Below are 69,050 nucleotides of genomic sequence, written 5' to 3'. Positions count from 1 at the left end.
GAAAGAGCAAATACACAGGGTCCAGTTGCATGTGGGGCTGCGTAAAGGCTCCCCTTGGGAGTTCACTTGTACCCAAAGCCTTCCTCTGGGGGCACTTCTGGATGGGTGAATGGGGCTTGAAACGCATTTTCTGGAGCCCGAGTTTTCAGTCTTCTGCCATGGTGGCTAGGGGTATATTTAGGGTTGCTCGTAAACAGTGAACAAGGAGGGTCCAGTTGCATGTGGGGCTGCGTAAAGGCTCCCCTGGGGAGTTCAGTTGTACCCAAAGCCTCACTCTGGGGGCACATTTGGATGGGCGAATTAGGCTTTTAACGCATTTTCTGGGGCCCGAGTTTTCAGTCGACTGCCAGGCGGGCCAGGGCTATATTTAGGGTTGCTGTGAAAGAGCGAATACGGAGGGTCCAGTTGCATGTGGGGCTGCGTTAAGGCTCCCCTGGGGAGTTCAGTTGTACCCAAAGCCTTCCTCTGGGGGCACTTTTGGATGGGCGAATTAGGCTTTTAATGCATTTTCTGGGGCCCGAGTTTTCAGTCGACTGCCAGGCCGGCCTGGGCTATATTTAGGGTTGCTGTGAAAGAGTGAACCCGGAGGGTCCAGTTGCATGTGGGGCTGCATAAAGGCTCCCCTGGGGAGTTCACTTGTACCCAAAGCCTTCCTTTGGGGGTTTTCTGGATGGGTGAATGGGGCTTGAAACGCTTTTTCTGTGTCCCGAGTTTACAGTTTTCTGCCATGTTGGCTAGGGGTATATTTAGGGTTGCTCGTAAACAGTGAACAAGGAGGGTCCAGTTGCATGTGGGCCTGCGTAAAGGCTCCCCTGGGGAGTTCACTTGTACCCAAAGCCTTCCTTTGGGGGCACTTTTGGATGGTCGAATTGGGCTTGTAGCACGTTTTCTGTGGCCCGATTTTTCAGTCATCTTCCATGCGGGCCAGGGTTATATTTAGGGTTGCTGTGAAAGAGCGAATACGAAGGGTCCAGTTGCATGTGGGGCTGCGTAAAGGCTCCCCTGGGGAGTTCACTTGTACCCAAAGCCTTCCTTTGGGGGCACTTCTGGATGGGTGAATGGGGCGTGAAACGCATTTTCTGGAGCCCGAGTTTTCAGTCTTCTGCCATGGTGGCTAGGGGTATATTTAGGGTTGCTCGTAAACAGTGAACAAGGAGGGTCCAGTTGCATGTGGGGCTGCGTAAAGACTCCCCTGGGGAGTTCAGATGTACGCAAAGCCTTCCTTTGGGGGCACTTTTCGATGGGCGAATGGGGCTCGTAACACATTTGCTATGGCCCGAGCTTTCAGTCGACTGCCAGGCGTGCTAGGGCTATATTTAGGCTTGCGGTGAAAGAGTGAACCCGGAGGGTCCAGTTGCATGTGGGGCTGCATAAAGGCTCCCCTGGGGAGTTCAGTTGTACCCAAAGCCTTCCTTTGGGGGCACTTCTGGATGGGTGAATGGGGCTTGAAACGCATTTTCTGGAGCCCGAGTTTTCAGTCTTCTGCCATGGTGGCTAGGGGTATATTTAGGGTTGCTCGTAAACAGTGAACAAGGAGGGTCCAGTTGCATGTGGGGCTGCGTAAAGGCTCCCCTGGGGAGTTCACTTGTACCCAAAGCCTTCCTCTGGGGGCACTTTTGGATGGGCGAATCAGGCTTTTAACGCATTTTCTGGGGCCCGAGTTTTCAGTCGACTGCCAGGCGGGCCAGGGTTATATTTAGGGTTGCTGTGAAAGAGTGAACCCGGAGGGTCCAGTTGCATTTGGGGCTGCATAAAGGCTCCCCTGGGGAGTTCACTTGTACCCAAAGCCTTCCTTTGGGGGTTTTCTGGATGGGTGAATGGGGCTTGAAACGCAATTCTGTGGCCCGAGTTTACAGTTTTCTTCCATGGTGGCTAGGGGTATATTTAGGGTTGCTCGTAAACAGTGAACAAGGAGGGTCCAGTTGCATGTGGGGCTGCGTAAAGGCTCCCCTGGGGAGTTCAGTTGTACCCAAAGCCTTCCTCTGGGGGCACTTTTGGATGGGCGAATTAGGCTTTTAATGCATTTTCTGGGGCCCGAGTTTTAAGTCGACTGCCAAGCGGGCCAGGGCTATATTTAGGGTTGCTGTGAAAGAGCGAATACGGAGGGTCCAGTTGCATGTGGGGCTGCGTTAAGGCTCCCATGGGGAGTTCAGTTGTACCCAAAGCCTTCCTCTGGGGTCACTTTAGGATGGGCGAATTAGGCTTTTAACGCATTTTCTGGGGCCCGAGTTTTCAGTCGACTGCCAGGCGGGCCAGGGCTATATTTAGGGTTGCTGTGAAAGAGCGAATACGGAGGGTCCAGTTGCATGTGGGGCTGCATAAAGGCTCCCCTGGGGTGTTCAGTTGTACCCAAAGCCTTCCTCTGGGGGCACATTTGGATGGGCGAATTAGGCTTTTAATGCATTTTCTGGGGCCCGAGTTTTCAGTCGACTGCCAGGCCAGCCGGGATATATTTAGGGTTGCTGTGAAAGAGTGAACCCGGAGGGTCCAGTTGCATTTGGGGCTGCATAAAGGCTCCCCTGGGGAGTTCACTTGTACCCAAAGCCTTCCTTTGGGGGTTTTCTGGATGGGTGAATGGGGCTTGAAACCCTTTTTCTGTGTCCCGAGTTTACAGTTTTCTGCCATGTTGGCTAGGGGTATATTTAGGGTTGCTCGTAAACAGTGAACAAGGAGGGTCGAGTTGCATGTGGGGCTGCATAAAGGCTCCCCTGGGGAGTTCAGTTGTACCCAAAGCCTTCCTTTGGGGGCACTTTTGGATGGTCGAATTGGGCTTGTAGCACGTTTTCTGTGGCCCGATTTTTCAGTCGTCTTCCATGCGGGCCAGGGTTATATTTAGGGTTGCTGTGAAAGAGCGAATACGAAGGGTCCAGTTGTATGTGGGGCTGCATAAAGGCTCCCCTGGGGAGTTCAGTTGTACCCAAAGCCTTCCTCTGGGGGCACTTTTGGATGGGCGAATTAGGCTTTTAACGCATTTTCTGGGGCCCGAGATTTCTGTCAACTGCCAGGCGGGCGAGGGCTATATTTAGGGTTGCTGTGAAAGAGTGAACCCGGAGGGTCCAGTTGCATGTGGGGCTGCATAAAGGCTCCCCTGGGGAGTTCACTTGTACCCAAAGCCTTCCTTTGGGGGCACTTCTGGATGGGTGAATGGGGCTTGAAACGCTTTTTCTGTGGCCCGAGTTTTCAGTTTTCTGCCATGTTGGCTAGGGTTATATTTAGGGTTGCTTGTAAACAGCGAACACGGGGGGTCCAGTTGCGTATGGGCCTGCATAAAGGCTCCCCTGGGGAGTTCACTTGTACCCAAAGCCTTCCTTTGGGGGCACTTTTGGATGGGCGAATGGGGCTTGTAGAACGTTTTCTGTGGCCGGATTTTTCAGTCGTCTTCCATGCGGGCCAGGGTTATATTTAGGGTTGCTGTGAAAGAGCGAATTCGGAGGGTCCAGTTGCATGTGGGGCTGCATAAAGGCTCCCCTGGGGAGTTGACTTGTACCCAAAGCCTTCCTTTGGGGGCACTTCTGGATGGGTGAATGGGGCGTGAAACGCATTTTCTGGAGCCCGAGTTTTCAGTCTTCTGCCATGGTGGCTAGGGGTATATTTAGGGTTGCTCGTAAACAGTGAACAAGGAGGGTCCAGTTGCATGTGGGGCTGCGTAAAGACTCCCCTGGGGAGTTCAGATGTACCCAAAGCCTTCCTTTGGGGGCACTTTTGGATGGGCGAATGGGGCTCGTAACACATTTTCTGTGGCCCGAGCTTTCAGTCGACTGCCAGGCGTGCTAGGGCTATATTTAGGGTTGCTGTGAAAGAGTGAACCCGCAGGGTCCAGTTGCATGTGGGGCTGCGTAAAGGCTCCCCTGGGGAGTTCACTTGTACCCAAAGCCTTCCTTTGGGGGCACTTCTGGATGGGTGAATGGGGCTTGAAACGCATTTTCTGGAGCCCGAGTTTTCAGTCTTCTGCCATGGTGGCTAAGGGTATATTTAGGGTTGCTCGTAAACAGTGAACAAGGAGGGTCCAGTTGCATGTGGGGCTGCGTAAAGACTCCCCTGGGGAGTTCAGTTGTACCCAAAGCCTTCCTCTGGGGGCACTTTTGGATGGGCGAATTAGGCTTTTAATGCATTTTCTGGGGCCCGAGTTTTCAGTCGACTGCCAGGCGGGCCAGGGCTATATTTAGGGTTGCTGTGAAAGAGCGAATACGGAGGGTCCAGTTGCATGTGGGGCTGCGTTAAGGCTCCCCTGGGGAGTTCAGTTGTACCCAAAGCCTTCCTCTGGGGGCACTTTTGGATGGGCGAATTAGGCTTTGAACGCATTTTCTGGGGCCCGAGTTTTCAGTCGACTGCCAGGCGGGCCAGGGTTATATTTAGGGTTGCTGTGAAAGAGTGAACCCGGAGGGTCCAGTTGCATTTGGGGCTGCATAAAGGCTCCCCTGGGGAGTTCACTTGTACCCAAAGCCTTCCTTTGGGGGTTTTCTGGATGGGTGAATGGGGCTTGAAACGCAATTCTGTGGCCCGAGTTTACAGTTTTCTTCCATGGTGGCTAGGGGTATATTTAGGGTTGCTCGTAAACAGTGAACAAGGAGGGTCCAGTTGCATGTGGGGCTGCGTAAAGGCTCCCCTGGGGAGTTCACTTGTACCCAAAGCCTTCCTCTGGGGGCACTTTTGGATGGGCGAATTAGGCTTTTAATGCATTTTCTGGGGCCCGAGTTTTAAGTCAACTGCCAAGCGGGCCAGGGCTATATTTAGGGTTGCTGTGAAAGAGCGAATACGGAGGGTCCAGTTGCATGTGGGGCTGCGTTAAGGCTCCCCTGGGGAGTTCAGTTGTACCCAAAGCCTTCCTCTGGGGTCACTTTAGGATGGGCGAATTAGGCTTTTAACGCATTTTCTGGGGCCCGAGTTTTCAGTCGACTGCCAGGCGGGCCAGGGCTATATTTAGGGTTGCTGTGAAAGAGCGAATACGGAGGGTCCAGTTGCATGTGGGGCTGCATAAAGGCTCCCCTGGGGTGTTCAGTTGTACCCAAAGCCTTCCTCTGGGTGCACTTTTGGATGGGCGTATTAGGCTTTTAATGCATTTTCTGGGGCCCGAGTTTTCAGTCGACTGCCAGGCCAGCCAGGGCTATATTTAGGGTTGCTGTGAAAGAGTGAACCCGGAGGGTCCAGTTGCATTTGGGGCTGCATAAAGGCTCCCCTGGGGAGTTCACTTGTACCCAAAGCCTTCCTTTGGGGGTTTTCTGGATGGGTGAATGGGGCTTGAAACCCTTTTTCTGTGTCCCGAGTTTACAGTTTTCTGCCATGTTGGCTAGGGGTATATTTAGGGTTGCTCGTAAACAGTGAACAAGGAGGGTCGAGTTGCATGTGGGGCTGCGTAAAGGCTCCCCTGGGGAGTTCACTTGTACCCAAAGCCTTCCTTTGGGGGCACTTCTGGATGGGTGAATGGGGCGTGAAACGCATTTTCTGGAGCCCGAGTTTTCAGTCTTCTGCCATGGTGGCTAGGGGTATATTTAGGGTTGCTCGTAAACAGTGAACAAGGAGGGTCCAGTTGCATGTGGGGCTGCGTAAAGACTCCCCTGGGGAGTTCAGATGTACCCAAAGCCTTCCTTTGGGGGCACTTTTGGATGGGCGAATGGGGCTCGTAACACATTTTCTGTGTCCCGAACTTTCAGTCGACTGCCAGGCGTGCTAGGGCTATATTTAGGCTTGCGGTGAAAGAGTGAACCCGGAGGGTCCAGTTGCATGTGGGGCTGCATAAAGGCTCCCCTGGGGAGTTCAGTTGTACCCAAAGCCTTCCTTTGGGGGCACTTCTGGATGGGTGAATGGGGCTTGAAACGCATTTTCTGGAGCCCGAGTTTTCAATCTTCTGCCATGCCGGCTAGGGTTATATTTAGGGTTGCTCGTAAGCAGTGAACAAGGAGGGTCCAGTTGCATGTGGGGCTGCGTAAAGGCTCCCCTGGGGAGTTCACTTGTACCCAAAGCCTTCCTCTGGGGGCACTTCTGGATGGGCGAATTAGGCTTTTAACGCATTTTCTGGGGCCCGAGTTTTCAGTCAACTGCCAGGCGGGCGAGGGCTATATTTAGGGTTGCTGTGAAAGAGTGAACCCGGAGGGTCCAGTTGCATGTGGGGCTGCGTTAAGGCTCCCCTGGGGAGTTCAGTTGTACCCAAAGCCTTCCTTTGGGGGCACTTCTGGATGGGTGAATGGGGCTTGAAACGCTTTTTCTGTGGCCCGAGTTTTCAGTTTTCTGCCATGCTGGCTAGGGTTATATTTAGGGTTGCTTGTAAACAGCGAACACGGGGGGTCCAGTTGCGTATGGGCCTGCATAAAGGCTCCGCTGGGGAGTTCACTTGTACCCAAAGCCTTCCTTTGGGGGCACTTTTGGATGGTCGAATGGGGCTTGTAGAACGTTTTCTGTGGCCCGATTTTTCAGTCGTCTTCCATGCGGGCAAGGGTTATATTTAGGGTTGCTGTGAAAGAGCGAATTCGGAGGGTCCAGTTGCATGTGGGGCTGCATAAAGGCTCCCCTGGGGAGTTCACTTGTACACAAAGCCTTCCTTTGGGGGTTTTCTGGATGGGTGAATGGAGCTTGAAACGCTTTTTCTGTGGCCCGAGTTTACAGTTTTCTTCCATGGTGGCTAGGGGTATATTTAGGGTTGCTCGTAAACAGTGAACAAGGAGGGTCCAGTTGCATGTGGGGCTGCGTAAAGGCTCCCCTGGGGAGTTCAGTTGTACCCAAAGCCTTCCTCTGGGGGCACTTTTGGATGGGCGAATTAGGCTTTTAATGCATTTTCTGGGGCCCGAGTTTTCAGTCGACTGCCAAGCGGGCCAGGGCTATATTTAGGGTTGCTGTGAAAGAGCGAATACGGAGGGTCCAGTTGCATGTGGGGCTGCGTTAAGGCTCCCCTGGGGAGTTCAGTTGTACCCAAAGCCTTCCTCTGGGGTCACTTTAGGATGGGCGAATTAGGCTTTTAAGGCATTTTCTGGGGCCCGAGTTTTCAGTCGTCTGCCATGCGGGCCAGGGTTATATTTAGGGTTGCTGTGAAAGAGCGAATACGGAGGGTCCAGTTGCATGTGGGGCTGCATAAAGGCTCCCCTGGGGAGTTCACTTGTACCCAAAGCCTTCCTTTGGGGGCACTTCTGGATGGGCGAAAGGGGCTTGAAACGCTTTTTCTGTGGCCCGAGTTTTCAGTCTTCTGCCATGCTGGATAGGGTTATATTTAGGGTTGCTGTAAAGAGCGAACACGGAGAGTCCAGTTGCATGTGGGGCTGCATAAAGGCTCCCCTGGGGAGTTCACTTGTACCCAAAGCCTTCCTTTGGGGGCACTTTTGGATGGGCGAATTAGGCTCGTAACACATTTTCTGTGGCCCGAGCTTTCAGTCGACTGCCAGGAGTGCTAGGGCTATATTTAGGCTTGCGGTGAAAGAGTGAACCCGGAGGGTCTAGTTGCATGTGGGGCTGCGTAAAGGCTCCCCTGGGGAGTTCACTTGTACCCAAAGCCTTCCTTTGGGGGCACTTTTGGATGGGCGAATTAGGCTTTTGACGCATTTTCTGGGGCCCGAGTTTTCACTCGACTGCCAGGCGGGCCACGGTTATATTTAGGGTTGCTGTGAAAGAGCGAATACGGAGGGTCCAGTTGCATGTGGGGCTGCATAAAGGCTCCCCTGGGGAGTTCAGTTGTACCCAAAGCCTTCCTCTGGGGGCACTTTTGGATGGTCGAATGGGGCTTGTAGCACGTTTTCTGGGGCCCGATTTTTCAGTCATCTTCCATGCGGGCCAGGGTTATATTTAGGGTTGCTGTGAAAGAGCGAATACGGAGGGTCCAGTTGCATGTGGGGCTGTGTAAAGGCTCCCCTGGGGAGTTCAGTTGTACCCAAAGCCTTCCTCTGGGGGCACTTTTGGATGGGCGAATGGGGCTCCTAACACATTTTCTGTGGCCCGAGCTTTCAGTCGACTGCCAGGCGTGCTAGGGCTATATTTAGGCTTGCGGTGAAAGAGTGAACCCAGAGGGTCCAGTTGCATGTGGGGCTGCATAAAGGCTCCCCTGGGGAGTTCACTTGTACCCAAAGCCTTCCTTTGGGGGCACTTCTGGATGGGTGAATGGGGCTTGTAGCACGTTTTCGGGGGCCCGATTTTTCAGTCGTCTTCCATGCGGGCCAGGGTTATATTTAGGGTTGCTGTGAAAGAGCGAATACAGAGGGTCCAGTTGCATGTGGGGCTGCGTAAAGGCTCCCCTGGGGAGTTCACTTGTACCCAAAGCCTTCCTCTGGGGGCACTTTTGGATGGGCGAATTAGGCTTTTGACGCATTTTCTGGGGCCCGAGTTTTCAGTCGACTGCCATGCGGGCCAGGGATATATTTAGGGTTGCTGTGAAAGAGCGAATACGGAGGGTCCAGTTGCATGTGGGGCTGCATAAAGGCTCCCCTGGGGAGTTCACTTGTACCCAAAGACTTCCTTTGGGGGCACTTTTGGATGGGCATATTAGGCTCGTAACACATTTTCTGTGGCCCGAGCTTTCAGTCGACTGCCAGGCGTGCTAGGGCTATATTTAGGCTTGCGGTGAAAGAGTGAACAAGGAGGGTCCAGTTGCATGTGGGGCTGCATAAAGGCTCCCCTGGGGAGTTCACTTGTACCCATAGCCTTCCTTTGGGGCCTCTTCTGGATGGGTGAATGGGGCTTGAAACGCATTTTCTGGAGCCCGAGTTTTCAGTCTTCTGCCATGGTGGCTAGGGGTATATTTAGGGTTGCTCGTAAACAGTGAACAAGGAGGGTCCAGTTGCATGTGGGGCTGCGTAAAGGCTCCCCTGGGGAGTTCAGTTGTACCCAAAGCCTTCCTCTGGGGGCACTTTTGGATGGGCGATTTAGGCTTTTAACGCATATTCTGTGGCCCGAGTTTTCAGTCGACTGCCAGGCGGGCCAGGGATATATTTAGGGTTGCTGTGAAAGAGTGAACCCGGAGGGTCCAGTTGCATGTGGCACTGCATAAAGGCTCCCCTGGGGAGTTCACTTGTACCCAAAGCCTTCCTTTGGGTGCACTTCTGGATGGGTGAATGGGGCTTTAAACGCTTTTTCTGTGGCCCGAATTTTCAGTTTTCTGCCATGGTGGCTAGGGGTATATTTAGGGTTGCTTGTAAACAGCAAACACGGGGGGTCCAGTTGCGTATGGGCCTGCATAAATGCTCCCCTGGGGAGTTCACTTGTACCCAAAGCCTTCCTCTGGGGGCACTTCTGGATGGGCGAATTAGGCTTTTAATGCATTTTCTGTGGCCCGAGTTTTCAGTCGACTGCCAGGCGGGCCAGGGCTATATTTAGGGTTGCTGTGAAAGAGCGAATACGGAGGGTCCAGTTGCATGTGGGGCTGCATAAAGGCTCCCCTGGGTAGTTCACTTGTACCCAAAGCCTTCCTTTGGGTGCACTTCTGGATGGTCCAAGGGGAATCGCAATGTGTTTTCTAAGGCCCGCTTTTTCAGTTTTCTCCCATTTTGCCGAGGGCTATATTTAGGGTTGCTGTGAAAGAGTGAACCCGGAGGGTCCAGTTGCATGTGGGGCTGCGTTAAGGCTCCCCTGGGGAGTTCACTTGTACCCAAAGCCTTCCTTTGGGGGCACTTCTGGATGAGCGAATTAGGCTTTTAATGCATTTTCTGGGGCCCGAGTTTTCAGTCGTCTGCCATGCGGGCCAGGGTTATATTTAGGGTTGCTGTGAAAGAGCGAATACGGAGGGTCCAGTTTCATGTGGGGCTGCATAAAGGCTCCCCTGGGGAGTTCAGTTGTACCCAAAGCCTTCCTTTGTGGGCACTTCTGGATGGGCGAAAGGGGCTTGAAACGCTTATTCTCTGGCCCGAGTTTTCAGTCTTCTGCCATGCTGGCTAGGGTTATATTTAGGGTTCCTGTAAAGAGCGAATACGGAGGGTCCAGTTGCATGTGGGGCTGTGTAAAGGCTCCCCTGGGGAGTTCAGATGTACCCAAAGCCTTCCTTTGGGGGCACTTTTGGATGGGCGAATGGGGCTCGTAACACATTTTCTGTGGCCCGAGCTTTCAGTCGACTGCCAGGCGTGCTAGGGCTATATTTAGGCTTGCGGTGAAAGAGTGAACCCGGAGGGTCCAGTTGCATGTGGGGCTGCATAAAGGCTCCCCTGGGGAGTTCAGTTGTACCCAAAGCCTTCCTTTGGGGGCACTTCTGGATGGGTGAATGGGGCTTGAAACGCATTTTCTGGAGCCCGAGTTTTCAGTCTTCTGCCATGGTGGCTAAGGGTATATTTAGGGTTGCTCGTAAACAGTGAACAAGGAGGGTCCAGTTGCATGTGGGGCTGCGTAAAGGCTCCCCTGGGGAGTTCAGTTGTACCCAAAGCCTTCCTTTGGGGGCACTTCTGGATGAGAGAATTAGGCTTTTATCGCATTTTCTGGGGCCCGAGTTTTCAGTCGTCTGCCATGCGGGCCAGGGTTATATTTAGGGTTGCTGTGAAAGAGTGAACCCGGAGGGTCCAGTTGCATGTGGGGCTGCGTTAAGGCTCCCCTGGGGAGTCCAGTTGTACCCAAAGCCTTCCTTTGGGGGCACTTTGGGATGGTCCAAGGGGAATCGCAATGCGTTTTCTGAGGCCCGCTTTTTCAGTCTTCTCCCATTCTGCTGAGGGCTATATTTAGGGTTGCTGTGAAAGAGTGAACCCGGAGGGTCCAGTTGCATGTGGGGCTGCATAAAGGCTCCCCTGGGGAGTTCAGTTGTACCCAAAGCCTTCCTTTGGGGGCACTTCTGGATGGGTGAATGGGGCGTGAAACGCATTTTCTGGAGCCCGAGTTTTCAGTCTTCTGCCATGGTGGCTAGGGGTATATTTAGGGTTGCTCGTAAACAGTGAACAAGGAGGGTCCAGTTGCATGTGGGGCTGCATAAAGGCTCCCCTGGGGAGTTCACTTGTACCCAAAGACTTCCTCTGGGGGCACTTTTGGATGGGCGAAAGGGGCTCGTAACACATTTTCTGTGGCTCGAACTTTCAGTCGACTGCCAGGCGTGCTAGGGCTATATTTAGGGTTGCTGTGAAAGAGTGAACCCGGAGGGTCCAGTTGCATGTGGGGCTGCATAAAGGCTCCCCTGGGGAGTTCAGTTGTACCCAAAGCCTTCCTTTGGGGGCACTTCTGGATGGGTGAACGGGGCGTGAAACGCATTTTCTGGAGCCCGAGTTTTCAGTCGACTGCCATGCTGGCTAGGGGTATATTTAGGGTTGCTTGTAAACAGTGAACAAGGAGGGTCCAGTTGCATGTGGGGCTGCATAAAGGCTCCCCTGGGGAGTTCACTTGTACCCAAAGCCTTCCTTTGGGGGCACTTCTGGATGGGCGAAAGGGGCTTGAAACGCTTTTACTGGAGCCCGAGTTTTCAGTCTTCTGCCATGCTGGCTAGGGGTATATTTAGGGTTGCTGTAAAGAGCGAACACGGAGGGTCCAGTTGCATATGGGGCTGCGTAAAGGCTCCCCTGGGGAGTTCAGATGTACCCAAAGCCTTCCTCTGGGGGCACTTTTGGATGGGCGAATTAGGCTTTTAACGCATTTTCTGGGGCCCGAGTTTTCAGTCGACTGCCAGGCGGGCCAGGGCTATATTAAGGGTTGCTTGTAAACAGCGAACACGGGGGGTCCAGTTGCATATGGGCCTGCATAAAAACTCCCCTGGGGAGTTCACTTGTACCCAAAGCCTTCCTTTGGGGGCACTTTTGGATGGGCGAATGGGGCTTGTAGCACGTTATCTGGGGCCCGATTTTTCAGTCGTCTGCCATGCGGGCCAGGGTTATATTTAGGGTTGCTGTGAAAGAGCGAATACTGAGGGTCCAGTTGCATGTGGGTCTGCATAAAGGCTCCCCTGGGGAGTCCAGTTGTACCCAAAGCCTTCCTTTGGGGTCACTTTGGGGTGGTCCAAGGGGAATCGCAATGCGTTTTCTGAGGCCCGCTTTTTCAGTCTTCTCCCATTGTGCCGAGGGCTATATTTAGGCTTGCGGTTAAAGAGTGAACCCGGAGGGTCCAGTTGCATGTGGGGCTGCATAAAGGCTCCCCTGGGGAGTTCAGTTGTACCCATAGCCTTCCTTTGGGGGCACTTCTGGATGGGTGAATGGGGCTTGAAACGCATTTTCTGGAGCCCGAGTTTTCAGTCTTCTGCCATGGTGGCTAGGGGTATATTTAGGGTTGCTCGTAAACACTGAACAAGGAGGGTCCAGTTGCATGTGGGGCTGCATAAAGGCTCCCCTGGGGAGTTCACTTGTACCCAAAGCCTTCCTCTGGGGGCACTTTTGGATGGGCGAAAGGGGCTTGAAACGCTTTTTCTGTGGCCCGAGTTTTCAGTCTTCTGCAATGCTGGCAAGGGTTATATTTAGGGTTGCTGTAAAGAGCGAACACGGAGGGTCCAGTTGCATGTGGGGCTGCGTAAAGGCTCCCCTGGGGAGTTCAGTTGTACCCAAAGCCTTCCTCTGGGGGCACTTTTGGATGGGCGAATGGGGCTCGTAACAAATTTTCTGTGGCTCGAACTTTCAGTCGACTGCCAGGCGTGCTAGGGCTATATTTAGCGTTGCTGTGAAAGAGTGAACCCGGAGGGTCCAGTTGCATGTGGGGCTGCGTTAAGGCTCCCCTGGGGAGTTCAGTTGTACCCAACGCCTTCCTCTGGGGGCACTTTTGGATGGGCGAATTAGGCTTTTAATGCATTTTCTGGGGCCCGAGTTTTCAGTCGACTGCCAGGCGTGCTAGGGGTATATTTAGGGTTGCTCGTAAACAGTGAAAATTGAGGGTCCAGTTGCATGTGGGGCTACATAAAGGCTCCCCTGGGGACTTCAGTTGTACCCAAAGCCTTCCTCTGGGGGCACTTTTGGATGGTCCAAGGGGAATCGCAATGCGTTTTCTGAGGCCCGCTTTTTCAGTCTTCTCCCATTGCGCCGAGGGCTATATTTAGGCTTGCAGTGAAAGAGTGAACCCGGAGGGTCCAGTTGCATGTGGGGCTGCGTAAAGGCTCCCCTGGCGAGTTCAGTTGTACCCAAAGCCTTCCTTTGGGGGCACTTCTGGATGGGTGAATGGGGCTTGAAACGCATTTTCTGGAGCCCGATTTTTCAGTCTTCTGCCATGGTGGCTAGGGGTATATTTAGGGTTGCTCGTAAAGAGTGAACAAGGAGGGTCCAGTTGCATGTGGGGCTGCGTAAAGGCTCCCCTGGGGAGTTCAGTTGTACCCAAAGCCTTCCTCTGGGGGCACTTTTGGATGGGCGAATTAGGCTTTTAATGCATTTTCTGGGGCCCGAGTTTTCAGTCGACTGCCAGACGGGCCAGGGTTATATTTAGGGTTGCTGTAAAGAGCGAACACGGAGGGTCCAGTTGCATGTGGGGCTGCGTTAAGGCTCCCCTGGGGAGTCCAGTTGTACCCAAAGCCTTCCTTTGGGGGCACTTTGGGATGGTCCAAGGGGAATCGCAATGCGTTTTCTGAGGCCCGCTTTTTCAGTCTTCTCCCATTGTGCCGAGGCCTATATTTAGGCTTGCGGTGAAAGAGTGAACCCGGAGGGTCCAGTTGCATGTGGGGCTGCATAAAGGCTCCCCTGGGGAGTTCACTTGTACCCAAAGCCTTCCTTTGGGGGCACTTCTGGATGGGTGAATGGGGCTTGAAACGCATTTTCTGGAGCCAGAGTTTTCAGTCTTCTGCCATGGTGGCTAGGGGTATATTTAGGGTTGCTTGTAAACAGTGAACAAGGAGGGTCCAGTTGCATGTGGGGCTGCATAAAGGCTCCCCTGGGGAGTTCAGTTGTACCCAAAGCCTTCCTTTGGGGGCACTTCTGGATGGGCGAAAGGGGCTTGAAACGCTTTTACTGGAGCCCGAGTTTTCAATCTTCTGCCATGCTGGCTAGGGGTATATTTAGGGTTGCTGTAAAGAGCGAACACGGAGGGTCCAGTTGCATATGGGGCTGCGTAAAGGCTCCCCTGGGGAGTTCAGATGTACCCAAAGCCTTCCTCTGGGGGCACTTTTGGATGGGCGAATTAGGCTTTTAACGCATTTTCTGGGGCCCGAGTTTTCAGTCGACTGCCAGGCGTGCTAGGGCTATATTTAGGGTTGCTCGTAAACAGTGAAAATTGAGGGTCCAGTTGCATGTGGGGCTGCGTTAAGGCTCCCCTGGGGAGTTCAGTTGTACCCAAAGCCTTCCTCTGGGGCCACTTTGGGATGGTCCAAGGGGAATCGCAATGCGTTTTCTGAGGCCCGCTTTTTCAGTCTTCTCCCATTGCGCCGAGGGCTATATTTAGGCTTGCAGTGAAAGAGTGAACCTGGAGGGTCCAGTTGCATGTGGGGCTGCATAAAGGCTCCCCTGGCGAGTTCAGTTGTACCCAAAGCCTTCCTTTGGGGGCACTTCTGGATGGGTGAATGGGGCTTGAAACGCATTTTCTGGAGCCCGATTTTTCAGTCTTCTGCCATGGTGGCTAGGGGTATATTTAGGGTTGCTCGTAAACAGTGAAAATTGAGGGTCCACTTGCATGTGGGGCTGCGTAAAGGCTCCCCTGGGGAGTTCACTTGTACCCAAAGCCTTCCTCTGGGGGCACTTTTGGATGGGCGAATTAGGCTTTTAATGCATTTTCTGGGGCCCGAGTTTTCAGTCGACTGCCAGGCGGGCCAGGGCTATATTTAGGGTTGCTGTGAAAGAGTGAACCCGGAGGGTCCAGTTGCATGTGGGGCTGCGTTAAGGCTCCCCTGGGGAGTCCAGTTGTACCCAAAGCCTTCCTTTGGGGGCACTTTGGGATGGTCCAAGGGGAATCGCAATGCGTTTTCTGAGGCCCGCTTTTTCAGTCTTCTCCCATTCTGCTGAGGGCTATATTTAGGGTTGCTGTGAAAGAGTGAACCCGGAGGGTCCAGTTGCATGTGGGGCTGCATAAAGGCTCCCCTGGGGAGTTCAGTTGTACCCAAAGCCTTCCTTTGGGGGCACTTCTGGATGGGTGAATGGGGCGTGAAACGCATTTTCTGGAGCCCGAGTTTTCAGTCTTCTGCGATGGTGGCTAGGGGTATATTTAGGGTTGCTCGTAAACAGTGAACAAGGAGGGTCCAGTTGCATGTGGGGCTGCATAAAGGCTCCCCTGGGGAGTTCACTTGTACCCAAAGCCTTCCTATGGGGGCACTTTTGGATGGGCGAAAGGGGCTCGTAACACATTTTCTGTGGCTCGAACTTTCAGTCGACTGCCAGGCGTGCTAGGGCTATATTTAGGGTTGCTGTGAAAGAGTGAACCCGGAGGGTCCAGTTGCATGTGGGGCTGCATAAAGGCTCCCCTGGGGAGTTCAGTTGTACCCAAAGCCTTCCTTTGGGGGCACTTCTGGATGGGTGAATGGGGCGTGAAACGCATTTTCTGGAGCCCGAGTTTTCAGTCTTCTGCCATGGTGGCTAGGGGTATATTTAGGGTTGCTTGTAAACAGTGAACAAGGAGGGTCCAGTTGCATGTGGGGCTGCATAAAGGCTCCCCTGGGGAGTTCACTTGTACCCAAAGCCTTCCTCTGGGGGCACTTTTGGATGGGCGAAAGGGGCTTGAAACGCTTTTTCTGTGGCCCGAGTTTTCAGTCTTCTGCAATGCTGGCAAGGGTTATATTTAGGGTTGCTGTAAAGAGCGAACACGGAGGGTCCAGTTGCATGTGGGGCTGCGTAAAGGCTCCCCTGGGGAGTTCAGTTGTACCCAAAGCCTTCCTCTGGGGGCACTTTTGGATGGGCGAATGGGGCTCGTAACAAATTTTCTGTGGCTCGAACTTTCAGTCGACTGCCAGGCGTGCTAGGGCTATATTTAGGCTTGCTGTGAAAGAGTGAACCCGGAGGGTCCAGTTGCATGTGGGGCTGCGTTAAGGCTCCCCTGGGGAGTTCAGTTGTACCCAAAGCCTTCCTCTGGGGGCACTTTTGGATGGGCGAATTAGGCTTTTAATGCATTTTCTGGGGCCCGAGTTTTCAGTCGACTGCCAGGCGTGCTAGGGGTATATTTAGGGTTGCTCGTAAACAGTGAAAATTGAGGGTCCAGTTGCATGTGGGGCTGCATAAAGGCTCCCCTGGGGAGTTCAGTTGTACCCAAAGCCTTCCTCTGGGGGCACTTTTGGATGGTCCAAGGGGAATCGCAATGCGTTTTCTGAGGCCCGCTTTTTCAGTCTTCTCCCATTGCGCCGAGGGCTATATTTAGGCTTGCAGTGAAAGAGTGAACCCGGAGGGTCCAGTTGCATGTGGGGCTGCGTAAAGGCTCCCCTGGCGAGTTCAGTTGTACCCAAAGCCTTCCTTTGGGGGCACTTCTGGATGGGTGAATGGGGCTTGAAACGCTTTTTCTGGAGCCCGATTTTTCAGTCTTCTGCCATGGTGGCTAGGGGTATATTTAGGGTTGCTCGTAAAGAGTGAACAAGGAGGGTCCAGTTGCATGTGGGGCTGCGTAAAGGCTCCCCTGGGGAGTTCAGTTGTACCCAAAGCCTTCCTCTGGGGGCACTTTTGGATGGGCGAATTAGGCTTTTAATGCATTTTCTGGGGCCCGAGTTTTCAGTCGACTGCCAGACGGGCCAGGGTTATATTTAGGGTTGCTGTAAAGAGCGAACACGGAGGGTCCAGTTGCATGTGGGGCTGCGTTAAGGCTCCCCTGGGGAGTCCAGTTGTACCCAAAGCCTTCCTGTGGGGGCACTTTGGGATGGTCCAAGGGGAATCGCAATGCGTTTTCTGAGGCCCGCTTTTTCAGTCTTCTCCCATTGTGCCGAGGGCTATATTTAGGCTTGCGGTGAAAGAGTGAACCCGGAGGGTCCAGTTGCATGTGGGGCTGCATAAAGGCTCCCCTGGGGAGTTCACTTGTACCCAAAGCCTTCCTTTGGGGGCACTTCTGGATGGGTGAATGGGGCTTGAAACGCATTTTCTGGAGCCCGAGTTTTCAGTCTTCTGCCATGGTGGCTAGGGGTATATTTAGGGTTGCTTGTAAACAGTGAACAAGGAGGGTCCAGTTGCATGTGGGGCTGCATAAAGGCTCCCCTGGGGAGTTCAGTTGTACCCAAAGCCTTCCTTTGGGGGCACTTCTGGATGGGCGAAAGGGGCTTGAAACGCTTTTACTGGAGCCCGAGTTTTCAATCTTCTGCCATGCTGGCTAGGGGTATATTTAGGGTTGCTGTAAAGAGCGAACACGGAGGGTCCAGTTGCATATGGGGCTACGTAAAGGCTCCCCTGGGGAGTTCAGATGTACCCAAAGCCTTCCTCTGGGGGCACTTTTGGATGGGCGAATTAGGCTTTTAACGCATTTTCTGGGGCCCGAGTTTTCAGTCGACTGCCAGGCGTGCTAGGGCTATATTTAGGGTTGCTCGTAAACAGTGAAAATTGAGGGTCCAGTTGCATGTGGGGCTGCGTTAAGGCTCCCCTGGGGAGTTCAGTTGTACCCAAAGCCTTCCTCTGGGGGCACTTTGGGATGGTCCAAGGGGAATCGCAATGCGTTTTCTGAGGCCCGCTTTTTCAGTCTTCTCCCATTGCGCCGAGGGCTATATTTAGGCTTGCAGTGAAAGAGTGAACCTGGAGGGTCCAGTTGCATGTGGGGCTGCATAAAGGCTCCCCTGGCGAGTTCAGTTGTACCCAAAGCCTTCCTTTGGGGGCACTTCTGGATGGGTGAATGGGGCTTGAAACGCATTTTCTGGAGCCCGATTTTTCAGTCTTCTGCCATGGTGGCTAGGGGTATATTTAGGGTTGCTCGTAAACAGTGAAAATTGAGGGTCCACTTGCATGTGGGGCTGCGTAAAGGCTCCCCTGGGGAGTTCACTTGTACCCAAAGCCTTCCTCTGGGGGCACTTTTGGATGGGCGAATTAGGCTTTTAATGCATTTTCTGGGGCCCGAGTTTTCAGTCGACTGCCAGGCGGGCCAGGGCTATATTTAGGGTTGCTGTGAAAGAGTGAACCCGGAGGGTCCAGTTGCATGTGGGGCTGCGTTAAGGCTCCCCTGGGGAGTCCAGTTGTACCCAAAGCCTTCCTTTGGGGGCACTTTGGGATGGTCCAAGGGGAATCGCAATGCGTTTTCTGAGGCCCGCTTTTTCAGTCTTCTCCCATTCTGCTGAGGGCTATATTTAGGGTTGCTGTGAAAGAGTGAACCCGGAGGGTCCAGTTGCATGTGGGGCTGCATAAAGGCTCCCCTGGGGAGTTCAGTTGTACCCAAAGCCTTCCTTTGGGGGCACTTCTGGATGGGTGAATGGGGCGTGAAACGCATTTTCTGGAGCCCGAGTTTTCAGTCTTCTGCCATGGTGGCTAGGGGTATATTTAGGGTTGCTCGTAAACAGTGAACAAGGAGGGTCCAGTTGCATGTGGGGCTGCATAAAGGCTCCCCTGGGGAGTTCACTTGTACCCAAAGCCTTCCTATGGGGGCACTTTTGGATGGGCGAAAGGGGCTCGTAACACATTTTCTGTGGCTCGAACTTTCAGTCGACTGCCAGGCGTGCTAGGGCTATATTTACGGTTGCTGTGAAAGAGTGAACCCGGAGGGTCCAGTTGCATGTGGGGCTGCATAAAGGCTCCCCTGGGGAGTTCAGTTGTACCCAAAGCCTTCCTTTGGGGGCACTTCTGGATGGGTGAATGGGGCGTGAAACGCATTTTCTGGAGCCCGAGTTTTCAGTCTTCTGCCATGGTGGCTAGGGGTATATTTAGGGTTGCTTGTAAACAGTGAACAAGGAGGGTCCAGTTGCATGTGGGGCTGCATAAAGGCTCCCCTGGGGAGTTCACTTGTACCCAAAGCCTTCCTTTGGGGGCACTTCTGGATGGGCGAAAGGGGCTTGAAACGCTTTTACTGGAGCCCGAGTTTTCAGTCTTCTGCCATGCTGGCTAGGGGTATATTTAGGGTTGCTGTAAAGAGCGAACACGGAGGGTCCAGTTGCATATGGGGCTGCGTAAAGGCTCCCCTGGGGAGTTCAGATGTACCCAAAGCCTTCCTCTGGGGGCACTTTTGGATGGGCGAATTAGGCTTTTAACGCATTTTCTGGGGCCCGAGTTTTCAGTCGACTGCCAGGCGGGCCAGGGCTATATTAAGGGTTGCTTGTAAACAGCGAACACGGGGGGTCCAGTTGCACATGGGCCTGCATAAAGGCTCCCCTGGGGAGTTCACTTGTACCCAAAGCCTTCCTTTGGGGGCACTTTTGGATGGGCGAATTAGGCTTTTAACGCATTTTCTGGGGCCCGAGTTTTCAGTCGACTGCCAGGCGGGCCAGGGTTATATTTAGGGTTGCTGTGAAAGAGCGAATACTGAGCGTCCAGTTGCATGTGGGTCTGCATAAAGGCTCCCCTGGGGAGTCCAGTTGTACCCAAAGCCTTCCTTTGGGGTCACTTTGGGGTGGTCCAAGGGGAATCGCAATGCGTTTTCTGAGGCCCGCTTTTTCAGTCTTCTCCCATTCTGCCGAGGGATATATTTAGGCTTGCGGTGAAAGAGTGAACCCGGAGGGTCCAGTTGCATGTGGGGCTGCATAAAGGCTCCCCTGGGGAGTTCACTTGTACCCAAAGCCTTCCTTTGGGGGCACTTCTGGATGGGTGAATGGGGCTTGAAACGCATTTTCTGGAGCCCGAGTTTTCAGTCTTCTGCCATGGTGGCTAGGGGTATATTTAGGGTTGCTCGTAAACACTGAACAAGGAGGGTCCAGTTGCATGTGGGGCTGCATAAAGGCTCCCCTGGGGAGTTCACTTGTACCCAAAGCCTTCCTCTGGGGGCACTTTTGGATGGGCGAAAGGGGCTTGAAACGCTTTTTCTGTGGCCCGAGTTTTCAGTCTTCTGCAATGCTGGCAAGGGTTATATTTAGGGTTGCTGTAAAGAGCGAACACGGAGGGTCCAGTTGCATGTGGGGCTGCGTAAAGGCTCCCCTGGGGAGTTCAGTTGTACCCAAAGCCTTCCTCTGGGGGCACTTTTGGATGGGCGAATGGGGCTCGTAACAAATTTTCTGTGGCTCGAACTTTCAGTCGACTGCCAGGCGTGCTAGGGCTATATTTAGCGTTGCTGTGAAAGAGTGAACCCGGAGGGTCCAGTTGCATGTGGGGCTGCGTTAAGGCTCCCCTGGGGAGTTCAGTTGTACCCAAAGCCTTCCTCTGGGGGCACTTTTGGATGGGCGAATTAGGCTTTTAATGCATTTTCTGGGGCCCGAGTTTTCAGTCGACTGCCAGGCGTGCTAGGGCTATATTTAGGGTTGCTCGTAAACAGTGAAAATTGAGGGTCCAGTTGCATGTGGGGCTGCATAAAGGCTCCCCTGGGGAGTTCAGTTGTACCCAAAGCCTTCCTCTGGGGGCACTTTTGGATGGTCCAAGGGGAATCGCAATGCGTTTTCTGAGGCCCGCTTTTTCAGTCTTCTCCCATTGCGCCGAGGGCTATATTTAGGCTTGCAGTGAAAGAGTGAACCCGGAGGGTCCAGTTGCATGTGGGGCTGCGTAAAGGCTCCCCTGGCGAGTTCAGTTGTACCCAAAGCCTTCCTTTGGGGGCACTTCTGGATGGGTGAATGGGGCTTGAAACGCATTTTATGGAGCCCGATTTTTCAGTCTTCTGCCATGGTGGCTAGGGGTATATTTAGGGTTGCTCGTAAAGAGTGAACAAGGAGGGTCCAGTTGCATGTGGGGCTGCGTAAAGGCTCCCCTGGGGAGTTCAGTTGTACCCAAAGCCTTCCTCTGGGGGCACTTTTGGATGGGCGAATTAGGCTTTTAATGCATTTTCTGGGGCCCGAGTTTTCAGTCGACTGCCAGACGGGCCAGGGTTATATTTAGGGTTGCTGTAAAGAGCGAACACGGAGGGTCCAGTTGCATGTGGGGCTGCGTTAAGGCTCCCCTGGGGAGTCCAGTTGTACCCAAAGCCTTCCTGTGGGGGCACTTTGGGATGGTCCAAGGGGAATCGCAATGCGTTTTCTGAGGCCCGCTTTTTCAGTCTTCTCCCATTGTGCCGAGGGCTATATTTAGGCTTGCGGTGAAAGAGTGAACGCGGAGGGTCCAGTTGCATGTGGGGCTGCATAAAGGCTCCCCTGGGGAGTTCACTTGTACCCAAAGCCTTCCTTTGGGGGCACTTCTGGATGGGCGAATGGGGCTTGAAACGCATTTTCTGGAGCCCGAGTTTTCAGTCTTCTGCCATGGTGGCTAGGGGTATATTTAGGGTTGCTTGTAAACAGTGAACAAGGAGGGTCCAGTTGCATGTGGGGCTGCATAAAGGCTCCCCTGGGGAGTTCAGTTGTACCCAAAGCCTTCCTTTGGGGGCACTTCTGGATGGGCGAAAGCGGCTTGAAACGCTTTTACTGGAGCCCGAGTTTTCAGTCTTCTGCCATGCTGGCTAGGGGTATATTTAGGGTTGCTGTAAAGAGCGAACACGGAGGGTCCAGTTGCATATGGGGCTGCGTAAAGGCTCCCCTGGGGAGTTCAGATGTACCCAAAGCCTTCCTCTGGGGGCACTTTTGGATGGGTGAATTAGGCTTTTAACGCATTTTCTGGGGCCCGAGTTTTCAGTCGACTGCCAGGCGGGCCAGGGCTATATTAAGGGTTGCTTGTAAACAGCGAACACGGGGGGTCCAGTTGCGTATGGGCCTGCATAAAGGCTCCCCTGGGGAGTTCACTTGTACCCAAAGCCTTCCTTTGGGGGCACTTTTGGATGGGCGAATGGGGCTTGTAGCAAGTTAACTGGGGCCCGATTTTTCAGTCGTCTGCCATGCGGGCCAGGGTTATATTTAGGGTTGCTGTGAAAGAGCGAATACTGAGGGTCCAGTTGCATGTGGGTCTGCATAAAGGCTCCCCTGGGGAGTCCAGTTGTACCCAAAGCCTTCCTCTGGGGGCACTTTGGGGTGGTCCAAGGGGAATCGCAATGCGTTTTCTGAGGCCCGCTTTTTCAGTCTTCTCCCATTGTGCCGAGGGCTATATTTAGGCTTGCGGTGAAAGAGTGAACCCGGAGGGTCCAGTTGCATGTGGGGCTGCATAAAGGCTCCCCTGGGGAGTTCACTTGTACCCAAAGCCTTCCTTTGGGGGCACTTCTGGATGGGTGAATGGGGCTTGAAACGCATTTTCTGGAGCCCGAGTTTTCAGTCTTCTGCCATGGTGGCTAGGGGTATATTTAGGGTTGCTCGTAAACACTGAACAAGGAGGGTCCAGTTGCATGTGGGGCTGCATAAAGGCTCCCCTGGGGAGTTCACTTGTACCTAAAGCCTTCCTCTGGGGGCACTTTTGGATGGGCGAAAGGGGCTTGAAACGCTTTTTCTGTGGCCCGAGTTTTCAGTCTTCTGCAATGCTGGCAAGGGTTATATTTAGGGTTGCTGTAAAGAGCGAACACGGAGGGTCCAGTTGCATGTGGGGCTGCGTAAAGGCTCCCCTGGGGAGTTCAGTTGTACCCAAAGCCTTCCTCTGGGGGCACTTTTGGATGGGCGAATGGGGCTCGTAACACATTTTCTGTGGCTCGAACTTTCAGTCGACTGCCAGGCGTGCTAGGGCTATATTTAGGGTTGCTCGTAAACAGTGAAAATTGAGGGTCCAGTTGCATGTGGGGCTGCATAAAGGCTCCCCTGGGGAGTTCAGTTGTACCCAAAGCCTTCCTCTGGGGGCACTTTTGGATGGGCGAATTAGGCTTTTAATGCATTTTCTGGGGCCCGAGTTTTCAGTCGACTGCCAGGCGTGCTAGGGCTATATTTAGGGTTGCTCGTAAACAGTGAAAATTGAGGGTCCAGTTGCATGTGGGGCTGCATAAAGGCTCCCCTGGGGAGTTCAGTTGTACCCAAAGCCTTCCTCTGGGGGCACTTTTGGATGGTCCAAGGGGAATCGCAATGCGTTTTCTGAGGCCCGCTTTTTCAGTCTTCTCCCATTGCGCCGAGGGCTATATTTAGGCTTGCAGTGAAAGAGTGAACCCGGAGGGTCCAGTTGCATGTGGGGCTGCGTAAAGGCTCCCCTGGCGAGTTCAGTTGTACCCAAAGCCTTCCTTTGGGGGCACTTCTGGATGGGTGAATGGGGCTTGAAACGCATTTTATGGAGCCCGATTTTTCAGTCTTCTGCCATGGTGGCTAGGGGTATATTTAGGGTTGCTCGTAAAGAGTGAACAAGGAGGGTCCAGTTGCATGTGGGGCTGCGTAAAGGCTCCCCTGGGGAGTTCAGTTGTACCCAAAGCCTTCCTCTGGGGGCACTTTTGGATGGGCGAATTAGGCTTTTAATGCATTTTCTGGGGCCCGAGTTTTCAGTCGACTGCCAGACGGGCCAGGGTTATATTTAGGGTTGCTGTAAAGAGCGAACACGGAGGGTCCAGTTGCATGTGGGGCTGCGTTAAGGCTCCCCTGGGGAGTCCAGTTGTACCCAAAGCCTTCCTTTGGGGGCACTATGGGATGGTCCAAGGGGAATCGCAATGCGTTTTCTGAGGCCCGCTTTTTCAGTCTTCTCCCATTGTGCCGAGGGCTATATTTAGGCTTGCGGTGAAAGAGTGAACCCGGAGGGTCCAGTTGCATGTGGGGCTGCATAAAGGCTCCCCTGGGGAGTTCACTTGTACCCAAAGCCTTCCTTTGGGGGCACTTCTGGATGGGTGAATGGGGCTTGAAACGCATTTTCTGGAGCCCGAGTTTTCAGTCTTCTGCCATGGTGGCTAGGGGTATATTTAGGGTTGCTTGTAAACAGTGAACAAGGAGGGTCCAGTTGCATGTGGGGCTGCATAAAGGCTCCCCTGGGGAGTTGAGTTGTACCCAAAGCCTTCCTTTGGGAGCACATCTGGATGGGCGAAAGGGGCTTGAAACGCTTTTACTGGAGCCCGAGTTTTCAGTCTTCTGCCATGCTGGCTAGGGGTATATTTAGGGTTGCTGTAAAGAGCGAATACGGAGGGTCCAGTTGCATATGGGGCTGCGTAAAGGCTCCCCTGGGGAGTCCAGTTGTACCCAAAGCCTTCCTTTGGGGGCACTTTGGGGTGGTCCAAGGGGAATCGCAATGCGTTTTCTGAGGCCCGCTTTTTCAGTCTTCTCCCATTGCGCCGAGGGCTATATTTAGGCTTGCGGTGAAAGAGTGAACCCGGAGGGTCCAGTTGCATGTGGGGCTGCATAAAGGCTCCCCTGGGGAGTTCAGTTGTACCCAAAGCCTTCCTTTGGGGGCACTTCTGGATGGGTGAATGGGGCTTGAAACGCATTTTCTGGAGCCCGAGTTTTCAGTCTTCTGCCATGGTGGCTAGGGGTATATTTAGGGTTGCTTGTAAACAGTGAACAAGGAGGGTCCAGTTGCATGTGGGGCTGCATAAAGGCTCCCCTGGGGAGTTCACTTGTACCCAAAGCCTTCCTTTGGGGGCACTTCTGGATGGGCGAAAGGGGCTTGAAACGCTTTTACTGGAGCCCTAGTTTTCAGTCTTCTGCCATGCTGGCTAGGGGTATATTTAGGGTTGCTGTAAAGAGCGAACACGGAGGGTCCAGTTGCATATGGGGCTGCGTAAAGGCTCCCCTGGGGAGTTCAGATGTACCCAAAGCCTTCCTCTGGGGGCACTTTTGGATGGGCGAATTAGGCTTTTAACGCATTTTCTGGGGCCCGAGTTTTCAGTCGACTGCCAGGCGGGCCAGGGCTATATTAAGGGTTGCTTGTAAACAGCGAACACGGGGGGTCCAGTTTCGTATGGGCCTGCATAAAGGCTCCCCTGGGGAGTTCACTTGTACCCAAAGCCTTCCTTTGGGGGCACTTTTGGATGGGCGAATGGGGCTTGTAGCAAGTTATCTGGGGCCCGATTTTTCAGTCGTCTGCCATGCGGGGCAGGGTTATATTTAGGGTTGCTGTGAAAGAGCGAATACTGAGGGTCCAGTTGCATGTGGGTCTGCATAAAGGCTCCCCTGGGGAGTCCAGTTGTACCCAAAGCCTTCCTTTGGGGGCACTTTGGGGTGGTCCAAGGGGAATCGCAATGCGTTTTCTGAGGCCCGCTTTTTCAGTCTTCTCCCATTGTGCCCAGGGCTATATTTAGGCTTGCGGTGAAAGAGTGAACCCGGAGGGTCCAGTTGCATGTGGGGCTGCATAAAGGCTCCCCTGGGGAGTTCACTTGTACCCAAAGCCTTCCTTTGGGGGCACTTCTGGATGGGTGAATGGGGCTTGAAATGCATTTTCTGGAGCCCGAGTTTTCAGTCTTCTGCCATGGTGGCTAGGGGTATATTTAGGGTTGCTCGTAAACACTGAACAAGGAGGGTACAGTTGCATGTGGGGCTGCATAAAGGCTCCCCTGGGGAGTTCACTTGTACCTAAAGCCTTCCTCTGGGGGCACTTTTGGATGGGCGAAAGGGGCTTGAAACGCTTTTTCTGTGGCCCGAGTTTTCAGTCTTCTGCAATGCTGGCAAGGGTTATATTTAGGGTTGCTGTAAAGAGCGAACACGGAGGGTCCAGTTGCATGTGGGGCTGCGTAAAGGCTCCCCTGGGGAGTTCAGTTGTACCCAAAGCCTTCCTCTGGGGGCACTTTTGGATGGGCGAATTAGGCTTTTAATGCATTTTCTGGGGCCCGAGTTTTCAGTCGACTGCCAGGCGTGCTAGGGCTATATTTAGGGTTGCTCGTAAACAGTGAAAATTGAGGGTCCAGTTGCATGTGGGGCTGCATAAAGGCTCCCCTGGGGAGTTCAGTTGTACCCAAAGCCTTCCTCTGGGGGCACTTTTGGATGGGCGAATTAGGCTTTTAATGCATTTTCTGGGGCCCGAGTTTTCAGTCGACTGCCAGGCGGGCCAGGGTTATATTTAGGGTTGCTGTGAAAGAGCGAATACGGAGGGTCCAGTTGCATGTGGGGCTGCGTTAAGGCTCCCCTGGGGAGTCCAGTTGTACCCAAAGCCTTTTTTTGGGGGCACTTTGGGATGGTCCAAGGGGAATCGCAATGCGTTTTCTGAGGCCCGCTTTTTCAGTCTTCTCCCATTGTGCCGAGGGCTATATTTAGGCTTGCGGTGAAAGAGTGAACCCGGAGGGTCCAGTTGCATGTGGGGCTGCATAAAGGCTCCCCTGGGGAGTTCAGTTGTACCCAAAGCCTTCCTTTGGGGGCACTTCTGGATGGGCGAAAGGGGCTTGAAACGCTTTTACTGGAGCCCGAGTTTTCAGTCTTCTGCCATGCTGGCTAGGGGTATATTTAGGGTTGCTGTAAAGAGCGAACACGGAGGGTCCAGTTGCATGTGGGGCTGCGTAAAGGCTCCCCTGGGGAGTTCAGATGTACTCAAAGCCTTCCTCTGGGGGCACTTTTGGATGGGCGAATTAGGCTTTTAACGCATTTTCTGGGGCCCGAGTTTTCATTCAACTGCCAGGCGGGCCAGGGCTATATTTAGGGTTGCTTGTAAACAGCGAACACGGGGGGTCCAATTGCGTATGGGCCTGCATAAAGGCTCCCCTGGGGAGTTCAGTTGTACCCAAAGCCTTCCTCTGGGGGCACTTTTGGATGGGCGAATTAGGCTTTTAACGCAATTTCTGGGGCCCGAGTTTTCAGTCGACTGCCATGCGGGCCAGGGTTATATTTAGGGTTGCTGTGAAAGAGCGAATACTGAGGGTCCAGTTGCATGTGGGTCTGCATAAAGGCTCCCCTGGGGAGTTCAGTTGTACCCGAAGCCTTCCTTTGGGGGCACTTTTGGATGGTACAAGGGGAATCGCAATGCGTTTTCTGAGGCCCGCTTTTTCAGTCTTCTCCAATTGCGCCGAGGGATATATATAGTCTTGCGGTGAAAGAGTGAACCCGGAGGGTCCAGTTGCATGTGGGGCTGCATAAAGGCTCCCCTGGGGAGTTCACTTGTACCCAAAGCCTTCCTTTGGGGGCACTTCTGGATGGGTGAATGGGGCTTGAAACGCTTTTTCTGTGGCCCGAGTTTTCAGTTTTCTGCCATGCTGGCTAGTGTTATATTTAGGGTTGCTTGTAAACAGCGAACACGGGCGGTCCAGTTGCGTATGGGCCTGCATAAATGCTCCCCTGGAGAGTTCAGTTGTACCCAAAGCCTTCCTCTGGGGGCACTTTTGGAAGGTCGAATGAGGCTTGTAGCACGTTTTCTGGGGCCCGATTTTTCAGTCGTCTGCCAGGCAGGCCAGGGCTATATTTAGGGTTGCTGTGAAAGAGCGAATACGGAGGGTCCAGTTGCATGTGGGGCTGCATAAATGCTCCCCTGGGGAGTTCACTTGTACCCAAAGCCTTCCTTTGGGGGCACTTCTGGATGGGCGAAACGGGCTTGAAACGCTTTTTCTGTGGCCCGAGTTTTCACTCTTCTACCATGCTGGCTAGGGTTATATTTAGGGTTGCTGTAAAGAGCGAACACGGAGGGTCCAGTTGCATGTGGGGCTGCGTAAAGGCTCCCCTGGGGAGTTCAGATGTACCCAAAGCCTTCCTTTGGGGGCACTTTTGGATGGGTGAATGGGGCTTGAAACGCATTTTCTGGAGCCCGAGTTTTCAGTCTTTTGCCATGGTGGCTAGGGGTATATTTAGGGTTGCTCGTAAAGAGTGAACAAGGAGGGTCCAGTTCCATGTGGGGCTGCGTAAAGGCTCCCCTGGGGAGTTCAGTTGTACCCAAAGCCTTCCTCTGGGGGCACTTTTGGATGGGCGAATTAGGCTTTTCATGCATTTTCCGGGGCCCGAGTTTTCAGTCGACTACCAGGCGGGCCAGGGCTATATTTAGGGTTGCTGTGAAAGAGCGAATACGGAGGGTCCAGTTGCATGTGGGGCTGCGTTAAGGCTCCCCTGGGGAGTCCAGTTTTACCCAAAGCCTTCCTTTGGGGGCACTTTTGCATGGTCCAAGGGGAATCGCAATGCGTTTTTTGAGGCCCGCTTTTTCAGTCTTCTCCCATTGTGCCGAGGGCTATATTTAGGCTTGCGGTGAAAGAGTGAACCCGGAGGGTCCAGTTGCATGTGGGGCTGAATAAAGGCTCCCCTGGGGAGTTCAGTTGTACCCAAAGCCTTCCTTTGGGGGCACTTCTGGATGGGTGAATGGGGCTTGAAACGCATTTTCTGGATCCCGAGTTTTCAGTCTTCTGCCATGGTGGCTAGGGGTATATTTAGGGTTGCTCGTAAACAGTGAACAAGGAAAGTCCAGTTGCATGTGGGGCTGCATAAAGGCTCCCCTGGGGAGTTCACTTGTACCCAAAGCCTTCCTTTGGGGGCACTTCTGGATGGGTGAATGGGGCTTGAAACGCATTTTCTGGAGCCCGAGTTTTCAGTCTTCTGCCATGGTGGCTAGGGGTATATTTAGGGTTGCTCGTAAACAGTGAACAAGGAGGGTCCAGTTGCATGTGGGGCTGCATAAAGGCTCCCCTGGGGAGTTCACTTGTACCCAAAGCCTTCCTTTGGGGGCACTTCTGGATGGGTGAATGGGGCTTGAAACGCATTTTATGGAGCCCTAGTTTTCAGTCTTCTGCCATGGTGGCTAGGGCTATATTCAGGGTTGCTCGTAAACAGTGAACAAGGAGGGTCCAGTTGCATGTGGGGCTGCGTAAAGGCTCCCCTGGGGAGTTCAGTTGTACCCAAAGCCTTCCTCTGGGGGCACTTTTGGATGGGCGAATTAGGCTTTTCATGCATTTTCCGGGGCAGGAGTTTTCAGTCGACTGCCAGGCGTGCTAGGGCTATATTTAGGGTTGCTGTGAAAGAGCGAATACGGAGGGTCCAGTTGCATGTGGGGCTGCATAAAGGCTCCCCTGGGGAGTTCAGTTGTACCCAAAGCCTTCCTTTGGGGGCACTTCTGGATGAGAGATTTAGGCTTTTATCGCATTTTCTGGGGCCCGAGTTTTCAGTCGTCTGCCATGCGGGCCAGGGTTATATTTAGGGTTGCTGTGAAAGAGTGAACACGGAGGGTCCAGTTGCATGTGGGGCTGCATAAAGGCTCCCCTGGGGAGTTCAGTTGTACCCAAAGCCTTCCTCTGGGGGCACTTTTGGATGGGCGAATTAGGCTTTTCATGCATTTTCTGGGGCCCGAGTTTTCAGTTGACTGCCAGGCGGGCCAGGGTTATATTTAGGGTTGTTGTGAAAGAGCGAACACGGAGGGTCCAGTTGCATGTGGGGCTGCATAAAGGCTCCCCTGGGGAGTTCACTTGTACCCAAAGCCTTCCTTTGGGGGCACTTCTGGATGGGTGAATGGGGCTTGAAACGCTTTTTCTGTGGCCCGAGTTTTCAGTTTTCTGCCATGCTGGCTAGGGGTATATTTAGGGTTGCTTGTAAACAGCAAACACGGGGGGTCCAGTTGCGTATGGGCCTGCATAAATGCTCCCCTTGGGAGTTCACTTGTACCCAAAGCCTTCCTCTGGGGGCACTTTTGGATGGGCGAATGGGGCTTGTAGTACGTTTTCTGGGGCCTGATTTTTCAGTCGTCTGCCATGCGGGCCAGGGATATATTTAGGGTTGCTGTGAAAGAGCGAATACGGAGGGTCCAGTTGCATGTGGGTCTGCATAAAGGCTCCCCTGGGGAGTTCAGTTGTACCTAAAGCCTTCCTTTGGGGGCACTTCTGGATGGGCGAAAGGGGCTTGAAACGCTTTTTCTGTGGCCCGAGTTTTCAGTTTTCTGCCATGCTGGCTAGTGTTATATTTAGGGTTGCTTGTAAACAGCAAACACGGGGGGTGCAGTTGCGTATGGGCCTGCATAAAGGCTCCCCTGGGGAGTTCAGTTGTACCCAAAGCCTTCCTCTGGGGGCACTTCTGGATGGGCGAATGGGGCTTGTTGCACGTTTTCTGGGGCCCGATTTTTCAGTCATCTGCCATGCGGGCCAGGGCTATATTTAGGGTTACTGTGAAAGAGCGAATACGGAGGGTCCAGTTGCATGTGGGGCTGCATAAAGGCTCCCCTGGGGAGTTCACTTGTACCCAAAGCCTTCCTTTGGGGGCACTTTTGGATGGGCGAAAGCGGCTTGAAACGCTTTTTCTGTGGCCCGAGTTTTCAGTCTTCTGCCATGCTGGCTAGGGTTATATTTAGGGTTGCTGTAAAGAGCGAACACGGAGGGTCCAGTTGCATGTGGGGCTGCGTAAAGGCTCCCCTGGGGAGTTCACTTGTACCCAAAGCCTTCCTTTGGGGGAACTTCTGGATGGGTGAATGGGGCTTGAAACGCATTTTCTGGAGCCCGAGTTTTCAGTCTTCTGCCATGGTGGCTAGGGGTATATTTAGGGTTGCTCGTAAAGAGTGAACAAGGAGGGTCCAGTTGCATGTGGGGCTGCGTTAAGGCTCCCCTGGGGAGTCCAGTTGTACCCAAAGCCTTCCTTTGGGGGCACTTTTGGATGGTCCAAGGAGAATCGCAATGCGTTTTCTGAGGCCCGCTTTTTCAGTCTTCTCCCATTGCGCCGAGGACTATATTTAGGCTTGCGGTGAAAGAGTGAACCCGGAGTGTCCAGTTGCATGTGGGGCTGCATAAAGGCTCCCCTGGGGAGTTCAGTTGTACCCAAAGCCTTCCTTTGGGGGCACTTCTGGATGGGCGAATTAGGCTTTTAATACAGTTTCTGGGGCCCGAGTTTTCAGTCGTCTGCCATGCGGGCCAGGGTTATATTTAGGGTTGCTGTGAAAGAGCGAATACGGAGGGTCCAGTTGCATGTGGGGCCGCATAAAGGCTCCCCTGGGGAGTTCACTTGTACCCAAAGCCTTCCTCTGGGGGCACTTTTGGATGGGCGAATTAGGCTTTTAACGCAATTTCTGGGGCCCGAGTTTTCAGTCGACTGCCAGGCGGGCCAGGGCTATATTTAGGGTTGCTGTGAAAGAGTGAACCCGGAGGGTCCAGTTGCATGTGGGGCTGCATAAAGGCTCCCCTGGGGAGTTCACTTGTACCCAAAGCCTTCCTTTGGGGGCACTTCTGGATGGGTGAATGGGGCTTGAAACGCATTTTCTGGAGCCCGAATTTTCAGTTTTCTGCCATGGTGGCTAGGGGTATATTTAGGGTTGCTCGTAAACAGTGAACAAGTAGGGTCCAGTTGCATGTGGGGCTGCATAAAGGCTCCCCTGGGGAGTTCACTTGTACCCAAAGCCTTCCTTTGGGGGCACTTCTGGATGGGCGAAAGGGGCTTGAAACGCTTTTTCTGTGGCCCGAGTTTTCAGTCTTCTGCCAGGCGGGCCAGGGCTATATTTAGGGTTGCTGTAAAGAGCGAACACGGAGGGTCCAGTTGCATGTGGGGCTGCGTAAAGGCTCCCCTGGGGAGTTCAGATGTACCCAAAGCCTTCCTTTCGGGGCACTTTTGGATGGGCGAATGGGGCTTGTAACACATTTTCTGGGGCCCGAGCTTTCAGTCCACTGCCAGGCGTGCTAGGGCTATATTTATGCTTGCGGTGAAAGAGTGAACCCGGAGGGTCCAGTTGCATGTGGGGCTGCATAAAGGCTCCCCTGGGGAGTTCACTTGTACCCAAAGCCTTCCTTTGGGGGCACTTCTGGATGGGTGAATGGGGCTTGAAACGCATTTTCTGGAGCCCGAGTTTTCAGTCTTCTGCCATGGTGACTAGGGGTATATTTAGGGTTGCTCGTAAACAGTGAACAAGGAGGGTCCAGTTGCATGTGGGGCTGCATAAAGGCTCCCCTGGGGAGTTCAGTTGTACCCAAAGCCTTCCTCTGGGGGCACTTTTGGATGGGCGAATTAGGCTTTTCATGCATTTTCCGGGGCCCGAGTTTTCAGTCGACTGCCAGGCGGGACAGGGTTATATTTAGGGTTGTTGTGAAAGAGCGAATACGGAGGGTCCAGTTGCATGTGGGGCTGCATAAAGGCTCCCCTGGGGAGTTCAGTTGTACCCAAAGCCTTCCTTTGGGGGCACTTCTGGATGGGTGAATGGGGCTTGAAACGCTTTTTCTGTGGCCCAAGTTTTCAGTTTTCTGCCATGGTGGCTAGGGGTATATTTAGAGTTGCTTGTAAACAGCAAACACGGGGGCTCCAGTTGCGTATGGGCCTGCGTTAAGGCTCCCCTTGGGAGTTCACTTGTACCCAAAGCCTTCCTCTGGGGGCACTTTTGGATGGTCGAATGGGGCTTGTAGCACGTTTTCTGGGGCCCGATTTTTCAGTCGTCTGCCATGCGGGCCAGGGATATATTTAGGGTTGCTGTGAAAGAGTGAACCCGGAGGGTCCAGTTGCATGTGGGGCTGCATAAAGGCTCCCCTGGGGAGTTCAGTTGTACCCAAAGCCTTCCTTTGGGGGCACTTCTGGATGGGCGAAAGGGGCTTGAAACGCTTTTTCTGTGGCCCGAGTTTTCAGTTTTCTGCCATGCTGGCTAGTGTTATATTTAGGGTTGCTTGTAAACAGCAAACACGGGGGGTCCAGTTGCGTATGGGCCTGCATAAAGGCTCCCCTGGGGAGTTCAGTTGTACCCAAAGCCTTCCTCTGGGGGCACTTTTGGATGGTCGAATGGGGCTTGTAGCACGTTTTCTGGGGCCCGATTTTTCAGTCGTCTGCCATGCGGGCCAGGGATATATTTAGGGTTGCTGTGAAAGAGTGAACCCGGAGGGTCCAGTTGCATGTGGGGCTGCATAAAGGCTCCCCTGGGGAGTTCAGTTGTACCCAAAGCCTTCCTCTGGGGGCACTTTTGGATGGGCTAATTAGGCTTTAAATGCATTTTCTGGGGCCCGAGTTTTCAGTCGACTGCCAGGCGGGCCAGGGCTATATTTAGGGTAGCTGTGAAAGAGCGAATACGGAGGGTCCAGTTGCATGTGGGGCTGCGTTAAGGCTCCCCTGGGGAGTCCAGTTGTACCCAAAGCCTTCCTTTGGGGGCACTTTGTGATGGTCCAAGGGGAATCGCAATGCGTTTTCTGAGGCCCGCTTTTTCAGTCTTCTCCCATTGCGCCGAGGGCTATATATAGGCTTGCGGTGAAAGAGTGAACCCAGACGGTCCAGTTGCATGTGGGGCCGCATAAAGGCTCCCCTGGGGAGTTCAGTTGTACCCAAAGCCTTCCTTTGGGGGCACTTCTGGATGGGCGAATTAGACTTTTAACGCATTTTCTGGGGCCCGAGTTTTCAGTCGACTGCCAGGCGGGCCAGGGCTATATTTAGGGTTGCTGTAAAAGAGTGAACCCGGAGGGTCCAGTTGCATGTGGGGCTGCATAAAGGCTCCCCTGGGGAGTTCACTTGTACCCAAAGCCTTCCTTTGGGGGCACTTTTGGATGGGTGAATGGGGCTTGAAACGCTTTTTCTGTGGCCCGAGTTTTCAGTCTTCTGCCATGCTGGCTAGGGTTATATTTAGGGTTGCTTGTAAAGAGCGAACACGGGGGGTCCAGTTGCATGTGGGGCTGCATAAAGGCTCCCCTGGGGAGTTCACTTGTACCCAAAGCCTTCCTTTGGGGGCACTTCTGGATGGGTGAAAGGGGCTTGAAACGCTTTTTCTGTGGCCCGAGTTTTCAGTCTTCTGCCATGGTGGCTAGGGGTATATTTAGGGTTGCTCGTAAACAGTGAACAAGGAGGGTCCAGTTGCATGTGGGGCTGCATAAAGGCTCCCCTGGGGAGTTCAGTTGTACCCAAAGCCTTCCTCTGGGGGCACTTTTGGATGGGCGAATTAGGCTTTTCATGCTTTTTCTCTGGCCCGAGTTTTCAGTCGACTGCCAGGCGGGCCAGGGCTATATTTAGGGATGCTGTGAAAGAGCAAATACGGAGGGTCCAGTTGCATGTGGGGCTGCGTTAAGGCTCCCCTGGGGAGTCCAGTTGTACCCAAAGCCTTCCTTTGGGGGCACTTCTGGATGGGTGAATGGGGCTTGAAACACATTTTCTGGAGCCCGAGTTTTCAGTCTTCTGCCATGGTGTCTAGGGGTATATTTAGGGTTGCTCGTAAAGAGTGAACAAGGAGGGTCCACTTGCATGTGGGGCTGCATAAAGGCTCCCCTGGGGAGTTCACTTGTACCCAAAGCCTTCCTCTGGGGGCACTTTTGGATGGGCGAAAGGGGCTTGAAACGCTTTTTCTGTGGCCCGAGTTTTCAGTCTTCTGCCATGCTGGCTAGGGTTATATTTAGGGTTGCTGTAAAGAGCGAACACGGAGGGTCCAGTCGCATGTGGGGCTGCGTAACGGCTCCCCTGGGGAGTTCAGTTTTACCCAAAGCCTTCCTTTGGGGACACTTTTGGATGGGCGAATGGGGCTCGTAACACATTTTCTGTGGCTCGAACTTTCAGTCGACTGCCAGGCGTGCTAGGGCTATATTTAAGGTTGCTGTGAAAGAGTGAACCCGGAGGGTCCAGTTGCATGTGGGGCTGCATAAAGGCTCCCCTGGGGAGTTCACTTGTACCCAAAGCCTTCCTTTGGGGGCACTTCTGGATGGGTGAATGGGGCTTGAAACGCTTTTTCTGTGGCCCGAGTTTTCAGTCTTCTGCCATGCTGGCTAGGGTTATATTTAGGGTTGCTTGTAAACAGCGAACACGGGGGGCCCAGTTGCGTATGGGCCTGCATAAAGGCTCCCCTGGGGAGTTCAGATGTACCCAAAGCCTTCCTTTGGGGGCAATTTTGGATGGGCGAATGGGGCTCGTAACACATTTTCTGTGGCCCGAGCTTTCAGTCGACTGCCAGGCGTGCTAGGGCTATATTTAGGGTTGCGGTGAAAGAGTGAACCCGGAGGGTCCAGTTGCATGTGGGGCTGCATAAAGGCTCCCCTGGGGAGTTCAGTTGTACCCAAAGCCTTCCTTTGGGGGCACTTCTGGATGGGTGAATGGGGCTTGAAACACATTTTCTGGAGCCCGAGTTTTCAGTCTTCTGCCATGGTGGCTAGGGGTATATTTAGGGTTCCTCATAAACAGTGAACAAGGAGGGTCCAGTTGCATGTGGGGCTGCATAAAGGCTCCCCTGGGGAGTTCAGTTGTACCCAAAGCCTTCCTTTGGGGGCACTTCTGGATGGGCGAAAGGGGCTTGAAACGCTTTTTCTGTGGCCCGAGTTTTCAGTCTTCTGCCATGCTGGCTAGGGTTATATTTAGGGTTGCTGTAAAGAGCGAACACGAAGGGTCCAGTTGCATGTGGGGCTGCGTAAAGGCTCCCCTGGGGAGTTCAGATGTACCCAAAGCCTTCCTTTGGGGGCACTTCTGGATGGGCGAATGGGGCTCGTAACACATTTTCTGTGTCCCGAGCTTTCAGTCGACTGCCAGGCGTGCTAGGGCTATATTTAGGCTTGCGGTGAAAGAGTGAACCCGGAGGGTCCAGTTGCATGTGGGGCTGCATAAAGGCTCCCCTGGGGAGTTCAGTTGTACCCAAAGCCTTCCTCTGGGGGCACTTTTGGATGGGCGAATTAGGCTTTTCATGCATTTTCTGGGGCCCGAGTTTTCAGTCGACTGCCAGGCGGGACAGGGTTATATTTAGGGTTGTTGTGAAAGAGCGAACACGGAGGGTCCAGTTGCATGTGGGGCTGCATAAAGGCTCCCCTGGGGAGTTCAGTTGTACCCAAAGCCTTCCTTTGGGGGCACTTCTGGATGGGTGAATGGGGCTTGAAACGCTTTTTCTGTGGCCCGAGTTTTCAGTTTTCTGCCATGCTGGCTAGGGGTATATTTAGGGTTGCTTGTAAACAGCAAACACGGGGGGTCCAGTTGCGTATGGGCCTGCGTTAAGGCTCCCCTTGGGAGTTCACTTGTACCCAAAGCCTTCCTCTGGGGGCACTTTTGGATGGTCGAATGGGGCTTGTAGCACGTTTTCTGGGGCCCGATTTTTCAGTCGTCTGCCATGCGGGCCAGGGATATATTTAGGGTTGCTGTGAAAGAGTGAACCCGGAGGGTCCAGTTGCATGTGGGGCTGCATAAAGGCTCCCCTGGGGAGTTCAGTTGTACCCAAAGCCTTCCTTTGGGGGCACTTCTGGATGGGTGAATGGGGCTTGAAACGCATTTTCTGGAGCCCGAGTTTTCAGTCTTCTGCCATGGTGGCTAGGGGTATATTTAGGGTTGCTCGTAAACAGTGAACAAGGAGGGTACAGTTGCATGTGGGGCTGCATAAAGGCTCCCCTGGGGAGTCCAGTTGTACCCAAAGCCTTCCTTTGGGGGCACTTTGGGATGGTCCAAGGGGAATCGCAATGCGTTTTCTGAGGCCCGCTTTTTCAGTCTTCTCCCATTGCGCCGAGGGCTATATATAGGCTTGCGGTGAAAGAGTGAACCCAGACGGTCCAGTTGCATGTGGGGCCGCATAAAGGCTCCCCTGGGGAGTTCACTTGTACCCAAAGCCTTCCTTTGGGGGCACTTCTGGATCGGCGAATTAGGCTTTTAACGCATTTTCTGGGGCCCGAGTTTTCAGTCGTCTGCCATGCGGGCCAGGGTTATATTTAGGGTTGCTGTGAAAGAGCGAATACGGAGGGTCCAGTTGCATGTGGGGCCGCATAAAGGCTCCCCTGGGGAGTTCACTTGTACCCAAAGCCTTCCTCTGGGGGCACTTTTGGATGGGCGAATTAGGCTTTTAACGCATTTTCTGGGGCCCGAGTTTTCAGTCGACTGCCAGGCGGGCCAGGGCTATATTTAGGGTTGCTGTGAAAGAGTGAACCCGGAGGGTCCAGTTGCATGTGGGGCTGCATAAAGGCTCCCCTGGGGAGTTCACTTGTACCCAAAGCCTTCCTTTGGGGGCACTTCTGGATGGGTGAATGGGGCTTGAAACGCTTTTTCTGTGGCCCGAGTTTTCAGTCTTCTGCCATGCTGGCTAGTGTTATATTTAGGGTTACTTGTAAAGAGCGAACACGGGGGGTCCAGTTGCGTATGGGCCTGCATAAAGGCTCCCCTGGGGAGTTCAGTTGTACCCAAAGCCTTCCTTTGGGGGCACTTCTGGATCGGCGAATTAGGCTTTTAACGCATTTTCTGGAGCCTGAGTTTTCAGTTTTCTGCCATGGTGGCTAGGGGTATATTTAGGGTTGCTCGTAAAGAGTGAACAAGGAGGGTCCACTTGCATGTGGGGCTGCATAAAGGCTCCCCTGGGGAGTTCACTTGTACCCAAAGCCTTCCTCTGGGGGCACTTTTGGATGGGCGAAAGGGGCTTGAAACGCTTTTTCTGTGGCCCGAGTTTTCAGTCTTCTGCCATGCTGGCTAGGGTTATATTTAGGGTTGCTGTAAAGAGCGAACACGGAGGGTCCAGTTGCATGTGGGGCTGCGTAAAGGCTCCCCTGGGGAGTTCAGTTGTACCCAAAGCCTTCCTTTGGGGGCACTTTTGGATGGGCGAATGGGGCTCGTAACACATTTTCTGTGGCTCGAACTTTCAGTCGACTGCCAGGCGTGCTAGGGCTATATTTAGGCTTGCGGTGAAAGAGTGAACCCGGAGGGTCCAGTTGCATGTGGGGCTGCGTAAAGGCTCCCCTGGGGAGTTCACTTGTACCCAAAGCCTTCCTTTGGGGGCACTTCTGGATGGGTGAATGGGGCTTGAAACGCATTTTCTGGAGCCCGAGTTTTCAGTCTTCTGCCATGGTGGCTAGGGGTATATTTAGGGTTGCTCGTAAACAGTGAACAAGGAGGGTCCAGTTGCATGTGGGGCTGCATAAAGGCTCCCCTGGGGAGTTCACTTGTACCCAAAGCCTTCCTTTGGGGGCACTTCTGGATGGGCGAAAGGGGCTTGAAACGCTTTTTCTGTGGCCCGAGTTTTCAGTCTTCTGCCATGCTGGCTAGGGTTATATTTAGGGTTGCTGTAAAGAGCGAACACGAAGGGTCCAGTAGCATGTGGGGCTGCGTAAAGGCTCCCCTGGGGAGTTCAGATGTACCCAAAGCCTTCCTTTGGGGGCACTTTTGGATGGGCGAATGGGTCTCGTAACACATTTTCTGTGGCTCGAACTTTCAGTCGACTGCCAGGCGTGCTAGGGCTATATTTAGGGTTGCTCGTAAACAGTGAAAATTGAGGGTCCAGTTGCATGTGGGGCTGCGTTAAGGCTCCCCTGGGGAGTTCAGTTGTACCCAAAGCCTTCCTCTGGGGGCACTTTGGGATGGTCCAAGGGGAATCGCAATGCGTTTTCTGAGGCCCGCTTTTTCAGTCTTCTCCCATTGCGCCGAGGGCTATATATAGGCTTGCAGTAAAAGAGCGAACACGGAGGGTCCAGTTGCATGTGGGGCTGCATAAAGGCTCCCCTGGCGAGTTCAGTTGTACCCAAAGCCTTCCTCTGCGGGCACTTTTGGATGGGTGAATGGGGCTTGAAACGCATTTTCTGGAGCCCGATTTTTCAGTCTTCTGCCATGGTGGCTAGGGGTATATTTAGGTTTGCTCGTAAAGAGTGAACAAGGTGGGTCCAGTTGCATGTGGGGCTGCGTAAAGGCTCCCCTGGGGAGTTCAGATGTACCCAAAGCCTTCCTCTGGGGGCACTTTTGGATGGGCGAATGGGGCTCGTAACACATTTTCTGTGGCTCGAACTTTCAGTCGACTGCCAGGCGTGCTAGGGCTATATTTAGGGTTGCTGTGAAAGAGCGAACACGGAGGGTCCAGTTGCATGTGGGGCTGCGTTAAGGCTCCCCTGGGGAGTTCAGTTGTACCCAAAGCCTTCCTCTGGGGGCACTTTTGGATGGGCGAATTAGGCTTTTAATGAATTTTCTGGGGCCCGAGTTTTCAGTCAACTGCCAGGAGTGCTAGGGCTCTATTTAGGGTTGCTCGTAAACAGTGAAAATTGAGGGTCCAGTTGAATGGGGGGCTGCATAAAGGCTCCCCTGGGGAGTTCACTTGTACCCAAATCCTTCCTCTGGGGGCACTTTGGGATGGTCCAAGGGGAATTGCAATGCGTTTTCTGAGGCCCGCTTTTTCAGTCTTCTCCCATTGCGCCGAGGGCTATATTTAGGCTTGCAGTGAAAGAGTGAACCCGGAGGGTCCAGTTGCATGTGGGGCTGCATAAGGCTCCCCTGGGGAGTTCAGTTGTACCCAAAGCCTTCCTCTGGGGGCACTTTGGGATGGTCCAAGGGGAATCGCAATGCGTTTTCTGAGGCCCGCTTTTTCAGTCTTCTCCCATTGCGCCGAGGGCTATATTTAGGCTTGCAGTAAAAGAGCGAACACGGAGGGTCCAGTTGCATGTGGGGCTGCATAAAGGCTCCCCTGGCGAGTTCAGTTGTACCCAAAGCCTTCCTTTGGGGGCACTTTTGGATGGGCGAATGGGGCTCGTAACACATTTTCTGTGGCTCGAACTTTCAGTCGACTGCCAGGCGTGCTAGGGCTATATTTAAGGTTGATGTGAAAGAGTGAACCCGGAGGGTCCAGTTGCATGTGGGGCTGCATAAAGGCTCCCCTGGGGAGTTCACTTGTACCCAAAGCCTTCCTTTGGGGGCACTTCTGGATGGGTGAATGGGGCTTGAAACGCATTTTCTGGAGCCCGAGTTTTCAGTCTTCTGCCATGGTGGCTAGGGCTATATTCAGGGTTGCTCGTAAACAGTGAACAAGGAGGGTCCAGTTGCATGTGGGGCTGCATAAAGGCTCCCCTGGGGAGTTCACTTGTACCCAAAGCCTTCCTTTGGGGGCACTTCTGGATGGGCGAAAGGGGCTTGAAACGCTTTTTCTGTGGCCCGAGTTTTCAGTCTTCTGCCATGCTGGCTAGGGTTATATTTAGGGTTGCTGTAAAGAGCGAACACGAAGGGTCCAGTAGCATGTGGCGCTGCGTAAAGGCTCCCCTGGGGAGTTCAGATGTACCCAAAGCCTTCCTTTGGGGGCACTTTTGGATGGGCGAATGGGTCTCGTAACACATTTTCTGTGGCTCGAACTTTCAGTCGACTGCCAGGCGTGCTAGGGCTATATTTAGGGTTGCTCGTAAACAGTGAAAATTGAGGGTCCAGTTGCATGTGGGGCTGCATAAAGGCTCCCCTGGGGAGTTCAGTTGTACCCAAAGCCTTCCTCTGGGGGCACTTTGGGATGGTCCAAGGGGAATCGCAATGCGTTTTCTGAGGCCCGCTTTTTCAGTCTTCTCCCATTGCGCCGAGGGCTATATTTAGGCTTGCAGTAAAAGAGCGAACACGGAGGGTCCAGTTGCATGTGGGGCTGCATAAAGGCTCCCCTGGCGAGTTCAGATGTACCCAAAGCCTTCCTTTGGGGGCACTTTTGGATGGGTGAATGGGGCTTGAAACGCATTTTCTGGAGCCCGATTTTTCAGTCTTCTGCCATGGTGGCTAGAGGTATATTTAGGGTTGCTCGTAAAGAGTGAACAAGGAGGGTCCAGTTGCATGTGGGGCTGCGTAAAGGCTCCCCTGGGGAGTTCAGTTGTACCCAAAGCCTTCCTCTGGGGGCACTTTTGGATGGGCGAATTAGGCTTTTCATGCATTTTCCGGGGCCCGAGTTTTCAGTCGACTGCCAGGCGGGCCAGGGTTATATTTAGGGTTGCTGTGAAAGAGCGAATACGGAGGGTCCAGTTGCATGTGGGGCTGCGTTAAGGCTCCCCTGGGGAGTCCAGTTGTACCCAAAGCCTTCCTTTGGGGGCACTTTGGGATGGTCCAAGGGGAATCGCAATGCGTTTTCTGAGGCCCGCATTTTCAGTCTTCTCCCATTGTGCCGAGGGCTATATTTAGGCTTGCGGTGAAAGAGTGAACCCGGAGGGTCCAGTTGCATGTGGGGCTGCATAAAGGCTCCCCTGGGGAGTTCAGTTGTACCCAAAGCCTTCCTTTGGGGGCACTTTTGGATGGGCGAAAGGGGCTTGAAACGCTTTTTCTCTGCCCCGAGTTTTCAGTCTTCTGCAATGCTGGCAAAGGTTATATTTAGGGTTGCTGTAAAGAGCGAACACGGAGGGTCCAGTTGCATGTGGGGCTGCGTAAAGGCTCCCCTGGGGAGTTCAGTTGTACCCAAAGCCTTCCTTTGGGGGCACTTTTGGACGGGCGAATGGGGCTCGTAACACATTTTCTGTGGCTCGAACTTTCAGTCGACTGCCAGGCGTGCTAGGGCTATATTTAAGGTTGATGTGAAAGAGTGAACCCGGAGGGTCCAGTTGCATGTGGGGCTGCGTTAAGGCTCCCCTGGGGAGTTCAGTTGTACCCAAAGCCTTCCTCTGGGGGCACTTTGTGATGGTCCAAGGGGAATCGCAATGCGTTTTCTGAGGCCCGCTTTTTCAGTCTTCTCCCATTGCGCCGAGGGCTATATTTAGGCTTGCAGTAAAAGAGCGAACACGGAGGGTCCAGTTGCATGTGGGGCTGCATAAAGGCTCCCCTGGCGAGTTCAGTTGTACCCAAAGCCTTCCTCTGGGGGCACTTTTGGATGGGTGAATGGGGCTTGAAACGCATTTTCTGGAGCCAGATTTTTCAGTCTTCTGCCATGGTGGCTAGGGGTATATTTAAGGTTGCTCGAAAAAAGTGAACAAGGAGGGTCCAGTTGCATGTGGGGCTGCGTAAAGGCTCCCCTGGGGAGTTCAGATGTACCCAAAGCCTTCCTCTGGGGGCACTTTTGGATGGGCGAATGGGGCTCGTAACACATTTTCTGTGGCTCGAACTTTCAGTCGACTGCCAGGCGTGCTAGGGCTATATTTAGGGTTGCTGTGAAAGAGTGAACCCGGAGGGTCCAGTTGCATGTGGGGCTGCGTTAAGGCTCCCCTGGGGAGTTCAGTTGTACCCAAAGCCTTCCTCTGGGGGCACTTTTGGATGGGCGAATTAGGCTTTTAATGCATTTTCTTGGGCCCGAGTTTTCAGTCAACTGCCAGGAGTGCTAGGGCTCTATTTAGGGTTGCTCGTAAACAGTGAAAATTGAGGGTCCAGTTGAATGGGGGGCTGCATAAAGGCTCCCCTGGGGAGTTCACTTGTACCCAAAGCCTTCCTCTGGGGGCACTTTGGGATGGTCCAAGGGGAATTGCAATGCGTTTTCTGAGGCCCGCTTTTTCAGTCTTCTCCCATTGCGCCGAGGGCTATATTTAGGCTTGCAGTGAAAGAGTGAACCCGGAGGGTCCAGTTGCATGTGGGGCTGCATAAGGCTCCCCTGGGGAGTTCAGTTGTACCCAAAGCCTTCCTCTGGGGGCACTTTGGGATGGTCCAAGGGGAATCGCAATGCGTTTTCTGAGGCCCGCTTTTTCAGTCTTCTCCCATTGCGCCGAGGGCTATATTTAGGCTTGCAGTAAAAGAGCGAACACGGAGGGTCCAGTTGCATGTGGGGCTGCATAAAGGCTCCCCTGGCGAGTTCAGTTGTACCCAAAGCCTTCCTCTGGGGGCACTTTTGGATGGGTGAATGGGGCTTGAAACGCATTTTCTGGAGCCCGATTTTTCAGTCTTCTGCCATGGTGGGTAGGGTTATATTTAAGGTTGCACGAAAAAAGTGAACAAGGAGGGTCCAGTTGCATGTGGGGCTGCGTAAAGGCTCCCCTGGGGAGTTCAGTTGTACCCAAAGCCTTCCTCTGGGGGCACTTTTGGATGGGCGAATTAGGCTTTTCATGCATTTTCTGGGGCCCGAGTTTTCAGTCGACTGCCAGGCGGGCCAGGGATATATTTAGGGTTGCTGTGAAAGAGCGAATACGGAGGGTCCAGTTGCATGTGGGGCTGCGTTAAGGCTCCCCTGGGGAGTTCACTTGTACCCAAAGCCTTCCTTTGGGGGCACTTCTGGATGGGTGAATTGGGCTTGAAACGCATTTTCTGGAGCCCGAGTTTTCAGTCTTCTGCCATGGTGGCTAGGGGTATATTTAGGGTTGCTCGTAAACAGTGAACAAGGAGGGTCCAGTTGCATGTGGGGCTGCATAAAGGCTCCCCTGGGGAGTTCACTTGTACCCAAAGCTTTCCTCTGGGGGCACTTTTGGATGGGCGAAAGGGGCTTGAAACGCTTTTTCTGTGGCCCGAGTTTTCAGTCTTCTGCAATGCTGGCAAGGGTTATATTTAGGGTTGCTGTAAAGAGCGAACACGGAGGGTCCAGTTGCATGTGGGGCTGCGTAAAGGCTCCCCTGGGGAGTTCAGTTGTACCCAAAGCCTTCCTCTGGGGGCACTTTTGGATGGGCGAATGGGGCTCGTAACACATTTTCTGTGGCTCGAACTTTCAGTCGACTGCCAGGCGTGCTAGGGCTATATTTAGCGTTGCTGTGAAAGAGTGAACCCGGAGGGTCCAGTTGCATGTGGGGCTGCGTTAAGGCTCCCCTGGGGAGTTCAGTTGTACCCAAAGCCTTCCTCTGGGGGCACTTTTGGATGGGCGAATTAGGCTTTTAATGCATTTTCTGGGGCCCGAGTTTTCAGTCAACTGCCAGGAGTGCTAGGGCTATATTTAGGGTTGCTCGTAAACAGTGAAAATTGAGGGTCCAGTTGAATGGGGGGCTGCATAAAGGCTCCCCTGGGGAGTTCAGTTGTACCCAAAGCCTTCCTCTGGGGGCACTTTGGGATGGTCCAAGGGGAATTGCAATGCGTTTTCTGAGGCCCGCTTTTTCAGTCTTCTCCCATTGCGCCGAGGGCTATATTTAGGCTTGCAGTGAAAGAGTGAACCCGGAGGGTCCAGTTGCATGTGGGGCTGCATAAAGGCTCCCCTGGGGAGTTCAGTTGTACCCAAAGCCTTCCTCTGGGGGCACTTTGGGATGGTTCAAGGGGAATCGCAATGCGTTTTCTGAGGCCCGCTTTTTCAGTCTTCTCCCGTTGCGCCGAGGACTATATTTAGGCTTGCAGTAAAAGAGCGAACACGGAGGGTCCAGTTGCATGTGGGGCTGCATAAAGGCTCCCCTGGGGAGTTCAGATGTACCCAAAGCCTTCCTTTGGGGGCACTTTTGGATGGGTGAATGGGGCTTGAAACGCATTTTCTGGAGCCCGAGTTTTCAGTCTTCTGCCATGGTGGCTAGGGGTATATTTAGGGTTGCTCGTAAAGAGTGAACAAGGAGGGTCCAGTTGCATGTGGGGCTGCGTAAAGGCTCCCCTGGGGAGTTCAGTTGTACCCAAAGCCTTCCTCTGGGGGCACTTTTGGATGGGCGAATTAGGCTTTTCATGCTTTTTCTGGGGCCCGAGTTTTCAGTCGACTGCCAGGCGGGCCAGGGTTATATTTAGGGTTGCTGTGAAAGAGCGAATACGGAGGGTCCAGTTGCATGTGGGGCTGCGTTAAGGCTCCCCTGGGGAGTCCAGTTGTACCCAAAGCCTTCCTTTGGGGGCACTTTGGGATGGTCCAAGGGGAATCGCAATGCGTTTTCTGAGGCCCGCATTTTCAGTCTTCTCCCATTGTGCCGAGGGCTATATTTAGGCTTGCGGTGAAAGAGTGAACCCGGAGGGTCCAGTTGCATGTGGGGCTGCATAAAGGCTCCCCTGGGGAGTTCAGTTGTACCCAAAGCCTTCCTTTGGGGGCACTTTTGGATGGGCGAAAGGGGCTTGAAACGCTTTTTCTCTGCCCCGAGTTTTCAGTCTTCTGCAATGCTGGCAAGGGTTATATTTAGGGTTGCTGTAAAGAGCGAACACGGAGGGTCCAGTTGCATGTGGGGCTGCGTAAAGGCTCCCCTGGGGAGTTCAGTTGTACCCAAAGCCTTCCTTTGGGGGCACTTTTGGACGGGCGAATGGGGCTCGTAACACATTTTCTGTGGCTCGAACTTTCAGTCGACTGCCAGGCGTGCTAGGGCTATATTTAGGGTTGCTCGTAAACAGTGAAAATTGAGGGTCCAGTTGCATGTGGGGCTGCATAAAGGCTCCCCTGGGGAGTTCAGTTGTACCCAAAGCCTTCCTCTGGGGGCACTTTGTGATGGTCCAAGGGGAATCGCAATGCGTTTTCTGAGGCCCGCTTTTTCAGTCTTCTCCCATTGCGCCGAGGGCTATATTTAGGCTTGCAGTGAAAGAGTGAACCCGGAGGGTCCAGTTGCATGTGGGGCTGCATAAAGGCTCCCCTGGGGAGTTCAGTTGTACCCAAAGCCTTCCTTTGGGGGCACTTCTGGATGGGCGAAAGGGGCTTGAAACGCTTTTACTGGAGCCCGAGTTTTCAGTCTTCTGCCATGCTGGCTAGGGGTATATTTAGGGTTGCTGTAAAGAGCGAACACGTAGGGTCCAGTTGCATGTGGGGCTGCGTAAAGGCTCCCCTGGGGAGTTCAGATGTACCCAAAGCCTTCCTCTGGGGGCACTTTTGGATGGGCGAATTAGGCTTTTAACGCATTTTCCGGGGCCCGAGTTTTCAGTCGACTGCCAGGCGGGCCAGGGCTATATTAAGGGTTGCTTGTAAACAGCGAACACGGGGGGTCCAGTTGCGTATGGGCCTGCATAAAGGCTCCCCTGGGGAGTTCACTTGTACCCAAAGCCTTCCTTTGGGGGCACTTTTGGATGGGCGAATGGGGCTTGTATCACGTTATCTGGGGCCCGATTTTTCAGTCGTCTGCCATGCGGGCCAGGGTTATATTTAGGGTTGCTGTGAAAGAGCGAATACTGAGGGTCCAGTTGCATGTGGGTCTGCATAAAGGCTCCCCTGGGGAGTCCAGTTGTACCCAAAGCCTTCCTTTGGGGGCACTTTGGGATGGTCCAAGGGGAATCGCAATGCGTTTTCTGAGGCCCGCTTTTTCAGTCTTCTCCCATTGTGCCGAGGGCTATATTTAGGCTTGCGGTGAAAGAGTGAACCCGGAGGGTCCAGTTGCATGTGGGGCTGCATAAAGGCTCCCCTGGGGAGTTCACTTGTACCCAAAGCCTTCCTTTGAGGGCACTTCTGGATGGGCGAAAGGGGCTTGAAACGCTTTTTCTTTGGCCCGAGTTTTCAGTCTTCTGCCATGTTGGCTAGGGTTATATATAGGGTTGCTGTAAAGAGCGAATACGGAGGGTCCAGTTGCATGTGGGGCTGCGTTAAGGCTCCCCTGGGGAGTCCAGTTGTACCCAAAGCCTTCCTCTGGGGGCACTTTTGGATGGGCGAATTAGGCTTATAATGCATTTTCTGGGGCCCGAGTTTTCAGTCGACTGCCAGGCGGGCCAGGGCTATATTTAGGGTTGCTGTGAAAGAGCGAATACGGAGGGTCCAGTTGCATGTGGGGCTGCGTTAAGGCTCCCCTGGGGAGTCCAGTTGTACCCAAAGCCTTCCTTTGGGGGCACTTTTGGATGGGCGAATGGGGCTTGTAGCACGTTATCTGGGGCCCGATTTTTCAGTCGTCTGCCATGCGGGCCAGGGTTATATTTAGGGTTGCTGTGAAAGAGCGAATACGGAGGGTCCAGTTGCATGTGGGGCTGCGTTAAGGCTCCCCTGGGGAGTTCAGTTGTACCCAAAGCCTTCCTTTGGGGGCACTTTTGGATGGTACAAGGGGAATCGCAATGCGTTTTCTGAGGCCCGCTTTTTCAGTCTTCTCCAATTGCGCCGAGGGCTATATTTAGGCTTGCGGTGAAAGAGTGAACCCGGAGGGTCCAGTTGCATGTGGGGCTGCATAAAGGCTCCCCTGGGGAGTTCACTTGTACCCAAAGCCTTCCTTTGGGGGCACTTTTGGATGGGCGAATGGGGCTTGAAACGCTTTTTCTGTGGCCCGAGTTTTCAGTTTTCTGCCATGCTGGCTAGTGTTATATTTAGGGTTGCTTGTAAACAGCGAACACGGGCGGTCCAGTTGCGTATGGGCCTGCATAAAGGCTCCCCTGGGGAGTTCAGTTGTACCCAAAGCCTTCCTCTGGGGGCACTTTTGGATGGGCGAATGAGGCTTGTAGCACGTTTTCTGGGGCCCGATTTTTCAGTAGCCTGCCAGGCGGGCCAGGGCTATATTTAGGGTTGCTGTGAAAGAGCGAATACGGAGGGTCCAGTTGCATGTGGGGCTGTATAAATGCTCCCCTGGGGAGTTCACTTGTACCCAAAGCCTTCCTTTGGGGGCACTTCTGGATGGGCGAAACCGGCTTGAAACGCTTTTTCTGTGGCCCGAGTTTTCAGTCTTCTGCCATGCTGGCTAGGGTTATATTTAAGGTTGCTGTAAAGAGCGAACACGGAGGGTCCAGTTGCATGTGGGGCTGCGTAAAGGCTCCCCTGGGGAGTTCAGATGTACCCAAAGCCTTCCTTTGGGGGCACTTTTGGATGGGTGAATGGGGCTTGAAACGCATTTTCTGGAGCCCGAGTTTTCAGTCTTCTGCCATGGTGGCTAGGGGTATATTTAGGGTTGCTCGTAAACAGTGAACAAGAAGGGTCCAGTTGCATGTGGGGCTGCATAAAGGCTCCCCTGGGGAGTTCACTTGTACCCAAAGCCTTCCTCTGGGGGCACTTTTGGATGGGCGAATTAGGCTTTTAATGCATTTTCTGGGGCCCGAGTTTTCAGTCGACTGCCAGGCGGGCCAGGGCTATATTTAGGGTTGCTGTGAAAGAGCGAACACGGAGGGTCCAGTTGCATGTGGGGCTGCGTTAAGGCTCCCCTGGGGAGTCCAGTTGTACCCAAAACTTTACTTTGGGGGAACTTTGGGATGGTCCAAGGGGAATCGCAATGCGTTTTCTGAGGCCCGCTTTTTCAGTCTTCTCCCATTGTGCCGAGGGCTATATTTAGGCTTGCGGTGAAAGAGTGAACCCGGAGGGTCCAGGTGCATGTGGGACTGCATAAAGGCTCCCCTGGGGAGTTCAGTTGTACCCAAAGCCTTCCTTTGGGGGCACTTCTGGATGGGCGAAAGGGGCTTGAAACGCATTTTCTGTGGCCCGAGTTTTCAGTCTTCTGCCATGGTGGCTAGGGTTATATTTAGGGTTGCTGTAAAGAGCGAACACGGAGGGTCCAGTTGCATGTGGGGCTGCGTTAAGGCTCCCCTGGGGAGTCCAGTTGTACCCAAAGCCTTCCTTTGGGGGCACTTTTGGATGGTACAAGGGGAATCGCGTTTTCTGAGGCCCGCTTTTTCAGTCTTCTACCATTGTGCCGAGAGCTATATTTAGGCTTGCGGTGAAAGAGTGAACCCGGAGGGTCCAGTTGCATGTGGGGCTGCATAAAGGCTCCCCTGGGGAGTTCAGTTCTACGCAAAGCCTTCCTTTGGGGGCACTTCTGGATGGGTGAATGGGCCTTGAAACGCATTTTCAGGAGCCCGAGCTTTCAGTCGACTGCCAGGCGTGCTAGGGCTATATTTAGGCTTGCGGTGAAAGAGTGAACCCGGAGGGTCCAGTTGCATGTGGGGCTGCATAAAGGCTCCCCTGGGGAGTTCACTTGTACCCAAAGCCTTCCTTTGGGGGCACTTCTGGATGGGCGAAAGGGGCTCGAAACGCTTTTTCTTTGGCCCGAGTTTTCAGTCTTCTGCCATGCTGGCTAGGGTTATATTTAGGGTTGCTGTAAAGAGCGAATACGGAGGGTCCAGTTGCATGTGGGGCTGCATAAAGGCTCCCCTGGGGAGTCCAGTTGTACCCAAAGCCTTCCTCTGGGGGCACTTTTGGATGGGCGAATTAGGCTTATAATGCATTTTCTGGGGCCCGAGTTTTCAGTCGACTGCCAGGCGGGCCAGGGCTATATTTAGGGTTGCTGTGAAAGAGCGAACCCGGAGGGTCCAGTTGCATGTGGGGCTGCGTTAAGGCTCCCCTGGGGAGTCCAGTTGTACCCAAAGCCTTCCTTTGGGGGCACTTTTGGATGGGCGAATGGGGCTTGTAGCACGTTATCTGGGGCCCGATTTTTCAGTCGTCTGCCATGCGGGCCAGGGTTATATTTAGGGTTGCTGTGAAAGAGCGAATACTGAGGGTCCAGTTGCATGTGGGGCTGCATAAAGGCTCCCCTGGGGAGTTCAGTTGTACCCAAAGCCTTCCTTTGGGGGCACTTTTGGATGGTACAAGGGGAATCGCAATGCGTTTTCTGAGGCCCGCTTTTTCAGTCTTCTCCAATTGCGCCGAGGGCTATATTTAGGCTTGCGGTGAAAGAGTGAACCCGGAGGGTCCAGTTGCATGTGGGGCTGCATAAAGGCTCCCCTGGGGAGTTCACTTGTACCCAAAGCCTTCCTTTGGGGGCACTTCTGGATGGGTGAATGGGGCTTGAAACGCTTTTTCTGTGGCCCGAGTTTTCAGTTTTCTGCCATGCTGGCTAGGGGTATATTTAGGGTTGCTTGTAAACAGCGAACACGGGCGGTCCAGTTGCGTATGGGCCTGCATAAAGGCTCCCCTGGGGAGTTCAGTTGTACCCAAAGCCTTCCTCTGGGGGCACTTTTGGAAGGTCGAATGAGGCTTGTAGCACTTTTTCTGGGGCCCGATTTTTCAGTAGTCTGCCATGCGGGCCAGGGCTATATTTAGGGTTGCTGTGAAAGAGCGAATACGGAGGGTCCAGTTGCATGTGGTGCTGCATAAATGCTCCCCTGGGGAGTTCACTTGTACCCAAAGCCTTCCTTTGGGGGCACTTCTGGATGGGCGAAACGGGCTTGAAACGCATTTTCTGTGGCCCGAGTTTTCAGTCTTCTGCCATGCTGGCTAGGGTTATATTTAAGGTTGCTGTAAAGAGCGAACACGGAGGGTCCAGTTGCATGTGGGGCTGCGTAAAGGCTCCCCTGGGGAGTTCAGATGTACCCAAAGCCTTCCTTTGGGGGCACTTTTGGATGGGTGAATGGGGCTTGAAACGCATTTTCTGGAGCCCGAGTTTTCAGTCTTCTGCCATGGTGGCTAGGGGTATATTTAGGGTTGCTCGTAAACAGTGAACAAGGAGGGTCCAGTTGCATGTGGGGCTGCGTAAAGGCTCCCCTGGGGAGTTCACTTGTACCCAAAGCCTTCCTCTGGGGGCACTTTTGGATGGGCGAATTAGGTTTTTAATGCATTTTCTGGGGCCCGAGTTTTCAGTCGACTGCCAGGCGGGCAAGGGCTATATTTAGGGTTGCTGTGAAAGAGCGAACCCGGAGGGTCCAGTTGCATGTGGGGCTGCGTTAAGGCTCCCCTGGGGAGTCCAGTTGTACCCAAAACCTTACTTTGGGGGCACTTTGGGATGGTCCAAGGGGAATCGCAATGCGTTTTCTGAGGCCCGCTTTTTCAGTCTTCTCCCATTGTGCCGAGGGATATATTTAGGCTTGCGGTGAAAGAGTGAACCCGGAGGGTCCAGGTGCATGTGGGACTGCATAAAGGCTCCCCTGGGGAGTTCAGTTGTACCCAAAGCCTTCCTTTGGGGGCACTTCTGGATGGGTGAATGGGGCTTGAAACGCATTTTCTGTGGCCCGAGTTTTCAGTCTTCTGCCATGGTGGCTAGGGTTATATTTACGGTTGCTGTAAAGAGCGAACACGGAGGGTCCAGTTGCATGTGGGGCTGCGTTAAGGCTCCCCTGGGGAGTCCAGTTGTACCCAAAGCCTTCCTTTGGGGGCACTTTTGGATGGTACAAGGGGAATCGCGTTTTCTGAGGCCCGCTTTTTCAGTCTTCTCCCATTGTGCCGAGAGCTATATTTAGGCTTGCGGTGAAAGAGTGAACCCGGAGGGTCCAATTGCATGTGGGGCTGCATAAAGGCTCCCCTGGGGAGTTCAGTTCTACGCAAAGCCTTCCTTTGGGAGCACTTCTGGATGGGTGAATGGGCCTTGAAACGCATTTTCAGGAGCCCGAGCTTTCAGTCGACTGCCAGGCGTGCTAGGGCTATATTTAGGCTTGCGGTGAAAGAGTGAACCCGGAGGGTCCAGTTGCATGTGGGGCTGCATAAAGGCTCCCCTGGGGAGTTCACTTGTACCCAAAGCCTTCCTTTGGGGGCACTTCTGGATGGGCGAAAGGGGCTTGAAACGCTTTTTCTTTGGCCCGAGTTTTCAGTCTTCTGCAATGCTGGCTAGGGTTATATTTAGGGTTGCTGTAAAGAGCGAATACGGAGGGTCCAGTTGCATGTGGGGCTGCGTTAAGGCTCCCCTGGGGAGTCCAGTTGTACCCAAAGCCTTCCTCTGGGGGCACTTTTGGATGGGCGAATTAGGCTTATAATGCATTTTCTGGGGCCCGAGTTTTCAGTCGACTGCCAGGCGGGCCAGGGCTATATTTAGGGTTGCTGTGAAAGAGCGAATACGGAGGGTCCAGTTGCATGTGGGGCTGCGTTAAGGCTCCCCTGGGGAGTCCAGTTGTACCCAAAGCCTTCCTTTGGGGGCACTTTTGGATGGTACAAGGGGAATCGCAATGCGTTTTCTGAGGCCCGCTTTTTCAGTCTTCTCCAATTGCGCCGAGGGCTATATTTAGGCTTGCGGTGAAAGAGTGAACCCGGAGGGTCCAGTTGCATGTGGGGCTGCATAAAGGCTCCCCTGGGGAGTTCACTTGTACCCAAAGCCTTCCTTTGGGGGCACTTCTGGATGGGTGAATGGGGCTTGAAACGCTTTTTCTGTGGCCGGAGTTTTCAGTTTTCTGCCATGCTGGCTAGGGGTATATTTAGGATTGCTTGTAAACAGCGAACACGGGCGGTCCAGTTGCGTATGGGCCTGCATAAAGGCTCCCCTGGGGAGTTCAGTTGTACCCAAAGCCTTCCTCTGGGGGCACTTTTGGAAGGTCGAATGAGGCTTGTAGCACGTTTTCTGGGGCCCGATTTTTCAGTAGTCTGCCAGGCGGACCAGGGCTATATTTAGGGTTGCTGTGAAAGAGCGAATACGGAGGGTCCAGTTGCATGTGGGGCTGCATAAATGCTCCCCTGGGGAGTTCACTTGTACCCAAAGCCTTCCTTTGGGGGCACTTCTGGATGGGCGAAACGGGCTTGAAACGCTTTTTCTGGGGCCCGAGTTTTCAGTCTTCTGCCATGCTGGCTAGGGTTATATTTAGGGTTGCTGTAAAGAGCGAACACGGAGGGTCCAGTTGCATGTGGGGCTGCGTAAAGGCTCCCCTGGGGAGTTCAGATGTACCCAAAGCCTTCCTTTGGGGGCACTTTTGGATGGGTGAATGGGGCTTGAAACGCATTTTCTGGAGCCCGAGTTTTCAGTCTTCTGCCATGGTGGCTAGGGGTATATTTAGGGTTGCTCGTAAAGAGTGAACAAGGAGGGTCCAGTTGCATGTGGGGCTGCGTAAAGGCTCCCCTGGGGAGTTCAGTTGTACCCAAAGCCTTCCTCTGGGGGCACTTTTGGATGGGCGAATTAGGCTTTTCATGCATTTTCCGGGGCCCGAGTTTTCAGTCGACTGCCAGGCGGGCCAGGGCTATATTTAGGGTTGCTGTGAAAGAGCGAATACGGAGGGTCCAGTTGCATGTGGGGCTGCGTTAAGGCTCCCCTGGGGAGTCCAGTTGTACCCAAAGCCTTCCTTTGGGGGCACTTTTGGATGGTCCAAGGGGAATCGCAATGCGTTTTTTGAGGCCCGCTTTTTCAGTCTTCTCCCATTGTACCGAGGGCTATATTTAGGCTTGCGGTGAAAGAGTGAACCCGGAGGGTCCAGTTGCATGTGGGGCTGCATAAAGGCTCCCCTGGGGAGTTCAGTTGTACCCAAAGCCTTCCTTTGGGGGCACTTCTGGATGGGTGAATGGGGCTTGAAACGCATTTTATGGAGCCCGACTTTTCAGTCTTCTGCCATGATGGCCAGGGGTATATTTAGGGTTGCTCGTAAACAGTGAACAAGGAGGGTCCAGTTGCATGTGGGGCTGCATAAAGGCTCCCCTGGGGAGTTCAGTTGTACCCAAAGCCTTCCTTTGGGAGCACTTCTGGATGGGTGAATGGGGCTTGAAACGCATTTTCTGGAGCCCGAGTTTTCAGTCTTCTGCCATGGTGGCTAGGGGTATATTTAGGGTTGCTCGTAAACAGTGAACAAGGAGGGTCCAGTTGCATGTGGGGCTGCATAAAGGCTCCCCTGGGGAGTTCAGTTGTACCCAAAGCCTTCCTTTGGGAGCACTTCTGGATGGGCGAATGGGGCTTGAAACGCATTTTATGGAGCCCGAGTTTTCAGTCTTCTGCCATGGTGGCTAGGGCTATATTCAGGGTTGCTCGTAAACAGTGAACAAGGAGGGTCCAGTTCCATGTGGGGCTGCGTAAAGGCTCCCCTGGGGAGTTCAGTTGTACCCAAAGCCTTCCTCTGGGGGCACTTTTGGATGGGCGAATTAGGCTTTTAATGCATTTTCTGGGGCCCGAGTTTTCAGTCGACTGCCAGGCGGGCCAGGGCTATATTTAGGGTTGCTGTGAAAGAGCGAATTCGGAGGGTCCAGTTGCATGTGGGGCTGCGTTAAGGCTCCCCTGGGGAGTCCAGTTGTACCCAAAGCCTTCCTTTGGGGGCACTTTTGGATGGTACAAGGGGAATCGCAATGCGTTTTCTGAGGCCCGCTTTTTCAGTCTTCTCCAATTGCGCCGAGGGCTATATTTAGGCTTGCGGTGAAAGAGTGAACCCGGAGGGTCCAGTTGCATGTGGGGCTGCATAAAGGCTCCCCTGGGGAGTTCACTTGTACCCAAAGCCTTCCTTTGGGGGCACTTCTGGATGGGTGAATGGGGCTTGAAACGCTTTTTCTGTGGCCGGAGTTTTCAGTTTTCTGCCATGCTGGCTAGGGGTATATTTAGGATTGCTTGTAAACAGCGAACACGGGCGGTCCAGTTGCGTATGGGCCTGCATAAAGGCTCCCCTGGGGAGTTCAGTTGTACCCAAAGCCTTCCTCTGGGGGCACTTTTGGAAGGTCGAATGAGGCTTGTAAGTCGTTTTCTTAGGCCCGATTTTTCAGTAGTCTGCCAGGCGGACCAGGGCTATATTTAGGGTTGCTGTGAAAGAGCGAATACGGAGGGTCCAGTTGCATGTGGTGCTGCATAAATGCTCCCCTGGGGAGTTCACTTGTACCCAAAGCCTTCCTTTGGGGGCACTTCTGGATGGGCGAAACGGGCTTGAAACGCTTTTTCTGTAGCCCGAATTTTCAGTCTTCTGCCATGCTGGCTAGGGGTATATTTAGGGTTGCTGTAAAGAGCGAACACGGAGGGTCCAGTTGCATGTGGGGCTGCGTAAAGGCTCCCCTGGGGAGTTCAGATGTACCCAAAGCCTTCCTTTGGGGGCACTTTTGGATGGGTGAATGGGGCTTGAAACGCATTTTCTGGAGCCCGAGTTTTCAGTCTTCTGCCATGGTGGCTAGGGGTATATTTAGGGTTGCTCGTAAAGAGTGAACAAGGAGGGTCCAGTTGCATGTGGGGCTGCGTAAAGGCTCCCCTGGGGAGTTCAGTTGTACCCAAAGCCTTCCTCTGGGGGCACTTTTGGATGGGCGAATTAGGCTTTTCATGCATTTTCCGGGGCCCGAGTTTTCAGTCGACTGCCAGGCGGGCCAGGGCTATATTTAGGGTTGCTGTGAAAGAGCGAATACGGAGGGTCCAGTTGCATGTGGGGCTGCGTTAAGGCTCCCCTGGGGAGTCCAGTTGTACCCAAAGCCTTCCTTTGGGGGCACTTTTGGAGGGTCCAAGGGGAATCGCAATGCGTTTTTTGAGGCCCGCTTTTTCAGTCTTCTCCCATTGTACCGAGGGCTATATTTAGGCTTGCGGTGAAAGAGTGAACCCGGAGGGTCCAGTTGCATGTGGGGCTGCATAAAGGCTCCCCTGGGGAGTTCACTTGTACCCAAAGCCTTCCTTTGGGGGCACTTCTGGATGGGTGAATGGGGCTTGAAACGCATTTTCTGGAGCCCGAGTTTTCAGTCTTCTGCCATGGTGGCTAGGGGTATATTTAGGGTTGCTCGTAAACAGTGAACAAGGAGGGTCCAGTTGCATGTGGGGCTGCATAAAGGCTCCCCTGGGGAGTTCAGTTGTACCCAAAGCCTTCCTTTGGGGGCACTTCTGGATGGGTGAATGGGGCTTGAAACGCATTTTCTGGAGCCCGAGTTTTCAGTCTTCTGCCATGGTGGCTAGGGGTATATTTAGGGTTGCTCGTAAACAGTGAACAAGGAGGGTCCAGTTGCATGTGGGGCTGCATAAAGGCTCCCCTGGGGAGTTCAGTTGTACCCAAAGCCTTCCTTTGGGAGCACTTCTGGATGGGCGAATGGGGCTTGAAACGCATTTTATGGAGCCCGAGTTTTCAGTCTTCTGCCATGGTGGCTAGGGCTATATTCAGGGTTGCTCGTAAACAGTGAACAAGGAGGGTCCAGTTGCATGTGGGGCTGCGTAAAGGCTCCCCTGGGGAGTTCAGTTGTACCCAAAGCCTTCCTCTGGGGGCACTTTTGGATGGGCGAATTAGGCTTTTAATGCATTTTCTGGGGCCCGAGTTTTCAGTCGACTGCGAGGCGGGCCAGGGCTATATTTAGGGTTGCTGTGAAAGAGCGAATTCGGAGGGTCCAGTTGCATGTGGGGCTGCGTTAAGGCTCCCCTGGGGAGTCCAGTTGTACCCAAAGCCTTCCTTTGGGGGCACTTTTGGATGGTACAAGGGGAATCGCAATGCGTTTTCTGAGGCCCGCTTTTTCAGTCTTCTCCAATTGCGCCGAGGGCTATATTTAGGCTTGCGGTGAAAGAGTGAACCCGGAGGGTCCAGTTGCATGTGGGGCTGCATAAAGGCTCCCCTGGGGAGTTCACTTGTACCCAAAGCCTTCCTTTGGGGGCACCTTTGGATGGGTGAATGGGGCTTGAAACGCATTTTCAGGAGCCCGAGCTTTCAGTCGACTGCCAGGCGTGCTAGGGCTATATTTAGGGTTGCTTGTAAACAGCGAACACGGGGGGTCCAGTTGCGTATGGGCCTGCATAAAGGCTCCCCTGGGGAGTTCACTTGTACCCAAAGCCTTCCTCTGGGGGCACCTTTGGATGGTCGAATGGGGCTTGTAGCACGTTTTCTGGGGCCCGAGTTTTCAGTCGTCTGCCATGCGGGCCAGGGTTATATTTAGGGTTGCTGTAAAAGAGCGAATACGGAGGGTCCAGTTGCATGTGGGGCTGCATAAAGGCTCCCCTGGGGAGTTCAGTTGTACCCAAAGCCTTCCTTTGGGGGCACTTCTGGATGGGCGAAAGGGGCTTGAAACGCTTTTTCTGTGGCCCGAGTTTTCAGTCTTCTGCCATGCTGGATAGGGTTATATTTAAGGTTGCTGTAAAGAGGGAACACGGCGGGTCCAGTTGCATGTGGGGCTGCGTAAAGTCTCCCCTGGGGAGTTCACTTGTACCCAAAGCCTTCCTCTGGGGGCACTTTTGGATGGGCGAATTAGGCTTTTAATGCATTTTCTGGGGCCCGAGTTTTCAGTCGACTGCCAGGCGGGCCAGGGCTAAATTTAGGGTTGCTGTGAAAGAGCGAATATGGAGGGTCAATTTGCATGTGGGGCTGCGTTAAGGCTCCCCTGGGGAGTCCAGTTGTACCCAAAGCCTTCCTTTGGGGGCACTTTTGGATGGTACAAGGGGAATCGCAATGCGTTTTCTGAGGCCCGCTTTTTCAGTCTTCTCCCATTGTGCCGAGAGCTATATGTAGGCTTGCGGTGAAAGAGTGAACCCGGAGGGTCCAGTTGCATGTGGGGCTGCATAAAGGCTCCCCTGGGGAGTTCAGTTCTACGCAAAGCCTTCCTTTGGGGGCACTTCTGGATGGGTGAATGGGGCTTGAAACGCATTTTCAGGAGCCCGAGCTTTCAGTCGACTGCCAGGCGTGCTAGGGCTATATTTAGGCTTGCGGTGAAAGAGCGAATACGGAGGGTCCAGTTGCATGTGGGGCTGCATAAAGGCTCCCCTGGGGAGTTCACTTGTACCCAAAGCCTTCCTTTGGGGGCACTTCTGGATGGGCGAATTAGGCTTATAATGCATTTTCTGGGGCCCGAGTTTTCAGTCGACTGCCAGGCGGGCCAGGGTTATATTTAGGGTTGCTGTGAAAGAGCGAATACGGAGGGTCCAGTTGCATGTGGGGCTGCGTTAAGGCTCCCCTGGGGAGTCCAGTTGTACCCAAAGCCTTCCTTTGGGGGCACTTTTGGATGGGCGAATGGGGCTTGTAGCACGTTATCTGGGGCCCGATTTTTCAGTCGTCTGCCATGCGGGCCAGGGTTATATTTAGCGTTGCTGTAAAAGAGCGAATACGGAGGGTCCAGTTGCATGTGGGGCAGCGTTAAGGCTCCCCTGGGGAGTTCAGTTGTACCCAAAGCCTTCCTCTGGGGGCACTTTTGAATGGGCGAATTAGGCTTTTAACGCATTTTCTGGGGCCTGAGTTTTCATTCGACTGCCAGGCGGGCCAGGGCTATATTTAGGGTTGCTGTGAAAGAGTGAACCCGGAGGGTCCAGTTGCATGTGGGGCTGCATAAAGGCTCCCCTGGGGAGTTCAGATGTACCCAAAGCCTTCCTTTGGGGGCACCTCTGGATGGGTGAAAGGGGCTTGAAACGCTTTTTCTGTGGCCCGAGTTTTCAGTTTTCTGCCATGCTGGCTAGTGTTATATTTAGGGTTGCTTGTAAACAGCGAACAAGGGGGGTCCAGTTGCGTATGGGCCTGCATAAAGGCTCCCCTGGGGAGTTCACTTGTACCCAAAGCCTTCCTTTGGGGGCACTTTTGGATGGTCGAATGGAGCTTGTAGCACGTTTTCTGGGGCCCCATTTTTCAGTCGACTGCCAGGCGGGCCAGGGCTATATTTAGGGTTGCTGTGAAAGAGTGAACCCGGAGGGTCCAGTTGCATGTGGGGCTGCATAAAGGCTCCCCTGGGGAGTTCACTTGTACCCAAAGCCTTCCTTTGGGGGCACTTCTGGATGGGTGAAAGGGGCTTGAAACGCTTTTTCTGTGGCCCGAGTTTTCAGTTTTCTGCCATGCTGGCTAGTGTTATATTTAGGGTTGCTTGAAAACAGCGAACACGGGGGGTCCAGTTGCGTATGGGCCTGCATAAAGGCTCCCCTGGGGAGTTCAGTTCTACGCAAAGCCTTCCTTTGGGGGCACTTCTGGATGGGCGAAAGGGGCTTGAAACACTTTTTCTGTGGCCCGAGTTTTCAGTCTTCTGCCATGGTGGATAGGGTTATATTTAGGGTTGCTGTAAAGAGCGAACACGGAGGGTCCAGTTGCATGTGGGGCTGCATAAAGGCTCCCCTGGGGAGTTCAGTTGTACCCAAAGCCTTCCTTTGGGGGCACTTCTGGATGGGCGAAAGGGGCTTGAAACGCTTTTTCTGTGGCCCGAGTTTTCAGTCTTCTGCCATGCTGGCTAGAATTATATTTAAGGTTGCTGTAAAGAGCGAACACGGAGGGTCCAGTTGCATGTGGGGCTGCGTAAAGGCTCCCCTGGGGAGTTCACTTGTACCCAAAGCCTTCCTCTGGGGGCACTTTTGGATGGGTGAATTAGGCTTTTCATGCATTTTCCGGGGCCCGAGTTTTCAGTCGACTGCCAGGCGGGCCAGGGCTATATTTAGGGTTGCTGTGAAAGAGCGAACCCGGAGGGTCCAGTTGCATGTGGGGCTGCATAAAGGCTCCCCTGGGGAGTCCAGTTGTACCCAAAGCCTTCCTTTGGGGGCACTTTTGCATGGTCCAAGGGGAATCGCAATGCGTTTTCTGAGGCCCGCTTTTTCAGTCTTCTCCCATTGTGCCGAGGGCTATATTTAGGCTTGCGGTGAAAGAGTGAACCCGGAGGGTCCAGTTGCATGTGGGGCTGCATAAAGGCTCCCCTGGGGAGTTCAGTTGTACCCAAAGCCTTCCTTTGGGGGCACTTCTGGATGGGTGAATGGGGCTTGAAACGCATTTTATGGAGCCCGAGTTTTCAGTCTTCTGCCATGGTGGCTAGGGGTATATTTAGGGTTGCTCGTAAACATTGAACAAGGAGGGTCCAGTTGCATGTGGGGCTGCGTAAAGGCTCCCCTGGGGAGTTCACTTGTACCCAAAGCCTTCCTCTGGGGGCACTTTTGGATGGGCGAATTAGGCTTTTAACGCATTTTCTGGGGCCCGAGTTTTCAGTCGACTGCCAGGCGGGCCAGGGCTATATTTAGGGTTGCTGTGAAAGACTGAACCCGGAGGGTCCAGTTGCATGTGGGGCTGCATAAAGGCTCCCCTGGGGAGTTCACTTGTACCCAAAGCCTTCCTTTGGGGGCACTTCTGGATGGGCGAAACGGGCTTGAAACTCTTTTTCTGTGGCCCGAGTTTTCAGTCTTCTGCCATGCTGGATAGGGTTATATTTAAGGTTGCTGTAAAGAGGGAACACGGAGGGTCCAGTTGCATGTGGGGCTGCATAAAGGATCCCCTGGGGAGTTCACTTGTACGCAAAGCCTTCCTCTGGGAGCACTTTTGGATGGGCGAATTAGGCTTTTAATGCATTTTCTGGGGCCCGAGTTTTCAGTCGACTGCCAGGCGGGCCAGGGCTATATTTAGGGTTGCTGTGAAAGAGCGAATATGGAGGGTCAATTTGCATGTGGGGCTGCGTTAAGGCTCCCCTGGGAGATGCAGCTGTACCCAAAGCCTTCCTTTGGGGGCACTTTTGCATGGTCCAAGGGGAATCGCAATGCGTTTTCTGAGGCCCGCTTTTTCAGTCTTCTCCCATTGTGCCGAGGCCTATATTTAGGCTTGCGGTGAAAGAGTGAACCCGGAGGGTCCAGTTGCATGTGGGGCTGCATAAAGGCTCCCCTGGGGAGTTCACTTGTACCCAAAGCCTTCCTTTGGGGGCACTTCTGGATGGGTGAATGGGGCTTGAAACGCATTTTCTGGAGCCCGAGTTTTCAGTCTTCTGCCATGGTGGCTAGGGGTATATTTAGGGTTGCTCGTAAACACTGAACAAGGAGGGTCCAGTTGCATGTGGGGCTGCGTAAAGGCTCCCCTGGGGAGTTCACTTGTACCCAAAGCCTTCCTCTGGGGGCTCTTTTGGATGGGCGAATTAGGATTTTAACGCATTTTCTGTGGCCCGAGATTTCAGTCGACTGCGAGGCGGGCCAGGGCTATATTTAGGGTTGCTGTGAAAGAGCAAATACGGAGGGTCCAGTTGCATGTGGGGCTGCGTTAAGGCTCCCCTGGGGAGTTCACTTGTACCCAAAGCCTTCCTCTGGGGGCACTTTTGGATGGGCGAATTAGGCTTTTCATGCATTTTCCGGGGCCCGAGTTTTCAGTCGACTGCCAGGCGGGCCAGGGCTATATTTAGGGTTGCTGTGAAAGAGCGAATACGGAGGGTCCAGTTGCATGTGGGGCTGCGTTAAGGCTCCCCTGGGGAGTCCAGTTGTACCCAAAGCCTTCCTTTGGGGGCACTTTTGGATGGTCCAAGGGGAATCGCAATGCGTTTTTTGAGGCCCGCTTTTTCAGTCTTCTCCCATTGTACCGAGGGCTATATTTAGGCTTGCGGTGAAAGAGTGAACCCGGAGGGTCCAGTTGCATGTGGGGCTGCATAAAGGCTCCCCTGGGGAGTTCAGTTGTACCCAAAGCCTTCCTTTGGGGGCACTTCTGGATGGGTGAATGGGGCTTGAAACGCATTTTATGGAGCCCGAGTTTTCAGTCTTCTGCCATGGTGGCCAGGGGTATATTTAGGGTTGCTCGTAAACAGTGAACAAGGAGGGTCCAGTTGCATGTGGGGCTGCATAAAGGCTCCCCTGGGGAGTTCAGTTGTACCCAAAGCCTTCCTTTGGGAGCACTTCTGGATGGGTGAATGGGGCTTGAAACGCATTTTCTGGAGCCCGAGTTTTCAGTCTTCTGCCATGGTGGCTAGGGGTATATTTAGGGTTGCTCGTAAACAGTGAACAAGGAGGGTCCAGTTGCATGTGGGGCTGCATAAAGGCTCCCCTGGGGAGTTCAGTTGTACCCAAAGCCTTCCTTTGGGAGCACTTCTGGATGGGCGAATGGGGCTTGAAACGCATTTTATGGAGCCCGAGTTTTCAGTCTTCTGCCATGGTGGCTAGGGCTATATTCAGGGTTGCTCGTAAACAGTGAACAAGGAGGGTCCAGTTCCATGTGGGGCTGCGTAAAGGCTCCCCTGGGGAGTTCAGTTGTACCCAAAGCCTTCCTCTGGGGGCACTTTTGGATGGGCGAATTAGGCTTTTAATGCATTTTCTGGGGCCCGAGTTTTCAGTCGACTGCCAGGCGGGCCAGGGCTATATTTAGGGTTGCTGTGAAAGAGCGAATTCGGAGGGTCCAGTTGCATGTGGGGCTGCGTTAAGGCTCCCCTGGGGAGTCCAGTTGTACCCAAAGCCTTCCTTTGGGGGCACTTTTGGATGGTACAAGGGGAATCGCAATGCGTTTTCTGAGGCCCGCTTTTTCAGTCTTCTCCAATTGCGCCGAGGGCTATATTTAGGCTTGCGGTGAAAGAGTGAACCCGGAGGGTCCAGTTGCATGTGGGGCTGCATAAAGGCTCCCCTGGGGAGTTCACTTGTACCCAAAGCCTTCCTTTGGGGGCACTTCTGGATGGGTGAATGGGGCTTGAAACGCTTTTTCTGTGGCCGGAGTTTTCAGTTTTCTGCCATGCTGGCTAGGGGTATATTTAGGATTGCTTGTAAACAGCGAACACGGGCGGTCCAGTTGCGTATGGGCCTGCATAAAGGCTCCCCTGGGGAGTTCAGTTGTACCCAAAGCCTTCCTCTGGGGGCACTTTTGGAAGGTCGAATGAGGCTTGTAAGTCGTTTTCTTAGGCCCGATTTTTCAGTAGTCTGCCAGGCGGACCAGGGCTATATTTAGGGTTGCTGTGAAAGAGCGAATACGGAGGGTCCAGTTGCATGTGGGGCTGCATAAATGCTCCCCTGGGGAGTTCACTTGTACCCAAAGCCTTCCTTTGGGGGCACTTCTGGATGGGCGAAACGGGCTTGAAACGCTTTTTCTGTAGCCCGAATTTTCAGTCTTCTGCCATGCTGGCTAGGGGTATATTTAGGGTTGCTGTAAAGAGCGAACACGTAGGGTCTAGTTGCATGTGGGGCTGCGTAAAGGCTCCCCTGGGGAGTTCAGATGTACCCAAAGCCTTCCTTTGGGGGCACTTTTGGATGGGTGAATGGGGCTTGAAACGCATTTTCTGGAGCCCGAGTTTTCAGTCTTCTGCCATGGTGGCTAGGGGTATATTTAGGGTTGCTCGTAAAGAGTGAACAAGGAGGGTCCAGTTGCATGTGGGGCTGCGTAAAGGCTCCCCTGGGGAGTTCAGTTGTACCCAAAGCCTTCCTCTGGGGGCACTTTTGGATGGGCGAATTAGGCTTTTCATGCATTTTCCGGGGCCCGAGTTTTCAGTCGACTGCCAGGCGGGCCAGGGCTATATTTAGGGTTGCTGTGAAAGAGCGAATACGGAGGGTCCAGTTGCATGTGGGGCTGCGTTAAGGCTCCCCTGGGGAGTCCAGTTGTACCCAAAGCCTTCCTTTGGGGGCACTTTTGGATGGTCCAAGGGGAATCGCAATGCGTTTTTTGAGGCCCGCTTTTTCAGTCTTCTCCCATTGTACCGAGGGCTATATTTAGGCTTGCGGTGAAAGAGTGAACCCGGAGGGTCCAGTTGCATGTGGGGCTGCATAAAGGCTCCCCTGGGGAGTTCACTTGTACCCAAAGCCTTCCTTTGGGGGCACTTCTGGATGGGTGAATGGGGCTTGAAACGCATTTTATGGAGCCCGAGTTTTCAGTCTTCTGCCATGGTGGCTAGGGGTATATTTAGGGTTGCTCGTAAACAGTGAACAAGGAGGGTCCAGTTGCATGTGGGGCTGCATAAAGGCTCCCCTGGGGAGTTCAGTTGTACCCAAAGCCTTCCTTTGGGGGCACTTCTGGATGGGTGAATGGGGCTTGAAACGCATTTTCTGGAGCCCGAGTTTTCAGTCTTCTGCCATGGTGGCTAGGGGTATATTTAGGGTTGCTCGTAAACAGTGAACAAGGAGGGTCCAGTTGCATGTGGGGCTGCATAAAGGCTCCCCTGGGGAGTTCAGTTGTACCCAAAGCCTTCCTTTGGGAGCACTTCTGGATGGGCGAATGGGGCTTGAAACGCATTTTATGGAGCCCGAGTTTTCAGTCTTCTGCCATGGTGGCTAGGGCTATATTCAGGGTTGCTCGTAAACAGTGAACAAGGAGGGTCCAGTTGCATGTGGGGCTGCGTAAAGGCTCCCCTGGGGAGTTCAGTTGTACCCAAAGCCTTCCTCTGGGGGCACTTTTGGATGGGCGAATTAGGCTTTTAATGCATTTTCTGGGGCCCGAGTTTTCAGTCGACTGCGAGGCGGGCCAGGGCTATATTTAGGGTTGCTGTGAAAGAGCGAATTCGGAGGGTCCAGTTGCATGTGGGGCTGCGTTAAGGCTCCCCTGGGGAGTCCAGTTGTACCCAAAGCCTTCCTTTGGGGGCACTTTTGGATGGTACAAGGGGAATCGCAATGCGTTTTCTGAGGCCCGCTTTTTCAGTCTTCTCCAATTGCGCCGAGGGCTATATTTAGGCTTGCGGTGAAAGAGTGAACCCGGAGGGTCCAGTTGCATGTGGGGCTGCATAAAGGCTCCCCTGGGGAGTTCACTTGTACCCAAAGCCTTCCTTTGGGGGCACCTCTGGATGGGTGAATGGGGCTTGAAACGCATTTTCTGGGGCCCGAGCTTTCAGTCGACTGCCAGGCGTGCTAGGGCTATATTTAGGGTTGCTTGTAAACAGCGAACACGGGGGGTCCAGTTGCGTATGGGCCTGCATAAAGGCTCCCCTGGGGAGTTCACTTGTACCCAAAGCCTTCCTCTGGGGGCACCTTTGGATGGTCGAATGGGGCTTGTAGCACGTTTTCTGGGGCCCGAGTTTTCAGTCGTCTGCCATGCGGGCCAGGGTTATATTTAGGGTTGCTGTAAAAGAGCGAATACGGAGGGTCCAGTTGCATGTGGGGCTGCATAAAGGCTCCCCTGGGGAGTTCAGTTGTACCCAAAGCCTTCCTTTGGGGGCACTTCTGGATGGGCGAAAGGGGCTTGAAACGCTTTTTCTGTGGCCCGAGTTTTCAGTCTTCTGCCATGCTGGATAGGGTTATATTTAAGGTTGCTGTAAAGAGGGAACACGGCGGGTCCAGTTGCATGTGGGGCTGCGTAAAGTCTCCCCTGGGGAGTTCACTTGTACCCAAAGCCTTCCTCTGGGGGCACTTTTGGATGGGCGAATTAGGCTTTTAATGCATTTTCTGGGGCCCGAGTTTTCAGTCGACTGCCAGGCGGGCCAGGGCTATATTTAGGGTTGCTGTGAAAGAGCGAATACGGAGGGTCCAGTTGCATGTGGGGCTGCGTTAAGGCTCCCCTGGGGAGTCCAGTTGTACCCAAAGCCTTCCTTTGGGGGCACTTTTGGATGGTCCAAGGGGAATCGCAATGCGTTTTTTGAGGCCCGCTTTTTCAGTCTTCTCCCATTGTACCGAGGGCTATATTTAGGCTTGCGGTGAAAGAGTGAACCCGGAGGGTCCAGTTGCATGTGGGGCTGCATAAAGGCTCCCCTGGGGAGTTCAGTTGTACCCAAAGCCTTCCTTTGGGGGCACTTCTGGATGGGTGAATGGGGCTTGAAACGCATTTTATGGAGCCCGAGTTTTCAGTCTTCTGCCATGGTGGCCAGGGGTATATTTAGGGTTGCTCGTAAACAGTGAACAAGGAGGGTCCAGTTGCATGTGGGGCTGCATAAAGGCTCCCCTGGGGAGTTCAGTTGTACCCAAAGCCTTCCTTTGGGAGCACTTCTGGATGGGTGAATGGGGCTTGAAACGCATTTTCTGGAGCCCGAGTTTTCAGTCTTCTGCCATGGTGGCTAGGGGTATATTTAGGGTTGCTCGTAAACAGTGAACAAGGAGGGTCCAGTTGCATGTGGGGCTGCATAAAGGCTCCCCTGGGGAGTTCAGTTGTACCCAAAGCCTTCCTTTGGGAGCACTTCTGGATGGGCGAATGGGGCTTGAAACGCATTTTATGGAGCCCGAGTTTTCAGTCTTCTGCCATGGTGGCTAGGGCTATATTCAGGGTTGCTCGTAAACAGTGAACAAGGAGGGTCCAGTTCCATGTGGGGCTGCGTAAAGGCTCCCCTGGGGAGTTCAGTTGTACCCAAAGCCTTCCTCTGGGGGCACTTTTGGATGGGCGAATTAGGCTTTTAATGCATTTTCTGGGGCCCGAGTTTTCAGTCGACTGCCAGGCGGGCCAGGGCTATATTTAGGGTTGCTGTGAAAGAGCGAATTCGGAGGGTCCAGTTGCATGTGGGGCTGCGTTAAGGCTCCCCTGGGGAGTCCAGTTGTACCCAAAGCCTTCCTTTGGGGGCACTTTTGGATGGTACAAGGGGAATCGCAATGCGTTTTCTGAGGCCCGCTTTTTCAGTCTTCTCCAATTGCGCCGAGGGCTATATTTAGGCTTGCGGTGAAAGAGTGAACCCGGAGGGTCCAGTTGCATGTGGGGCTGCATAAAGGCTCCCCTGGGGAGTTCACTTGTACCCAAAGCCTTCCTTTGGGGGCACTTCTGGATGGGTGAATGGGGCTTGAAACGCTTTTTCTGTGGCCGGAGTTTTCAGTTTTCTGCCATGCTGGCTAGGGGTATATTTAGGATTGCTTGTAAACAGCGAACACGGGCGGTCCAGTTGCGTATGGGCCTGCATAAAGGCTCCCCTGGGGAGTTCAGTTGTACCCAAAGCCTTCCTCTGGGGGCACTTTTGGAAGGTCGAATGAGGCTTGTAAGTCGTTTTCTTAGGCCCGATTTTTCAGTAGTCTGCCAGGCGGACCAGGGCTATATTTAGGGTTGCTGTGAAAGAGCGAATACGGAGGGTCCAGTTGCATGTGGGGCTGCATAAATGCTCCCCTGGGGAGTTCACTTGTACCCAAAGCCTTCCTTTGGGGGCACTTCTGGATGGGCGAAACGGGCTTGAAACGCTTTTTCTGTAGCCCGAATTTTCAGTCTTCTGCCATGCTGGCTAGGGGTATATTTAGGGTTGCTGTAAAGAGCGAACACGGAGGGTCCAGTTGCATGTGGGGCTGCGTAAAGGCTCCCCTGGGGAGTTCAGATGTACCCAAAGCCTTCCTTTGGGGGCACTTTTGGATGGGTGAATGGGGCTTGAAACGCATTTTCTGGAGCCCGAGTTTTCAGTCTTCTGCCATGGTGGCTAGGGGTATATTTAGGGTTGCTCGTAAAGAGTGAACAAGGAGGGTCCAGTTGCATGTGGGGCTGCGTAAAGGCTCCCCTGGGGAGTTCAGTTGTACCCAAAGCCTTCCTCTGGGGGCACTTTTGGATGGGCGAATTAGGCTTTTCATGCATTTTCCGGGGCCCGAGTTTTCAGTCGACTGCCAGGCGGGCCAGGGCTATATTTAGGGTTGCTGTGAAAGAGCGAATACGGAGGGTCCAGTTGCATGTGGGGCTGCGTTAAGGCTCCCCTGGGGAGTCCAGTTGTACCCAAAGCCTTCCTTTGGGGGCACTTTTGGATGGTCCAAGGGGAATCGCAATGCGTTTTTTGAGGCCCGCTTTTTCAGTCTTCTCCCATTGTACCGAGGGCTATATTTAGGCTTGCGGTGAAAGAGTGAACCCGGAGGGTCCAGTTGCATGTGGGGCTGCATAAAGGCTCCCCTGGGGAGTTCACTTGTACCCAAAGCCTTCCTTTGGGGGCACTTCTGGATGGGTGAATGGGGCTTGAAACGCATTTTATGGAGCCCGAGTTTTCAGTCTTCTGCCATGGTGGCTAGGGGTATATTTAGGGTTGCTCGTAAACAGTGAACAAGGAGGGTCCAGTTGCATGTGGGGCTGCATAAAGGCTCCCCTGGGGAGTTCAGTTGTACCCAAAGCCTTCCTTTGGGGGCACTTCTGGATGGGTGAATGGGGCTTGAAACGCATTTTCTGGAGCCCGAGTTTTCAGTCTTCTGCCATGGTGGCTAGGGGTATATTTAGGGTTGCTCGTAAACAGTGAACAAGGAGGGTCCAGTTGCATGTGGGGCTGCATAAAGGCTCCCCTGGGGAGTTCAGTTGTACCCAAAGCCTTCCTTTGGGAGCACTTCTGGATGGGCGAATGGGGCTTGAAACGCATTTTATGGAGCCCGAGTTTTCAGTCTTCTGCCATGGTGGCTAGGGCTATATTCAGGGTTGCTCGTAAACAGTGAACAAGGAGGGTCCAGTTGCATGTGGGGCTGCGTAAAGGCTCCCCTGGGGAGTTCAGTTGTACCCAAAGCCTTCCTCTGGGGGCACTTTTGGATGGGCGAATTAGGCTTTTAATGCATTTTCTGGGGCCCGAGTTTTCAGTCGACTGCGAGGCGGGCCAGGGCTATATTTAGGGTTGCTGTGAAAGAGCGAATTCGGAGGGTCCAGTTGCATGTGGGGCTGCGTTAAGGCTCCCCTGGGGAGTCCAGTTGTACCCAAAGCCTTCCTTTGGGGGCACTTTTGGATGGTACAAGGGGAATCGCAATGCGTTTTCTGAGGCCCGCTTTTTCAGTCTTCTCCAATTGCGCCGAGGGCTATATTTAGGCTTGCGGTGAAAGAGTGAACCCGGAGGGTCCAGTTGCATGTGGGGCTGCATAAAGGCTCCCCTGGGGAGTTCACTTGTACCCAAAGCCTTCCTTTGGGGGCACCTCTGGATGGGTGAATGGGGCTTGAAACGCATTTTCAGGAGCCCGAGCTTTCAGTCGACTGCCAGGCGTGCTAGGGCTATATTTAGGGTTGCTTGTAAACAGCGAACACGGGGGGTCCAGTTGCGTATGGGCCTGCATAAAGGCTCCCCTGGGGAGTTCACTTGTACCCAAAGCCTTCCTCTGGGGGCACCTTTGGATGGTCGAATGGGGCTTGTAGCACGTTTTCTGGGGCCCGAGTTTTCAGTCGTCTGCCATGCGGGCCAGGGTTATATTTAGGGTTGCTGTAAAAGAGCGAATACGGAGGGTCCAGTTGCATGTGGGGCTGCATAAAGGCTCCCCTGGGGAGTTCAGTTGTACCCAAAGTCTTCCTTTGGGGGCACTTCTGGATGGGCGAAAGGGGCTTGAAACGCTTTTTCTGTGGCCCGAGTTTTCAGTCTTCTGCCATGCTGGATAGGGTTATATTTAAGGTTGCTGTAAAGAGGGAACACGGCGGGTCCAGTTGCATGTGGGGCTGCGTAAAGTCTCCCCTGGGGAGTTCACTTGTACCCAAAGCCTTCCTCTGGGGGCACTTTTGGATGGGCGAATTAGGCTTTTAATGCATTTTCTGGGGCCCGAGTTTTCAGTCGACTGCCAGGCGGGCCAGGGCTATATTTAGGGTTGCTGTGAAAGAGCGAATATGGAGGGTCAATTTGCATGTGGGGCTGCGTTAAGGCTCCCCTGGGGAGTCCAGTTGTACCCAAAGCCTTCCTTTGGGGGCACTTTTGGATGGTACAAGGGGAATCGCAATGCGTTTTCTGAGGCCCGCTTTTTCAGTCTTCTCCCATTGTGCCGAGAGCTATATGTAGGCTTGCGGTGAAAGAGTGAACCCGGAGGGTCCAGTTGCATGTGGGGCTGCATAAAGGCTCCCCTGGGGAGTTCACTTATACACAAAAACTTCCTTTGGGGGCACTTCTGGATGGGTGAATGGGGCTTGAAACGCATTTTCAGGAGCCCGAGCTTTCAGTCGACTGCCAGGCGTGCTAGGGCTATATTTAGGCTTGCGGTGAAAGAGCGAATACGGAGGGTCCAGTTGCATGTGGGGCTGCATAAAGGCTCCCCTGGGGAGTTCACTTGTACCCAAAGCCTTCCTTTGGGGGCACTTCTGGGTGGGCGAATTAGGCTTATAATGCATTTTCTGGGGCCCGAGTTTTCAGTCGACTGCCAGGCGGGCCAGGGCTATATTTAGGGTTGCTGTGAAAGAGCGAATACGGAGGGTCCAGTTGCATGTGGGGCTGCGTTAAGGCTCCCCTGGGGAGTCCAGTTGTACCCAAAGCCTTCCTTTGGGGGCACTTTTGGATGGGCGAATGGGGCTTGTAGCACGTTATCTGGGGCCCGATTTTTCAGTCGTCTGCCGTGCGGGCCAGGGTTATATTTAGCGTTGCTGTAAAAGAGCGAATACGGAGGGTCCAGTTGCATGTGGGGCAGCGTTAAGGCTCCCCTGGGGAGTTCAGTTGTACCCAAAGCCTTCCTCTGGGGGCACTTTTGGATGGGCGAATTAGGCTTTTAACGCATTTTCTGGGGCCTGAGTTTTCATTCGACTGCCAGGCGGGCCAGGGCTATATTTAGGGTTGCTGTGAAAGAGTGAACCCGGAGGGTCCAGTTGCATGTGGGGCTGCATAAAGGCTCCCCTGGGGAGTTCAGATGTACCCAAAGCCTTCCTTTGGGGGCACCTCTGGATGGGTGAAAGGGGCTTGAAACGCTTTTTCTGTGGCCCGAGTTTTCAGTTTTCTGCCATGCTGGCTAGTGTTATATTTAGGGTTGCTTGTAAACAGCGAACAAGGGGGGTCCAGTTGCGTATGGGCCTGCATAAAGGCTCCCCTGGGGAGTTCACTTGTACCCAAAGCCTTCCTTTGGGGGCACTTTTGGATGGTCGAATGGAGCTTGTAGCACGTTTTCTGGGGCCCCATTTTTCAGTCGACTGCCAGGCGGGCCAGGGCTATATTTAGGGTTGCTGTGAAAGAGTGAACCCGGAGGGTCCAGTTGCATGTGGGGCTGCATAAAGGCTCCCCTGGGGAGTTCACTTGTACCCAAAGCCTTCCTTTGGGGGCACTTCTGGATGGGTGAAAGGGGCTTGAAACGCTTTTTCTGTGGCCCGAGTTTTCAGTTTTCTGCCATGCTGGCTAGTGTTATATTTAGGGTTGCTTGAAAACAGCGAACACGGGGGGTCCAGTTGCGTATGGGCCTGCATAAAGGCTCCCCTGGGGAGTTCAGTTCTACGCAAAGCCTTCCTTTGGGGGCACTTCTGGATGGGCGAAAGGGGCTTGAAACACTTTTTCTGTGGCCCGAGTTTTCAG

This window comes from Anas platyrhynchos, chromosome 16 (genome assembly GCF_047663525.1).
Source record: "Anas platyrhynchos isolate ZD024472 breed Pekin duck chromosome 16, IASCAAS_PekinDuck_T2T, whole genome shotgun sequence".
In the NCBI taxonomy this organism is placed as follows: Eukaryota; Metazoa; Chordata; class Aves; order Anseriformes; family Anatidae; genus Anas; species Anas platyrhynchos.
The sequence above is the reverse complement of the archived record's forward strand: the minus strand, read 5'-3'. Positions refer to the sequence as shown.